General features: G+C 34.9%; 2 protein-coding genes and 2 non-coding genes across 4 annotated transcripts; all 4 read right to left on the bottom strand.

The window, feature by feature from the left end:
* Positions 1–3,071: 3,071 nt before the first annotated feature.
* Positions 3,072–4,769, bottom strand: LOC127855861 (FMRFamide-activated amiloride-sensitive sodium channel-like). Its single transcript, XM_052391747.1, has one exon. It carries the CDS (start codon positions 4,743–4,745, stop codon positions 3,072–3,074), a length of 1,674 nt encoding a protein of 557 aa, XP_052247707.1. The 5' UTR covers positions 4,746–4,769.
* Positions 4,770–22,679: 17,910 nt separating this feature from the next.
* Positions 22,680–58,111, bottom strand: LOC127856074 (ankyrin and armadillo repeat-containing protein-like). The gene is made up of 8 exons (XM_052392063.1): positions 58,029–58,111; positions 52,763–54,453; positions 34,275–34,519; positions 33,703–33,859; positions 31,909–32,056; positions 28,853–28,969; positions 23,844–24,011; positions 22,680–22,973 (listed from the first exon to the last, which is right to left on the bottom strand). Exons 2-8 carry the CDS (start codon positions 54,342–54,344, stop codon positions 22,805–22,807), a joined length of 2,586 nt encoding a protein of 861 aa, XP_052248023.1. The 5' UTR covers positions 54,345–54,453; positions 58,029–58,111; the 3' UTR covers positions 22,680–22,804.
* A 4,985-nt stretch (positions 58,112–63,096) lies between these two features.
* Trnag-ccc (transfer RNA glycine (anticodon CCC)) lies at positions 63,097–63,167 on the bottom strand. Its single transcript has one exon. It is a non-coding gene; the product is annotated as a tRNA-Gly (tRNA).
* An 8,708-nt stretch (positions 63,168–71,875) lies between these two features.
* Trnag-ucc (transfer RNA glycine (anticodon UCC)) lies at positions 71,876–71,946 on the bottom strand. Its single transcript has one exon. It is a non-coding gene; the product is annotated as a tRNA-Gly (tRNA).
* Between the last annotated feature and the right edge of the window lie 143 nt (positions 71,947–72,089).

Below are 72,089 nucleotides of genomic sequence, written 5' to 3'. Positions count from 1 at the left end.
AGACATAAATAATTGTCTATTAAATTATGTTTAAAGCTATTTGGCTAAGATTGATTGGATTGAAAGCCTTAGTGGATTTGAGATAGTGGTGTCTGTCATTTTGAGATAGTGGTGTCTGTCATTATGAGATTTGAGATAGTGGTGTCTGTCATTATGAAGATAATGATTTGAGATAGTGGTGCTTGTCATTATGAAGATGTTGATTTGAGATAGTGGTGTCTGTCATGAGATTTGAGATAGTGGGGTCTGTCATTATGAGGTTTGAGATAGTGGTGTCTGTCATTATGAGATTTGAGATAGTGGTGTCTGTCATTATGAGATTTGAGATAGTGGTGTCTGTCATTATGAAGATGTGGATTTAAGATAGTGGTGTCTGTCATTATGAAGATGTTGATTTGAGATAGTGGTGTCTGTCATTATGAAGATGTTGATTTGAGATAGTGGTGTCTGTCATTATGAAGATGTTGATTTGAGATAGTGATGTCTGTCATTATGAAGATGTTGGTGTTATTTGTTTCGACATATTGGTGTCTTGTTTCAGAGCACCAGTTCTTTTAGTCTCATTTGGATTTTGTGAACACACCCTGGTCTGATGTGGAGGCCATATACACCTTCAGGTTTTTTTCCTTCTTTGAGACTCTTCGAATATCGGACCTTTCCCATAGATGTATTTTCCCCTCTAAAAGACATTTTCTCCAAAACAATGATATCTATAAAAATCATATACAAAAAACTGACTTAATAATGAAGACCTTTAATGCTTAAGATGTACATCAAATTATTACAACACCACCATTTATAAGCTCTAAAGCATACAATTGCTTTTTAGCAAAAATAAAATGAAAAAAATAAAGTGTTATTTCAAGAATTATAAGAATAATGAAAATAATGTAATGATAAAATTTAAAAAGATTTCACTCTTAATATCATAAATTGTATCACTATAGTTTATATTGACATTAACTGTTATTGCGTTCAGTGTAGAAGTTAACTGCACTAAATAAAACAAATACAATGTAGTATCACATTAACATAGATAATATTGCTAGTCTTATTCTGAGGTATACTTTTTACACTAATTGTGTGTCAGAGTGTACATAATATGCTTCCTGCAAATAGGAGGCATAATGTGATATGGGATAAGGCAAAAAAAATAGGTCCGTTTCCGGTCGCCCGACCCTGTCTCCCGAAACGGCGCCGACCCTCAACTTTTTATTGGGGTTGCCAAAAACAAAACAAAAATTGTTCATATTCGTTCATATAGGATGTAATATCAAGTAAACAAAGCATATATATACATGTATTTTTTTATTATAAGCTTTTATAGCCTTCTATTTTAGAACCTGAAAATAAATCCCTACCTACTGACCCTGGTTTTTTTTCCAAGGAGACCAGAAACGGGCCTATTTTTTGGCCTAAAGAGAAATATACATCGTCGAATAATGGCGATAATGGCTGCTCTGATGGGGATTATGATCGCAATTTATGCAGCAAACATGCTTTCAAACATGAGTTTCTGAAATCAACAAATTCTATCCTTTTTGTGATTTAAAGGGGCATTTTCACAAATTTTTGAATGTATTGAAGTATGTCATTAAATGCTGTATATTGATTTATGTAAACAGTGGTTCTAAAAAGCTCCAGTAAAAAAAAACAAGAATAAATTTAAAAATAAAATAAAAAAGTAACCCTTGACTGGGCTCGAACCACTGACCTCTGGACTAAAAGTCTACCGCTGAGAACACTCGGCCATACGTGCTCATACAATGCGAGTTGTGTTTAATACTTTAAATATCCTCACACATATCATAAAGAAAATGAAAATTTGCAAGTCTGAAACGACTTTTATTAATTTTGTCAATTTACCAAAACGTGAAAAGGCCCCTGTAACCCATTTATGCCTAGCATCTTGAAAAAGGCCTTGGCAAACAGCATAGACCCAGATGAGACGCCGCATAATGTCCCCTCATTTGGAAATAAATTGATCCAATTTAGAAAGATGGGATAGTCCATTAGGCATACATGGGTTAATATTTATATCCACTACAGCTCAATGATAAAAGATGTCAGATGTGTTGGTGAAATGGCATGAGATCGGAAAGACATGGTGTTTTTTTAAACAATGACCTAAATAATTTTGCGGTTACATTCTGTTATAATAATTACAGTAACATTGAACTTTAAAGTAATAATGTAATGTTTCATTGGATATAGTCACTCTTAAAGACCCTACGTATCGATAAGCGGTTTAATTAAAAACTTTATGTAACAGTACAGCCTTAGTAGTATACTTGAAATTGATAGAAACTCTTTGTTATTTAAAATAAACGTGTTATTAATTTCAGAACAATTAAACACACAATAAATACAAATTATGAATGAATTATTTATACAGTCGAACTAACTCACAAAACAAATGACGAGATACTACGAATAAGGTTACCAGTCCCGCCCGAATTCTATGTAAATTCAAGAAACGCAGATGTTTATTATGGTAACTATTAAAACAATCCTTACGATGTTTTCAGACAACTTTTAACGGGTAGTAATATAACGACATACCGTACACGGTGCTTTATAATCCCAAACATGCGATATTACAAAAGTTGTGATACTACGAAAACAATTGATTATCTCTTTTGATTTTTCCAGATATCGCGCTTCGACTATACATGTATTCCAAAATATGCAGTAATCTTAAAAAAAAACACTTGTAGCCAGGACACATTAAAGGGGCCTTTTCACATATTTAGGCATGTATTGAAGTTGGTCATTAAATGCTTAATATTGATAAAGATAAACATTGGATCTAAACAGCTCCAGTAAAAAAAAAACAAGAATAAAATTTAAAAAAAAAGAAAGAAAAAAAAGTAACCCTCAACAGGGCTCAAACCACTGACCCCTGGAGTCCTGGAGTAAAAGTCTACCGCTTAGACCACTCGGTCATCCGTGCTCATACAATTACACGTCTGCAGTTGTTGACCAATAAGTAATATTCCCTCCACCAAACATCCTTGAACTAGTCAGGAAACTCAGCCATTCTTTTAACGGGTTGGTTGAAGAACGGTATGTCATATTGGAAACGGTGCTTTTTGTTTGACATGCTGGTGTGGATTCAGCTCAGCATACTCTTGGTCTTCTCGGGGGTCGCCCGCACTCGCACCGTTCAAAGACCCGGATTCGGAGTCGCACAGCAGCATTGAGACTCTAATAAGCAGCTCCACAAGCTCCATAATGGTCAGCACAGAAATGCCCATCCAGAGGCCAAGAGTTCCTCCGATGTCCTCGAACAAATCTGCCAGCTCATACGCGGGCATTTGCTTGAATTCCACAACACTCAGGTCTTCTAGGTAGATATTCAATCGGATTAAATTTTGCCGTACGATTGTGGATGCTCTTATTAACGTGTCGAGATCAGTCTGGTTGTATTCTTCTTTTCTATTTTCCTGCATGTATTGTTCAAACCGTGCTTGTAGATTATTAAGTTTTTCAGATACCTCTCTGATGAGAATCGAGCTGATTGTGATGTTTTGGTATAAATTTCGCAAAGCGTCTAACTGATAGAATTCAAGGGGCCAGTACGATTGAGATATATGTTTTTGATACGAGGTTTCATCACAAGGTTGAAAGCAGTTGCATGTGTTCTCATAGCTTCTGTCATTGTTCAGGTAGTTTAGCAAATCCTCTTCGCACTTCAGTGTATACTGTTCAACACTTGAGTTTTTCAAGAACGCTTCGGTGTTGCGCCAGTTTTTAATAGCCCCACAAAATGGTAAATTTTGCTTTTTTGGATCTGTTTCTTTATACATTGGCAAGGCGGCTGTTTTGCACCCACACCTTTGTACCAAAATTCTTTGCTTGCACAGCTGAAGGCAGCTGAAGATTGTGTTCAAGTATGAACGGTCCCCTTCTATGTTGCTACACGTACAATTGCCATAAGGATTGGGAAGTCTAGAATGCAGTATAGCGTTGAGACCTACAGAGGTTGAATAACCAGGTGGAACATCGAATCCGTGATCGGCTGGGCTAGGCATAGTGTTAGGGGCATGCACATGGGCTCGAACCCCGCCACTGAAGGCAATATGGTTTTTCACATCATACAGTCCATAAGCGCCGGCCGGTGGATTATCATTTTCGAGCGATAATATCACAGACAGTCCATTTTGTGGTCCGGTGGTATGCATAAGCAGTTTTTCCTTTTTCGGTTGTTTCTCTACCGCATCATAGCCGCTATTGAAGGTGTAGCAGTTGTAGTAATTCTTGCCATCAAAGTACAAACTAAAATTGGCCGCGCTACATTCCCTTGCGTTGAACCGGCAGCTGATAACAAAGTTGTCTATACTGTGACCAATAGCTTGGGCAACCTCTGGCAGGTTCTCGTAAAAGGCTTGGTGTGAATCCATACGCTCATCATGGTCTCCAAAGTTTGTGTTCTTAATAAACGTAAGCCAGGGCATTATGTCCGTGGCATTTTGGTTGATAAGTTCATTGATCTTAGTCAAGGAGACGGTTGCTATGTTACACAAGGTCACTGATGGAAACTCTACTGGCATTCCTTCCTTCATTTGAGACACCTCTACCACTTGATACGCCAGAAACTTTGAGACAATGAAAGACAGTTGCACGGTAGCGGCAGTGAAACCTAGTATGACCAGAAACGACCAAATGACCTTGCGTTTTTTCGACGCTGAAGACGCAATCTTTGCCAGTCCGTGAGCACTACTCTCGGATCCAAGCTCGGTCATGATTCTCAGGGCGGAGGCTTGCTTCTGCTTCTTCCGACTTGGCCCCGGGCTTAATGAAATATATCTTGTAATTAGTTGCATGGTTTTTACATTTGAAAGTATTGAAATGCAAAATTTATATTAAGAATTCTTAGCATTCAATTATATTCATAATTTATTAAATTGACCATCACGTAAACAGAAAAACACAACTTATCTCACAGCTTCCAAACGCGCAAGAGATTGCATAATATATTTACATCAACACCACACCCATCCCACATTTTTTAATTGATGGGATTACTTGTGTTGTGTGATAATTTTAAACTTTTATATAAAGTCCTTTCTTAACAATACAGTATATATACCTTTCGGTCATATTTCCTGTTTATGAAATAATAAAGTCCGAGCAAAATGACACGCCGTTGATAATGACACCAGTGTTATGACGGATTTGAGTTCGTTAATATACTTTTGTCTACAAAGTCTGCAAGCTGTTATCTACATTTATTAACTAGTTAATTGGCTAGTCACAACGCTGGCTTCAACTTATAATTTCTGAATCATCATTGAATCGATATCTGACAATTAATTGTTTGATCTGAAATAGTTGTTCAGCATTCAAGCTCTTTGACATAAGAAGCAATAGTTCCGCGAGAAATAACGAGACACATGCTGATGCTGTAGACTTACTCCCATAGGTAGCAAAATAAACAAGGATTAGTTGATTCAATAAATGATTTTAAATTTGATTTTGTTTTATGTACGCACACAAAGTACACGGCCAGTAAAACATCTGTACAGGGATCAAAATACTCAGAGTTAGTAATTTTTTAAATTACGTTATGGCTCTGTTTCCATACATCTCATTATTTTCCGAACTGCAAAATTCTTAGTGATAGTGAAACGTTTGACACGTATGGCATTTCAACACTGTTGTTTAGATGGCAATCCAAAGTAACTTTGTACATATATTGTTGTGTAACAGTGTTTGGTTTTGTACATAACTTCCCGAGTTATATCATGCAACTTCATAATTATATATGAGCCGCGCTCTGCAAAAAGGGGGTTTAATGCATGTGCTTAAAGTGTCGTCCCAGATAAACTTGTGCAGTCCGCACAGGCTAATCAGGGACGACACTTTCCGATTTAATGGTAAGTTTCGTTTACAGAAACTTACTCTTTTCTGTTCTTTGAAAAAAGCCATTTTAGGCGGAAAGTGTCGTTCCAGATTAGCAACAGATTACTTCTGTTGAAGTAGGTGAGAATGCTGAATGTAATGCAAAATCGACGGGACATAATGTGATCAAAGTTTGCGAAAAAAACGAAAATGGTGACAAAGAAAATAGACGCTACACGAAGCAAGTGCCATTATACATGAATTGAAGGTTGGAGATTTTGTTGCAGCTTGGGAATGAAGGGAGTGCGTATGTTGGAAAGGTGCTTGAGATTGATAAGGTGGACCAAGGCTGTAAAGTTACCTTCATGGAAAAGGCCAATGAAGAATGTTATAGGTGGCCAAAATCAGTAGACATTCTTTGGGTAAAAACAAACATATAATAATGAAGCTGTAAATACCAAAATCAACTAGAAGATCGAAACGACTGTTAAGTATCCGTGACAACGAAACAATAATCATAAATGGTTGAACTGTGTTAGAATGTACGTGGTGAGATAAACTGGTATCAGTTAGTAATAGAAAACCAGAAATAATAGAAAAAAGATATCTGCGTTACTTACTACTACATACCTACGTTACCATACATTTTATAGCATGTTTGCATATGAATTTATAAATCGGGCCTGTATTCATCGTCTTTGGAGTCTGTGTAAAGATGTATTGTTATTCTAAACTAAATAGTTTAAGCACATGCTGTTCAGACTTTAATTGGCAAAACATACCGCTAAATGTTCTAAAGTTATATTTACGTTATCAGGTTTTAGCTGTACGAAAAGTGCAAAAGATTCTCGAGATTTTTATATACCATAAAAACCACTTGTTTAACTGTTTAACGGTTGTGTGTTTGGGAGTTTTTGTTGTCGTTTACTTTGATTGGATTTAAGCTAACATGATTATTGTGTTGAATACATACGTAACATTACTCTTATGTTGTGATGTTCAAACATAACAAATAAAATAGTTTTTAATGGTGTTAATGTGTGTTATTTTTTAACTATAAGTATGCAATTAAAATTAACATACATCTGAAATAGTCCTATTACGAATGTCTAATATATTAAGTGCACTGACAAATGTATGAATTGAAGAAGTACATTTTTAAATACAAATTTCTTTGTTAACAAAACTTTTGAGCAAAAAATAAACGAATAGGTTATTGACTTGCTTATATGAAATTTGGCAGATGTCTCAACCGATGCAATATAATATTTTTTTTATATAAAACTGTTCAGGCATACAAAAACGCAAATGATATAAATTTATTAAACATGGCCGTAGCGAGTAGGTAACGTAAATATTATTGATTTAATCGTCCGTTATAGAACCATTCTATCGTTTTCATCAAATGTTTGATGCGTCTCAAATTGCATTAAAAGACGCCAAACGTATTATATTGTATGAAAATAAAAAAAGAACTGTGAGAACGAAACATATTACAAAATACGTTTTTTTATGCTCCCCCAAAATTTATTTTTGGGGGAGCATATAGTCGCCGCTTCGTCTGTCCGTGTGTGCGCCTGTCTGTCCGTCCGTGCACAATTTTGTCCGGGCTATTTCTCAGCAACTAATGACCGGAATACAATGAAACTTTATGGGAAGCTTTACTACCAAGAGGAGATGTGCATATTATCAGGGTGTTCTGGTCGGATGATTTTTCACAGAGTTATGGCCCTTTGAAATTTTCTATAAAACAATATTTTTCCTCCAACTACTGTGCCCTCAAGACGTTTCCTTTTATCTGAATATATAGTGCAATATTGTGACCAAAAAAAACTTTGGGGAGCATCACCCGTCTCCGACGGTTTCTTGTTTTCTCATATTTATGTGTTCCTTATTATTGAGAAATAGCGTATAAGATGTTGGAGGAATTTCCCGAACCGAATAGAACTGAACGATTGCAATGCTACAATTGCAACGATGAGAACCGAATGTTGAGCGTTGCTCTGTTTCGTCTATCTCACACAAATCCGACATCTGTCTTCTTGCTGGTAATACTTCCTTACTGCAATTTTGTATCAAAATTAGCTTGGGTCCTTTTAATATATGACGTCATATGGCCGTGCCTGTAACTTCATAAGGTGCCCTTTTTACGTCATTTTTATTGTCAATGACGTCACTTTGAGGGCCACTTAATTAAAACATTCTGGGCACATTGACCAAACCAAGTTTCGGTCAAATACTTTTCCTTTAGCAACAAGAGAACCTTTACCACGGAAGTTTACACGCAAGCGTTAAACCACGGCCGCTCGTAAAACACATTTGAATAAAGTCGCGAAATTTGACCACTGGAAGAGCTAATCAGAATCTGTCGAATGACGGTAGTCTGGTCTTTATATGACGTCATATAACAGCGCTGTCTACGACCGAACATAGAATTTTGATGACATAACTTACGTTTATTACGTCACATGGAATATCGGCGACGTGTTACGCTTGTAAAGCTCACCGAGACACGTTACATGGCCCGTTGATATATGACGCCATGTGGTAATTCCTGTGACGTTATTGCGAGCTTGTGGGACGCCATTATTAACTGCAATGACGTCACTGGGAGGGTTGGCGACAACTCAGGCATGCTGGGCACATTGAGCCAAGTATGAATTCAAAGTAACATCAAGCTCATTCAAATACTTTTCCTTCTGCAACTAGAGAACCATTACCATTATAAGCAATAGGGCGATGAAGTCAGTCCGGTCGTTATATAACGTCATATATAGTTGCGCTGTCTTCAGATGAACATTTAACTGTGATGACGTCACTGACGTCACTAAAAAGGCCGGAGACCTGGCACACTTGCAGAGCTCACGCAGATGCGTCAATTGGCTTTTGCCCGGTAAATATATGAAGTCGCACTACCTTGCATATGAATACATGTTTTAATGTCGTCACTGGAAGGGTCAGCGACACTTGAGACATGCTGGGCACATTGTGCCGAACAATTGTGCCAAGTTTTATTGATCTTCGTCAAATACTTGTCCTCCAGCAACAGAAGAACCGTTACCATTTTATGGAATTGAAGCGATGACGTCACTATGGAAGTTAATTCGTATATACCCGGTAATTGTTTCTGTTCTTGATGCCATGATAACCAAATGAAGCATACTCAGTTTTTGCATTATATCACACAAAGATCAGATTCAATTTTACACAAAAGTATTTGTTTTCAACAGAAATTATAGGTTTTGTTCTTACAATAATAACGTTTTTAACAGTATAGTTATGAGCTTAAAGTCTCTGGGTTATCATTTGCGCATCAAACAGTACATAACAATAATAACAACACGTAAAGAAAGTATGTCTATGTGGTCATCAACTGGTGCTAGTTTGACGTTGAAAAAAGATGTGACGTAGGGTCTTAATCCATAATTTATCTTGAAAACAAGACTATTGCCAAGCAATATAGTCCCATACCGGCTCCACCATTGTTAGAAATTCCACCATTGTCAGATTTTTTGTTGTTGTTGCCATGGCAACCATAATTTTTGACGTAGGAACAAAATGAAATAACGCGCGTAACGTGCGTAATGTCCACATTGCCATCTATCCATGTTTCAAGTTTCATGAAAAAATATTAAGATCTTTTAAAGTTATCGCAGGATCCAGAAAACCACCATTTTCAGCAGTATTTTTAGTCTTTTTGTTGCCATAGCAACCAGAATTTTTGACGTAGGAACAAAATGAAATGACGTGCATAATGTCCATATAACCATCTATCCATGTACCAAGTTTCATGAACAAATATTAAGAACTTTTAAAGTTATCACAGGATCCAGAAAAGTGTGACTGACTGACAGAGCGCAAACCATAAGTCCCCTCCGGTGAAACCGGTAGGGAACAATTATATAAATTTCTCACAATAATTAATGATTAAGGAACATGTTTTGTTATATAAGTCCTTAACATTATTTTGCTCGATGGTGTACTAAGGTCTTGTATATTTTATCCATCTGAGAACAAGTCCCTTTATCGCTTTCAAATATTGATTGTTCCGTTATACATGTACATATTGTACAAATAATATATGAACATATGCTTGAGTGTTACTGCGATCGAAGTGCAAAACTATTAAAATCATATAAACCCAAAGTTATTTTTAAGTAATTAACGCAACATCATTGTCAAGTAACACAGCTTGCACATAAAATTGATTCAAGCAACAGGTTTATATTGAAAAATTAGTTTCTGAGTTGAGAGTATCAAATACACATTTAAACGTACAAACCTGTATATATTTATTGCACATTTTGTTCATCACTCAAACCACTACTGCTTTAAACCCTTTGCATGCTGGGGAATTTGTCGTCTGCTAAAATGTTGTCTGCTTAATTTCTAAAATTAGCATTTTCTTTGATTTTTTTCAAAGAATACTATTAGAATAGCAAACAGTTTGGATCCTGATGAAATGCCACGTTCTGTGGCGTCTCATCTGGATCCAAACTGTTTGCAAAGGCCTTCAAAATTCGCTTCCAGCACTGAAAGAGTTAAACATGTTTCAAACTGTAATTTTTGAAGTAAACATCGTGTATATTTTGAAACTGAGTTTGTCTTTGACATAAGCCAACCATGTACAGTGTGTTCTGAATGTTAATAGAAGGTGGATACTTAAAACAAGACTTTAAACAAGAGGGCCATGATGGCCCTGTATCGCTCCACTGTTTTTTCTTTGCGAAAACGTGCAATGCGCATGGGTTTAAATGTACTCAAGCATGTGACTCTCTTTCTATCCCTCGTCCCACTGGGGGTTTAAAGTTGGAAGAGCGAGCATTTTTATATATGGAAAAAGTTACTACCGTGTTAACTAAACAGACTTAAAAGCCCGGGAATTGTTGCACAGGTCCTTTGCCTATAACGTAGGTACATTTATCACTCCAAAAGATATTTTCGTTCATTCTATTTAACATATTTTTAGATGCTGAAGATCAAATCTACGCATTTGATTTGAAACAGATTCACAAGACCCATAGGAATCAAAATGCCTTAACCCTTTACCAAACGACACATTTTGGACTTTCCCAATTTGAAAGAGGTTGCAGACGCCAATTAAATTAAAATGGAATATGAAGGACATGATCAGGTAGGGTAGAAATAATTGTGATAAAAGGAGAAATTGCTCATCAACCCACACATCCCTAAGACCAACAGGCCTGAGAATATTATGATAATCTAAAGATTATTTCTTTATATTTATAAATGTATTTAATTAAGTAATACATTTGACTTCTAAGATCAATTCACAACTTACCGGTATATTAAGAAAATTATAAAATGGTCAGAAATATATATGGATTGTTGAGCAATTGACATTAGTTATTAAAAAGCAGCATATACGATAGTTAAGAACATTGCACTTCATTTATTTCAACACCTTCTCTTGGATACAAAGTTTGAGTTTACCGTGCAGTATCATATATTGACTTTTATTGAAATAATTATGTTTATTGACGTTGTGTTTTTAAAATCAATAATATATTATTAAACTGGTTTAAACACTACAAAAAAGACATGAAATTAACATGTCATCCAAAATATTTTCAGTCGGATATATGGTCACTTTAGACATATTTAAATAAAACCCGACTTTTTTCAGTTTGTAAGAAAAACATTCATAACACATGTTCTTACTTCAATGCCTTTTTAAGCAGTCACCATCTGACCTAAAATGGCACTAAATGACAGGGTTTTATCTCATGTTTACAAGATGTTGATGTTGTTGTTGGTCACAGCCAAACGGCCGCAGTAATCTCCACTGGTAAACGTCATATGTTCAGTTTTGTGACCCCCGGGGCCGGGTCAAATTTGAGCCCGGGTGAATAATTTGAACAAAATTGGTAGAGGACTATTAGATATCACTACATACCAAATTTAGTAGCCCTAGGCTCTATAATTAAGAACAAGAAGATTTTTAAAGTTTGCACACAATAGGCCTTATTATAGCATATGTTAATTTTTGCGACCCCTGGGGCAAGGTCAAATTTGTTCCCAGAGGCATAATTTGAAAAAAAAAACTAAGAAGAGAACGATTATATGTCACTACCTACCGAATTTGGTAGAAATAGGCCCAATGGTTATGGACAAGAAGATTTTTATAGTTTGCACAAAATGGGCCCAATATAAGCATATGTTCAATTTTGTGACCCTTGGGGAACGGTAATATTTGATCCCAGGGGCTTAATTTGAACAAACTTAGAAGAGGACTATAAGATGTCATTACATACCGAATTTGGTAGCCCTATGCCATACTGTTACTATGGACAAGAAGATTTTTAAAGTTTGCACAAAATAGGCCTTATATAAGCAAATGTTCGATTTTTTGACCCCCCAGGGCAGGGTCAAATTTGACCCCAGGGGCATAATTTGAACAAACTTGGTAGAGGACTATTTGATGTCACTACATACCAAATTTGGTAGCCCTCGGCCCAATGGTTATGGACGTAAAGATTTTTAAAGTTTTCACAAAATAGGCCTTATATAAGCAAATTTTCGATTTTTTGACCCCCCGAGGCAGGGTCAAATTTGACCCCAGGGGCATAATTTGAACAAACTTGCTAGAGGACTATAAGATGTCACTACATACCAAATTTGGTAGGCCTTGGCCCAATGGTTATGGACAGTTAAATTGTTTAAGTTTTCACAAAATAGGCCTTATATAAGCAAATGTTCAATTTTTTGACCCCCCGGGGCAGGGTCAAATTTGACCCCAGGTGCATAATTTGAACAAACTTGGTAGAGGACTATAAGATGTCACTACATAGCAAATTTGGTAGCCCTAGGCCCAATGGTTATGGACAAGAAGATTTTTAAAGTTTGCACAAAATAGGCCTTATATAAGCAAATTTTCAATTGTTTAACCTCCCGGGGCAGGATCAAATTTGACCCCAGGGGCATAATTTGAACAAACTAGGTAGAGGACTATAAGATGTCACTACATAGCAAATTTGGTAGCCCTAGGCCCAATGGTTATGGACAAGAAGATTTTTAAAGTTTGCACAAAATAGGCCTTATATAAGCAAATTTTCAATTTTTTAACCCCCCGGGGCAGCGTCAAATTTGACCCCAGGGGCATAATTTGAACAAACTTGGTAGAGGACTATAAGATGTCACTACATACTAAATTTGGTAGCCCTACGCCCAATGGTTATGGACAAGAAGATTTTTAAAGTTTGCACAAAATAGGCCTTATATAAGCAAATTTTCAATTTTTTGACCCCCGGGGCAGGGTCAAATTTAACCCCAGGGGCATAATTTGAACAAACTTGGTAGAGGACTATAAGATGTCACTACATGGCAAATTTAGTAGCCCTAGGCCCAATGGTTATGGACGAGAAGATTTGTTAAGTTTGCACAAAATAGGCCTTATATAAGCAAATTATCAATTTTTTGACCCCCCAGGGCAGGGTCAAATTTGACCCCAGGGGCATAATTTGAACAAACTTGGTAGAGGACTATAAGATGTCACTACATACTAAATTTGGTAGCCCTAGGCTCAATGGTTATGGACAAGAAGATTTAAAAAGTTTGCACAAAATAGGCCTTATATAAGCAAATTTTCAATTTTTTGACCCCCTGGGGCAGGTTCAAATTTGACTCCAGGGGCATAATTTGAACGAGGTTCACCACATGAACATTCCTGAGAAATTTCATCAGAATTGGACCAGTAGTTTAAGAGAAGAAGATGTTTAAAGAAAAATTTAACGCACTGACGCACACATGACGGACACAGGACCATGACATAAGCCCCGCTGGCCTTTTGCCAGTGGAGCTAAAAACGCATGGTATATTTCAAAGTATCCCATTATTCAGCTTAAGTATATTGGGGCATATTTCTTTATTTGAAGTGCTATTTTTATTACTTTTGTATTAATTACAATATCCGTAATCGGTACGAAGAAAGGGAAAAAAACAGATACAAAATTGGTAACAATAAGATTTATTTGGCAGGATAATGGTCCAATAACAGACACAAAAAAGGAAAAAAATAACATTACACTAATAAATTGTTAACTCATGAACAAAATCTCTTAACATACATATTACTCTGATTTATAGATTGCAAAAAAATCACATGTTTTATAATAATCATTTAAACAATATAAAGCAATCACATGCATAAAATATACTGAAAAAAGTTAATAAAGAGATGATAGTAAAGCATGCATGTTCCCTGACTTGCAGCTAAGTTGTTCATGTGGCATTGACCTTAACATGTCTTGATTTCAAAATCATAAGGGATGTTGTGACGTCAAGACTAACCAGCGCACTAACTAATATGATCCTTATAACAGATTTACAGTTATATAAACTAGAAAAAGCCCCTGTGACCTTGACCCATGACCTTATCTCAATTTTAATTCCCCCATAGGCTTCTTGTTTTCCATCCCAGTAACCAGCATACCAAATCAGATGATCAGTAGGTGACGTATTCTCTAGATCTCATGAAGCAACCCACCCTTGATACAAGCTTATGTGACCTTGACCTTTTACTTGGTGACCTAAAAATCGAACTGTATTTTCATGACCTCCCATGTTCTCACTATACAATATACAAATTGGACATGTCAAATCATTCTCAGAGAGTAGAGCCAGACTAACTTCGTGAATGAAGGACATGTTACATTTACCTTTTAGCTGGTGACTTCAAAATGAATAGGTGTTTGCCCTTTCTCAGAAGTTACCACTTAACCATCTTGCAAGATCTTAGGTGACAGCATTCTCAATATATCTAGCCGGAACAAATTACAAGTCTCTGTGACCTTGACATATGACCTGTAGACCTCCTGTCTTTCCAAGTAACAATCATAGCAATAATCATTATTGTTCAAAACATTCTCTTAATATCAGGCGTAAACGTCCAATAGACCTACAGATAGACGGACAAATGCAATGCAGTATACCCACATTTTTTTAAAGGAGGGTGTAAAGATAACGATGAAAATCAGTAGTTTTAAATCAGTTCTGTTTAAAGTGGATGTGGTCAACTTGCTTGTTTTACTGATGTATTTATGCCAAAGCTAGGAATAACCCAAACCAAAATGAATGCTTGCGGCAAGCTCGCGGCAAGCTTGCGGCAAGCTCGCCGCAAGCTTGCGAAGCTAAATTTTACTTTGTACAAGCTTGCGGCAAGCTTGCGCAAGCTTGCAAGTATTTTAATACAAAATTCTGCAAGCTTCTGCAAGCTTGTGCAAGCTTGCGCAAGCTTTTTTGGATGCAAGCTTGCGCAAGCTTTTTAGTAACTGTTGGACTTTGAAAATGTCAAAGTAGTGCATGTCAGCTGAAAATAATAAAAAATTTCAAAGTACAAAAATATATAAAAAGTTAACAAAAATCATTACTGCAAAGAAGGTGATTTTTTTCCCAGCATATTGGGATTCAAATTTAATGGCATAAAACACAGAATCTTAATAATCAGGTAAACATTTTTTTCGGCCTAGCTGTTTAACATGACATAAATTTTGACCTTTCACGACCTTCTCAGAAGCCAATCAAATTTAAAATAAATTTCCTGCCAGTATGTCTGAATGAATAAAATCAAACAATCTCTTGGCTAATTCGAGAAAATGCCCCCTGAAACATTGACCTTCGAAATGAATAGGCATTCTGTGATACGATTTCCAAATGATCTCTTTGCAAAGGCTTAATTGGCCAGTGTTTCTCTGCTGTGTAAATCAATAAATGGGTCAACATCGTCTGGTGAAGTTGAAAATAGGACTTGCATTCAAGGCTATGTTTCCATATTTAACAAGCAAATTCATTGAATTGATATCCCTAGCCAATATGCTTCTGGACACAAAAGTGTTATATTTGACACTCAGCTAAAAAAGCATTTGTGTTACGATACAAAGGGCCATAACTCTGTAAATAACAGATGGTGTACAATGCCATTTGGCATGCATCATCCTCATATCCATATATATACTCATACCAAGTTTCAATAAAATGCACCAAAGCACTTCCATGACATGGCTCCGGACACAAAAGTGCCGGACGAACGGAAAGACGAAAAGACGGACGGACAACGCCAAAACAATATTCCTCTGCCATTGGCGGGGGATAATAATAACCACCATATTGTATGCGACACAAATAAAGATATATGTAAAAACAAGTGATGTGTTTGTGAAACACTATGTCCCCTTTTGAGGCTTTTGACCTATATATTTGACCTTTGACCTGGAAGGATGACCGTGACCGTTTTCCACTCAAAATTGCAGCTCCATGAGATACACATGCATGCCAAATATCAAGTTGCTATCTTCAATATTGCAATAGTTATGGCAAAATGTTAAAGTTTGTGCAAATCAACAAACCAACAAACCAACAGTCGGGGCAAAAACAATACATGGTTGTCCCCCAGTATAGACTGGGGGACATAAACATTGTTATTGCTGATATTTCAATTCACCTTGAATTTATCTTATTTTTTGCTAATTTTGTTCTTCTGTAATTATTATTTCTTTAAAATTTTATAAATAACAAGATTTGGTGCTTTTCATCCTTTTAAATGTTTCACACAATACTATTTTAATTATATTTTTATGTTATCAAAATGAATCAAGTTTCTATGCATGATAAACTATAATAGAAATGTATAGTAGTTTAAATTTCTAAAACACATTTTTCCAGTCTCAAACTCCATGAAATGATACATAAATTACAATGTTTAATCAGATAAACACTGACCCCCAGCTGACCTGGACCTGGTTTTCTGCTGCCCCAATATTCCCTGACAATGCTGAGCCCTCATACAAGAACCGGATTATAAAACCATCTGGTTAACAGGCTTTGGATTGGTTACTAGTAATTCACAGGAAGTTGTTTATATGTATTTGAATCAAGAGTGTTTAAACAACTGACTGACCTAAATTGAAGGTATAATTCCAAGCAATATTGTAGTGTAGAAAATGCCATGCAATTCTGATAGCAAGGGAGTATTGTGTGAAAAAACATTGTGTAATTAATACAGTGTGGAAATGAACAATAAGTTTGTTTCAAAAGAGGTTCAAAGTGGCTGGTTACTGTGTTTTGGAATTCTTCACCAAATTCCTGTGTTGCTGGAATACTACAGAACAGCATAAAAGATTTGTATTTTGATTTCTGCATTTCTTTTTAATTTAGATTATTGAATAATATAATTAGAATTATATTGATGTACTGTGTTCCAGTGGGAAATGTAAAAGGATGATCCATGGAAAGTCAATGTTGTGTGCCAATTTGAAGGAAAAACAACACAATTTCTAACAATAATAGATAAGAATACAAATATTGCTTTTAAATATATAGTTAGTACTTATATAAAACAACATTTCAGATCATATCTGGGGGGAAAAAGGGAGACTGCAACAGCTGAGCAGCACAAAAGCAGACAGTGTACATACCAACACCAGTACAGCTTACATATGGTGTAGTGGAAGCCAATAAGTTTAACATGAAGTCTCCACCTAATGGCTTGAGTTGGACCACTGTGATCAAAGTCTGCAAGGGACTTATCATTGGGAGGAATGTGAAACGGTAAAACAACAAGCACACAGAATATATTAAAAAATTGAAACTGAAAATTGCCAAATGACATTGACCTTATCTGTTAAAATACCAATTCAAAGCTGACCTACATTTTTGTTTAAAAGCGGATATTTGTTGATTTCTGTAGCATATCAATTTCATGTCATGATCTAGTCATGTAGAAATTATCAGGTTTTCTTTTATCACAAGTAAATAATAATATCACTATGCTATAACATGCTTATACCCTGTTTTTACAAATAAACTGTTAGCCCTGAACTGTAAAGCTAATTTTCAACTTGAAATGAGTTTCATAAAAAAAGCAGAATAGCAGATTCCTCAGAGCATCATTATGAAACATATCAATTAATCGTTTAATATTTTAACTCATAAAATTGCTTCCTGCTAATTATGGTTGCAGTCACATTTATTGAAATAAAAGGATATAAAAAATAATAACATTATATACATTTCAGTGGTATTGATTTCTCTTTTTTTCAGAGCTCTGGTGTTTAAAAGGTTCACCTTCATCCAGAACACGAAGTGTACATTACTCAGAGGCAACTTTCACAAGAACGGCATGCTGGAGCCTATATCAACAAAAGTTAACAATTGCTCTGCTGGATGTCCTTTTCAGCTGGGAACAACTTGCAAAGTCCAGCACCAATGGGTCTTGGAAGGCCAATAATACTCTAATATCAACAACATGTTTGCCTTGTGTTGCCACACAGGCTGTGAAACATTTTGTGTTAAATGCATTTAAAAAAGACAATGGTACACTGTGCCTGTCCGATTCAGCTTTCAACGACATAATTAACAGTAAATGTGCAAATGCTAGAAGGGCACTAACTTGTTGAAATGTTCAAATGTGTCAATTATGTAGATATGTATATACTATGTTATATAAACTGTAAAATATAAATTGTTCATTTGTACTCTTTACTTTTTTCTGATTGGAAGGTTGAACAAACTTGAAAGTACTATTCTATGGAATCTGCAAGCTTGCACAAGCTTGCGCGAGCTTGCAAATAAACATCATCAGCCAGCTTGCACAAGCTTGCGCAAGCTCGCGCAAGCTTGCTGCGAGGTTCCAATTCTAAGCTTGCGCAAGCTTAATGAATCGCAAGCTTGCGCAAGCTTGCAAAACAAGAATTAGCAGCAAGCTTGCGCAAGCTTGCTGCGAGGTTCCAATTCTAAGCTTGCGCAAGCTTCCTTGGCAAGCTTGCCGCAAGCTTGCGACAAGCTTGCCGCAAGCATGTTAAAAGAGCTTGCGATTTTGGTTTGGGAAGTTTGTCTATTGTTCAAGACATTAAGTTGTCACTAATAAAATAATAACTTGAGTTGTTAATTAATATTGTTAGACAATGGAAGCTTCTGTTGCACTTAAGTTTGCGTTAATATCATTTATTTGTATTAAATAATATTCAAATGCTTTAATCATATCCTATTTTAAATATACTGCATGCATGACTGCCACACTTGCAAACAATTCAACCATTAAAATGAACAAATACCTGACACCTTAGATGGTTTGTTTCTAAAGGTGTTTTTAATGTTTTCAACATAAGAGTCTTGGCACATATTGATAATTCAAGTAAAGAAACAAAAACAATCTACATATTATTCTACATAATGTATAATAGGTATGTAGCAAATGTTAGATAAAGTTTTCACTAAACTAATCAATTTGTTTATGGGAAACGTCAGCCATGCAAATAAACTGATCAAAACAAGTCTACATTATTACGGTATGCTTTATGTATTATTAACTTTCTGTAATATGATTATCAAATCTCTGTTTGAAACTACTCTAAATAAAGATAAATTTGAATTACAACTTTAAAACTTGAATTTAAATATTTGTAACACTGGACATGACTGTGTAAATAATTTGTCATCATGAAGTCAATCTTAAAGGGACCTTTTCACAGATTTTGGCATGTATTGAAGTTTGTCATTTAATTCTTGAAATTGATGAATGAAAACATTGGAACTAAATAGCTCAAGTACAATACAAGAAGAAAATTAAAGAAATAAAAACAAGAGCTGTCTCCATCGGATGACATATGTCCACGAAAAACGCTTTGATTTTAGTTATGAGTATTTTTCGAAACCTAAACGCAGATTTCCAAACCTAAACGCTAACCCTAAGTTAAAGGTCAAGGTCACAGGAGTCAAACTGTTTGTGCGTATGGAAAGGCCTTGTCCATATACCCATGAATACCAAATATGAAGGTTACATCTGGAGCGACATAGAAGTTATGAGCATTTTTCGAAACCTAAAGCAAAATGTGACAGACGAACAGACAGACAGTGCCATAACTATATGCCCTCCTTCAGGGCCATAAAAAGTAATCCTCAGCTGGGATGAAACCACTGACACCCGGAGTAAAAGTCTAACACGTAAACTTCTAGGCCATCCTTGCATGCTCATGTAGTGAATACAGTATTTTATACTTTATATCAGCAATCCTTATAATGTCACAAAATATATGATAACAAAAGAAATCTCGAAATAATTCAATTGTTTCGAGTTTGTAATGCTTTATAATTTACATGTTTTTTAATAGTCAAAATATTTGTATAATCGATATTTTAGAGCATGGTAAGCATTCAGTATTACTGTTTCCTTGCAAATATCATACTTTCAACAAAAATTTGCACATTTGAAACAATTGTTTTCAATTTTGTCAAATTACCAAAACGTGAAAAGGTCCCTTTAAACTAAACAAAATAATCGGTGTCACAAAGCAAATGTCTTGTCAATTACTAATGGCATGTTAATTGGTTGTGTCATGTCATGTATGAAATATATAATTAAAAATAAAGTTTATTGGAAACTGTTCCTTTCATAAAACACGTTCATGTTAAAGATGTGCGCAACACTTTGTGTTTGATTCACTTATACAAGTGTTATTTGACCAGTATAAAGCATGAAAAAAAACCACGCTCAAAAGCTTTGAAGCAGTGACTTGTTTAGAACAAAATGAACTTTACTGGAAAAAGACGAGAAAATAAAAAATTAATATTTGAAGTTAAAAAAAATAAAAAAATGCTCATGTTGTAAAATATATAGAATGGACAGACATGAAAAGCAGCTAAAAATATATAAAAATCGCTAAGTGAAAAAGTATTTGCTCCGGGGAGAATTGGACACTGGATAAATTTATATATTTTTCACTTTACGATTTAAAAGTGGGTCAAATCCAGCAAACATCTCCTTAATTTAATGTGGCCTAAGGTTTAAGTGGGCTCGGGACTGAATAAACGAATTAATGATACTATGATCACTTTCGTACTGGATGTGTGAGCATTTATATTTGTGTACTGGAATTTGTGCAACATTGACCTTTTACAATTAACTAATTGCCGAGTTTAGACATTAACATGTGTCATGGAAAATTGTTTTTTCATCCTTTGCCAATATTAAACTTTGACATTTTGGGGTGACTTTTGACGATTTAAATGTGGTCATGCAAGTGAAAGACTGTCTCATTTAAAGCATACACTTTTACAAAGTTAAAACCTCTACAGCTGAAACCAAGTACTCGTAATAGTCAGGAAAAGCACAGAAAAATGGCAAGACTTGTGAACAAAGTTTTAACTAGTTTTAATACCGTCTAAAAATGTTTTGGTGACCATACAAACTACTCGTACTATACCGCCCAAAAATGTTTTGGTGACCATACAAATTACTCATACTATACTGCACAAAAAGTTTTTTGGACCATACAAATTACTCATAATAAAACTAATGGTTTTAATTTTGAGATGTGTTAAGTCTATAACCTTTAAAAACCCTTAAAGAATGTACCTCAAGTACAGTTTATTGCATGGTTGATTTAAATGGAATGAAGCTGAATTTCCAATACTAGAAAAGTGACAAAATTGTCACAAAACCAGGTTTTCAAAAAAATATATTTATAATAAAAAGGGAGGAAACAACCAAAGATTAATTCAAGTATGCTAATTATTTCCCTTTGCTAAGGACACAATCATTTAACAGGAATAGCAAATGTAGCCCTGACCTTGACCAACATGACCTTTGACCCCATTAAAGTGTAGATGTTAATGTGAGGTATAAACATACTAAATATTGAAGGAATTGATCACACTGTCCAATGATGGTGAACAAATGTGACAAATGATTTTAAAATCTCACAATGAACAACATAGTTATGGCCCGGACAAGCTCAATTAGAATTGTTCCGCCCGCCTGCAAACAGTCACCAATCTAATAAGCAGTTTTTTCCTTCTGAAACCTGGTAAAAAATTACGCTGATCTCTTCACATGTAACAAAGATATAACTTCCTGAATCTCAACAATACCCTTTTTACAGCGAAGTCAATATAGGAAAATGAGGGTGTCCCAGTAAGGACAATAAATATATACCCAATGACACATCCAATTCCACAAGTAGTAATGTCCATGGTGAATCCTCATTCTTAAGTCCAAAAGTATAAAACTTGGCATCATTTCATTAAAACCTTATCGGTATAATATTACTAGTTTTTGTGTACTACATTTTCACATAGCTGTAAACTGTAATTTGCATGCCAAACTAAAAAATTAATTCTAAAATGTAGTTTTCATACAATACACTTCAAACTATCTCGCTAATGTTATTCTTGATCACACCCTTCTCATACATGTAATAATAGTTACTGTTAAATTAATATAATTAATCTTTAAAACTAAGTGTTAAAGCATGTATAACTATATAGGATATAATTGATTGATAAATGTAACCGTCTTCATTGTCTTGAATGCTATGTGACGCCAAGAAATAAATTGTCTGATAAACATATACATATGCAAATACACTAATACTAGAAAATCATTTATACTCTCTTCCTTTTATTGTGAACGTCTAACCTTTATTTAAAAAGTTTGCTGAGTTATATATGTTTTGCTTCAACTTTGCTTAATCTTAATTTTCCATGCATTCTGATGGTGATATCTGCCTGCTATTATAGGTTTTAAGTAAACAATTGTGTTCTCTTAAAAATAGTTCCATTCTTTCCAATTATAAAAAATAAATGAATGAAAACAAGTTAACACATTTGGGTTGTGTCAATACAAGTTTTTAGGTTTCTTCTCTAAAAAGTTGTTCAATGCTCACCAAATTATCTTTATATCAGTTGATAGTATAATTAAAAAAAGTAACATTTCAAATTACTCTTCCTCTAATCATAATTTGTGTCTTGTTCTGAGAAAACTGGGCTTAATTCATGTGCGTAAAGTGTCGTCCCAGATTAGCCTGTGCAGACTGCACAGGCTAATCTGGGATGACACTTTACGCACATGCATTATGCCCAGTTTTGTCAGAACAAGACACATTTGTTGTTTCTGTCCTTAGAGTCTTCTTCTGTGGCTATTACCACTGCACTCGCTCCCCTGTTTTCATGCCTCGGCTGTTCCAGTCATCTCCCCTTGCATGGAGACATCAATAGCAGGTACTTGTAGTTCAGTCTGTATGATGGAGTGCCTGCTGGCCTGACTGGTTCTTGCTGCATCCCCATCCACAAGGGACAGCTGACTGGTACTGCGGGCTCGAGAACGCTGTGACATCCTAGCAGACACATATGAGCCATGTTCTGAGAAAACTGGGCTTAACGCATGTATTTAAAGTGTCATCCCACATAAGCCTGTCAGGCACACACTTTTGGCTTTAATACATTTTTCTGTTTAAAGAGTCTCTTCCACGCAAAAATCAAGCAAAGGAGGAAGGTGTCATCCCTGATTAGCCTGCTGCACAGGCTTATCTTAGTGACACTTTAAGCACATGCATTACAACCAGTTATATATATATATATATATATTAAAAAAAAAAATACATATTATAAAAGTGCTAAAAAAAGCCATTTCTTTTCAATAAAATTTGACTAAAAACCTCTTGAGCAAAGTTCATGCTAACATTACAAGTAGATCACTCATCCCCTTCACTGAAGACTTTTGTCTTTAATGAAAACCAGGTATAGAATTAAATGAGACGCATTCTGAGAAAATGGGGCTTAATGCATGTGCGTAGTGTCATCCCTGATTAGCCTATGCGGATAACACTTTCTGCTTTTATGGTATTTTTCATTCAAAGGAAGTCTCTTCTACACAAAAAGTCAGTTAAGGCAAAAAGTGTTGTCCCTGATTAGCCTGTGCGGACTGCACAGGCTAATCTGGAACAACACTTTACGCACATGCATTAGGCCAGGTTTCTCAAAACGCGACTCAAATATTCTTTAACCACATGTTAAATATAAAGAATAAATTTCTGAGGATGATTCGAATGTCAAATTTTTATTTGAAGTGATGTATTACTAGCCTCAGGATCTAAACAGAAATTGACTCTTTCATAATATATACAACCTTGCTAGAAACTTGCAACTTCATTACATTTTGTTTTAATAAACACCACATTCCCTGGTGCTTCCAATATACTACAAACCTTGAAGTTCGGTCAGTCAATGGTGCCTCTTCAAGGTTCAGGTTTGATGAAGACGTTCTTAGATTGCTGCCTTTTGAGCTCGAGTCTACGAGGCTAATTCCACTGACGGGAGTTGATGGGGGTCCCTCGTCATCAGTTTGCATGCTTACCAGATTGTTCCTTCCCTCGCTATGTGTATCATAACATTTAGTAAGTACGTATAAGAAATAATTTCTATATTATAAAAGTATAATTAAGTGAATACGAAATAAAAATACATATAGCAGAGAAATATTGATGTTCAAATAATGACTAATTTGATGTTACACTATAGAAATAATGGTGAACAAAAAATATTCCAAAGAAATCAGCCAAATAATCTTCAATGAATTTAGCTGCACTTTGAGCAAACATGGCTTTATGCATGTGCATAAATTTCTGTCCCATCTTAGCGTGTGCTGTCCCAGATTAGTCTGTGCAGTCTACGCAGACTTATAAGGGATAACACTTCCATCCTAGACTCAATTTTCATTTAGAAAAGATTTCCTTTTACCAAAAAAATCCATTTAAGTAGAAAGTGTTGTCCCTTATACACCTGCGCAGGCTTAGCTGGGACAGCACTTAATGCACACGCATTAGGCCCTGTTTTTAGCCCGTTGCATGCTGGGAAATTTGTCGTCTGCTAAAATGTTGTCTGCTCAATTTCTAAAAATAGCATTTTCTTCGATTTTTTTCAAAGAATGCTATCAGAATAGCAAACAGTTTGGATCCTGATGAGACGCCACGTTCATCTGGATCCAAACTGTTTGCAAAGGCCTTCAAAATTCGGTTCCCGCACTGAAAGAGTTAAAGAGCTCACCAAATTTATTTATAATGCCTCTGTTGCAAACATTGACCTAATAAAGCAGGGTCGAATAAATGTTCCTATCTCCGGTCAACAGGAAGTAGTGTATTCCTACACACGCTGTGACACATAGTTGAGTGTAACCTTTCCAATACACTACACAAGGGTGTAGTATTTTACCAATATCAGCTGCTATCATAATTGTAGACCAAGAGAAAAATATCATATTCTCGATTGTTTTTTTATTTATTCTCATATTTTCAATAGGAAAGTATTAAAAGGAACAGTTTAAATTGGAACCATTTTTTACGTGACACAATCGGTAGTTATTTGGTCGTCTGGAATGTTGTTTACATGTAGGAGGCTCGACAAGAATAATTATATTGTTATGTCAATTTATCATTTGTCTTTGATAAAATGTGTCAACGGCATGAGGCACAATAAATCAAATACATGGTTGGTGCCGAGATGGAGAAAGTTTATCAGGTTCGACCCAAAAACGAAAAATAGGGCCTCACCGGATAAACTTTCTCCATCTCGGCACCAACCATGTATTCTTTATATTGCCATTTTTGAGATGACAATTTGGAAACATATGACCTGGTGGTTGGACACAAAGGTGAGGGTGCAAGACAAAATGTTTTTTTGCACTGTACATGGGTGAAACAAAGTTAATATTTTGTTTAAAATAATACTGTGAAATCATTTATTTTCGCCAGCACGAAATTTCGTCATTTTTATAAAAATGACGTTTTCGTCAGCACTTAAATTCGCCAATTGAAAAAAAATGCTTCAGTCAATATCTGATTTGTTTGTCCGAAATATATCACGGTTGCCAAAAAATCGTAGTGGGGAAAGAGGAAGGACACTTGATATTCACTTGCAGGTGGTGGGGCCTGTTTGTCACATGTCAATATACTAGTCTTTTGTTATCAGGTGACCAGTAATTTGCCCCCATTAGTGTATCATTATCATGATTAGCGGATTAGTGGGACCGAATAACCGTTTACGAGTTTTTGAAACCCGGGTTTAAAACAGTGAAGCCAGTTGCCAATTGGTCCTATTCATTTATTATCAGAACAGAACAGAACATTTTATTTTAGCTTAAGCATACAGCTCATCGCCATAAACATACATATGCAATAACAGCATGCGTGACAATTATATACAAAACATACATCCTTTTGAGGAAAGATCAATTTAAAAAGTAATGACATACAACATGTTTTAGTGAGAATGTCACCTGGATGGGGTTAATACAAAGTGATCATGTAATGTTAACACGAAATTTAATAATTGTTACAAATATAACATTATTCTAAGCTTATTGTCTTTGTGGAAGATATATCATTTATACTACACATATAGCACATCTTCTCGTAACTTAAAGCATTTTAAACAAAAAATGGCAAGTTTTCTTAACACTATTTTGTTTGAACAATTAAGTAGTTCGATAAACTTGAACATACTAGGTCGTGATCTGTAATACTTTGGAATTAATGTATTCCTTATATCGGCATAATAAGGACATTTAATAACAAAGTGATATTCATCCTCGATATCATTGAGGTTGCATAAAACACATTTGTGTTGATCTCTGACAATGTTCTGGTGTCTACCCGTTTCAATTAATAATTTGTGAGACGACAAACATAATTTAGCAATAATATTCCTATGTTTTTTATTTTCAACAATATCAAGATACGCAGATCTTTCGAATATTGGTTTCAATTCTTTATATAAAATCATTGAACTAGATGAGGTGATACTTGTATTCCAGTTAGTGATATACTGGTCTCGTCATCTGGTTTTAAGTAGCGATATTAATTGATTAGAGTTCACAGATTCGGGGAATAGCCATACATCGTTAAAACCGGTTTCGTTTAGAATGTCCCGTACTTTTGATGACCAATTGTTTGTGTTATTTTTGCGTTCAATTTCTAATCTCTGTGATAATAAAATGTGTTTAAGAATACAATAACCCTCTTTTACAGTATATAATTTCAAAAAGTATTTCACGATCCTGACATATCTGTCTAAATACAAGGGGAATCGACCAACTTCGGCATATAGCGATAATGAGTTTGTTGACATCTTAACATTCAATATTCTTTTACAAAATTTACGATGGACGCGCTCAATGTTTTCCGCTTTCATAAATCCCCATACCTCACAGTTATAGTTTAAAATTGATGATACATATGCGTTAAATAAATTTAACATGATATGTATAGGTACGTTCATGTCTTTTGTGAGAGTGAACAAAGAATGCATCGCTTTTAAAGCTTTGCCATACAATGTATTTGTTGCGGACGCAAAAGATCCGCCGCTTGACATGACAATTCCAAGGTTATTAAAATTGTTAACAATTTCTATTTCTAGACCTTTATATGTCCATTTTAATGTTTTACTAATTATCATGGCCAAACTAATAACAATCTTACCTTTATCGGCGAAAATTAGAGAAGGTGCGAAGATTATTGGATAAAATGTGTCAGCACACTGTTTGGTCAGTTTTCAATAAAGTTTCAAGAGTTTAGCATTGTAAATATTTGATCACTTTAAGTACAATAATTTACGGAAGTGTAAAATTAACAGTGCATTATGGGGCAGCGGTTTCATAGGGCAAAGTTCAGATTTAATTGTAACAACCAATGGACGAGTGAGTTTAAATTTGATTGAATGCAATAGGATACAAAGAAATGTTTAATTGCGTCATACCCAGTCATTCGAAACACGTGCTTTACGGGGATTTCCTGGAAATCGCGCAAAAATAAAACTTAATTTTTGAAAACAATTTCCCTACTTTTGGATGGAACTAATCGTCATGATTGCTAATTTCTCTTTACCTGTTACGTTTTCAATTGCTAAAAGTAACAAACATTTGAAACATGTATCGTAAAACTTGCAAAAGATGTCGATGATTAAAAAGATCAATAGCCCATAAAACGAAGCACAGGCTATTTTTACACCTGTATTGTAGTTGAAGGCAAACAACCAAACACAAATCAAAATGTTCTGTATTTATTTGTAATCAATGCGGAGAATGTATATGGTAAATATATACATCACCATCTTTTAATTTTGTTTATTGTCTTTGATCCGGATCTAATTCGGTGCGTGGAGGCTGTATAATCTTCTGCAACAACACTGAAAAACACACTACACACAATGGGTAATAAAGTTGTTAACAATTAGCGATTATCTTTATAAATCAACCTAAACGAAGTCAACGCAGTCGATACAGCTGTACTGCTTTCGCGTTTTAGAGTAATGTCACGTGTCAGTTAAGTACACTGTGTAATCTACACCCGTTTGCGGCAAACCCGGATTTATTTTGATTACGTAACAGACAGAGTATGTATGCGTGGATTACGTTGGATTTTAGTGCCTCATGCCTTTGGTAATTCAGTCTTAATTTGTTCAAATATGGGACATTATTGTTCGTTAGGATCTTGAATTCGTCAATCAGTCGACTGACGAAATATACGAAAATTAATGCCTGACGATATATAATGGTTTCACAGTACACAATTATGTCTTATGATCAATTAAATAATACATATGTCTAATGTTCAATTAAACATGGATACATTGTATCAGTAATAATCCAATTGTTGTCAAGAACACAAGAGTGAGACCAAAGCAAATTGTTATTCAAGCCCTCATGGATTATTTAAAAGAGCATTGTGGACACAATGACATAATCATGATCATTAATAATTTCTTTGTTTCACTATTTAGGTATTTCTGCTTTTTTATTCTCAACTGTCTACACTTAGATAATTTAGATTTTCTGAATTGCAACCGTTTATAGAACTTTCATTGCTTACGATTTTAGAAGTTTTGTGACAATAGCTGGGAGTAAATCAATCCTGCTCCACTTTGTTTAACCCTTTTAACTGCGCAGAAACAAATTTGTATCAATATGTAGTCCATTAGATAATGACATTTAACTGAAAACCTTTCTTTATAGATTCTAGTACTAAAGGCTGCATTTGTAAATGTAAGACACTCATGAGCAGCAAACAGCATAAAACCTGAACAGCCGGCACATTTCTTGCAGGCTAAGAAATGTGCAGTCTTTAAGTTACTCTCAGTATGGTCCAGTTTTATGACAGTTTCATAAAGTCATTTTTGATTTGCTAATGCGCAGGAGAGGGTAAATGCTGGCCCTGGCGCTTACCTTATGGGTGGGAGGCCTATTTTCTTGTAGTGTTTCCATCCTTCAATGAAGGACCGGGACACCTTGTTCTTTGTATAATGCTTCAAAATCTTCATCAGGACCTGGTCGGTTCTGCATCTGTAAGTACCGTATATTATGATAACTTATATGTTTGTAACAATTTCCCTGTATTTTCAAGAATGAATATGTTGCTATACATTTACAAAATGCTTGTGGTGAATTTTACTCAAAAGAAATCATGTTTCATTCCAATGCCCTTAGAAATGTTACATAAGACTGAACAATGTTTAATATGCAATAATTATGCATGTTTTAAATTTAAACAATTTCCTACAATTATGCAAGAAAGAGTCCACTATGATGGGAGTCTGCAAAGTTTAAGTTAATTTTCTTGCAAATAAATTTTTTACTAGTTTAAACAGTGTAACCATGCAAACTGTTGTAACCTAGAACATAACTGCTTGGTAAATGGCAACCAATACAGGAAAGCATGGTCACTCATAACAAACATAATTTTTGTGAACAAACATTTCCATTTACAAGAGTTGTCCACCTGTAAATGAACAATGATTTTGAGCTCTGCAGGACATTTATAAATGAATTTCATATAAACAAATATCAAGTGAAAATAATTTGGATGAAAATCTAACAAATATTTTTTGTCTCAAATAACAAAGGAAACTGAGCAGTCCTCAGACTTTCCCAGATGTCTAAAGAAAGGGGCTAGTAACTCTTTCAGTGCTGGAACCGAATTTTGAAGGCCTTTGCAAACAGTTTGGATCCAGATGACAGAACGTGGCGTCTCATCTGGATCCAAACTGTTTGCTATTCTGATAGTATTCTTTGAAAAAAATCAAAGAAAATGCTAATTTTAGAAATTCAGCAGACAACATTTCAGCAGACGACAAATTTCCCAGCATGCAAAGAGGTAAAATGAAAAGAAGGCAAGAAAACATTACAATGACTATGTAATTATTTAGGCAAGTGCTCTACAAGTTAAAATGAGGGCTGACCACTTTGTCACAGGCGTTTAGAAGCCGTGCCTGTGGCTAATTCAAAGAGGGTGTAACTCAAGCATAAATGAATAGCTGCGCGTGCAAATTGTGTCTTGTAGATCAACACTTCAAGGGGATGAAATATGTGAAGTTCCATTCAATCACTTAACCCTTTCCCACTCAGAAGCAAAGTGAAAATGGCTATGAGCCAACAGCATAAAACCAGAACAGCCTGCTTGTAACTCCCAGTCTGTTCAGGTTTTATGCCTTTTGCTGCTCATCAGTAACTAAGGGTTGGAAATGAAACCTTTACAACTTGAATCTAGTAAGAAAGGTTATAAATTGATTATAACTTTTTTAAGGGACTACAAATGCGTTGAAATACATATCTATGTGGTAAAGGGTTAAAGTTTCAGTTTGATCACTTGAGATTGTAGAAGTTGTTTGCTCCGAAAATCGTGTAACAGTTTATTTGGACAGACCAACAGACAGATTGACTTCAATGAAGCCCTTGTCAAACTTTGTTTGCAGGGGTATTACTAGCTTTTAAAGTTTAGGACATACTTTTTTATGTTGCATGGAAAGTAACAATTAAACAACTCATTTTTTATTCTCAAATGCATCTCACTGACATATTTATAGAAAACAAATACCTGCGTTACAAAATATACTAAAACCAAAACACAGCCTTGTAAGAGATGGAAAATAACACAGGATCACTGGTAAAGAAAAGTGTCATTCACATATTTTCTTTATTTTAATGATTTTCCATTTAAGCACAATACAAATGTGGAATTAGTTCGCTTAACTATTAACATTTTATGCAGACTAACAGAACTACCAACAAATCAGACAAAATAGGATCTTCTATATAACCCTCTTTAAATTCGATTGTGACTTATAAAATACAATATGAGATTTGTACTGGGAAAATTGGGCTTAATACAGTCATGTGCGTTAAGTGTCATTCCTGATAAGCCTGCGCAGGCTGCATAGGCTAATCATGGACATTAAGCCCAGTTTTCTAGGAACAGGCTCATCTTCTATGCTTAAACCCATTACAACTTATGGCCCAATTCCACTACGAAAAAACAAGCCCACGATTCCCTACATTTTATCACATTTATTGAATCGGGAAGACTCGTGAAGTCTACGATTCAGTTCCGACACTGGTATGATTGAGTTGCGACAAATCGTGGGGTGCGGTTGAAGTCTTCCGAAAAGGGTCGCGACTTCACTACGATGTGTAAGAATCTACTGCGATTGTACTACTAACGATGCAGATCAGTCACCGAACGCACCCATGAATTAGGCGCCAATATCTATTGATATTGATCTTAATCCCGAGAATCTTAGCGGGCTCGCAACTCACTCTGGGTGAACTCGTGAGAGTCTTGATCTAAATCGTGAGAATCTTAGCGGGCTCGCAACTCACTCGGGGTGAACTAGTGAGAGTCTTGACAAAGTCGTAGCTGATTCGTAGACAGATCACGTGATCACCGATTTCCTGATTGAGTCTCAAATTACCTACGATTCTATTACCACGCCCAAAGAACGCACTTCGACGCTGTTACGAGTCAACTGCGATCAAATTCAGTCTTGGAGGTCCTGGCCAAATTTTAAACACGTTTAAAATCTGGCGACGATTTTTCGGGAGCTCACGAGTTGCAGGAATCACTTACGACTGGCCAATGACTAGCTACGAATGAGCTAGTACCTTCGCCGATTGAGCTACGAATGTCCCAGACCTCAAAATATTGGAAATCGGGACAAATCATGGGGAATCTGGTCATAGTGGAATACCCCTATAAGATACATATTTTTACGAATTTGTTGTCTCTCAGAAAGTTACATTTAATTTAAGACCTTTCTTACTAGATTCAAGTTTAAAGGCTTACTGTCCAACCCTTAGATACTGTTGAGCAGCAAACAGCATAAAGACCTGAACAGACTGCAAGTTTCTTGCAGGCTGTTCTGGTTTTATGCTGTTTTCAAATAGCAATTTTCTCTTTTCTTCTGAGTGGTAAAGGGTTAATAATATTATGGTCAGTGCTCACTCACTTGTTTAGGAGCTGTCTCTCAGCAGCGTGGTTATGAGACAGGTAACCAAGGGCGATGGCCGCGCAGCCTCGAACTTGTTCCGCCTCAGATAGCAGCAGCTTTGTCAGGTAGTCTATAGCCTTGATGGCAATTATTGCAGACGGCACACCTGGTGCATCATAAATATATTGATATTATAACTATAAAAAAAATTCAGGTTAAAATGCAAGAAATAAACGCATTAAAGTAATTGTATGTGTATGCAAATCTTTTAAACTCCATTAATAGTGCATACATTTTGTTATAAATTAGCATATACAGCAGTACAATATTAAGATGTAAGATGACTAAATTTGAAATGTATCTGATTTCACATGTGGCTTAATTCTTTTATCATTAAACTTCTGTTTCCTCATTCTGTTAATTTCTTTAAAGTACATGTACAAGCATCAACAACTCCATATATCTGGAATATAAAACATCATATTTGAGTATTATTTTTACAGCATATGCCTTCTGTGGTAACAAAGATATAAAAATAGCTCTCAAAATGAGACAGAAAACATAAACATTTGCATCATGTGGTTATTGAAAGAGACTTTTTTTGTTACAAATGCTTGATTGTCATTGATTGTGGGATCATAGGAAATAAGAAATAATTAGAAACAAGACTATTGCAAAGCAATATATGTCCCCTACCGGCTCCACCATTGTCAGATTTATATATATATATTTGTTGCCCTAGCAACCAGAATTCTTGACGTAGGAACAAAATGAAAAGACGTGCATAACCTCTATATTGCCATCTGACCATGTTTCAAGTTTCATAAAAAATATGAAGATCTTTTAAAGTTAGACAGACAGACAGACAGACTCACAAACAGACACACAGAGCGCAAACCATAAGTCCCCTCCGGTGAAAATGGTAGGGGACAATAAAAATAACTAGTTAAGTAGTTTACAATGACATACACAATGATCCAGACTAATGCAAACATAAAAGTAGTTTGGTGTTTTTTATGTCACATCTAAAGCTTTTATAAAGGCTGCCACTTCCATTTACTATGAAGAATCCTAAGATATCATTGAAGTCAGAGCTCCAGATAAGGATTTAGTCTAAAGGGTATTTCACCCCCTGATATTATTGTTAAAGCGTATTTTACTCCTTTGTTTCTGCCATAAAGTGTATTAAGGAATATATAGGGGTATTTTCCATTTCCATAGAAAACTGACTAAGTGAATGGCGTGTTTAATCTAGAAATATTATTAGTTGTTATTTATATAATTAAATGCAAACAGAATGAATTTAAAATTACGATATGAACAGACTTTCTTTAAAAATATTCCCGCAAGAGCCGCTGGTTGCTTAAAACGTCCCTTTTTTGATCCACAGACATGATGGGCCGCCATTTTTATTACAAGCTCATTTTGATTGACTTACTTTTGATTTAAATGTTAACTTACACTAAAAACTCAACTGGATTATTGGTTAAACCGGTTACGCACTTTTATCGATTTAAAATACGTACATGGATTTGTATTGCGTTTTGATACGTACTAGGCCTATTTTTAATGCGTTTTTTTATTTTTTCAATGCGTAAATACGCAGATACGCCTCTTATCTGGAGCTCTGATTGAAGTCTTTTAGAAAGAGATTGTAAATGATCCACCAGTGGGGCTCTCTCTGTTGCATTGTGCTAACGATATCCATTAAAATCTAAACAATTGCCTTTTTGAATCTTAAATACAAAACCTATAGGCAATTGTTATGCTAAAGTGGAAGACTATACTAGTTGAAAGGCTTCCATGTCTTACCAGCTCTAGTGTGCGCGAGTCTGGCTATACAATCAGCTGCTAGCGCCAATATCTGGTCAGACTGGGAGTCCTGCAGAAGGTCCACCAGAAGTTTGATACCTGTCGCCGACGACAACGCTTGCTCTTCATCCGGTATTATTCGAGACAGTACCACCACCTATACAGGCATTATATAGATGTGGAAAAAGATGATTTTGCGCACCAACTACAGTCATCAAAATAAGAAGCACAAAGCCCGCCTTAAAAACACAAAGATCCTTAGAAAGCCAGTGTCAAAAGTGCCAATTTGATAATTGCAACGGTACTGTATGTGTTCTATTTTCACTTTTTAAGTGGTCTGAATAGGATATTTAGGTTAATAAGACATTAAATATCTGGAGTTAGAATCTCCTTTCTATAAGAAACAATAATTTCTAATATACCACGTCACTTAATAACATACAAAAATTTATTGACAGTCATTTCTCAAAACAAATTGATTCTGTCAAATTTTACTAAATACCATAATTTTAAATTATTAAAAAAAAATCCAAGGTTTTATTGTCATAATTCCACAATACATTAAATCTCACCTGAAAGGCTGCATTGCACCTGTAATACTCGTCAGAAGACTGCAGGAATGGAACGAAGCAGCTGAATCTGACCCCGCCCTGCTCTGCAATCTCTTTCTGTTGGCTGATGTTGTTGTATGCAAAGGCAGCCAAGGCTGAACCTGCAAGCAGTCGCACCACGTCGTCCTGCGCGTACATCATCTTCAGAATTCTCACATAGCTGAAGTCTATTGTCCCATTAATCTCTTCGAGAATGTTTTGATTGCCTGGAAAACATTATCAATGTTGTTTGGTTCGGTTAAAAGTTAACACATAAATATATTTTTGTGAAGAATATTTCTAATATTAAAGCGGGTATATACGATTTTTTATTTGTGTTAAATTGTAATAAATTGATAAAATATGTAACAATAACACAAAATAGGCAAGAACAATTATACATTTAATACGAATTTCATAATAATGCAGCAAAGACAGATTAGCTCCCCGAGTCGATTCTGACGAACATATTTTCCTACAATAACCGAAGCATTCGTCTTTTTATTAGGACCAGAGTTAGTGTTCGTGTGTCGTATGAATATATATCGTTGCAGAAATTTAAAATGAACCGTTAAACTAAGTTAAGATTCATATCATACATGCATGATATACATGCTGGCGAATTCGACTGTACAGCCGTTTTCGATTTCAGAATTAAATATCTGGCTTATTTAGCATTTTTCGACATATGTTTTTCTGAACTTTTATTTTATTTTATATTGAAAGATAAATATAATAAGTTTTTTTACACAGTTTATATAAATTCATTTTTATTTGACAAAATCGTATAAACCCGCTTTAAGGCAATGCATGAGTCACTAGCTAGCAAATAAAATAAATTTTTGGAGATCATATATGTCTTTTATTATGTTATCTAACAAAAGACGGACTAGTCCCTTTAACAGTAGAAAGCCAATTAACAAATCTGAGGTCCAAGTAATCATGTGACAGATCATATTGGTCCTTTTTTACTATATTGAGGGCATATAAAGACGCCTCAAAATTAGTTTCAATGCAGGTAGTCTTTTTTAGAAAATTGTTAAGTCATTTTTTTGCTATTGCTTAAAAATATCAAAACAAAGGACAGCTACAATTTATAATGCACAAAGTCAACAGGTTGTTCAGGTACATTGCAAATTGAACAATGTCCATGATTTAGTCCTATAAATGCATTACAAAACACCAATCCATGACATGTTAAAATGACATAATCCCAGTAACATAATGTACCATGATAACTGTACTTGCTAATCATTCTCTGTTAAACCACAAAATGGAAAAAAAACTAATGGCTTTTATAATGATTCTATTTTCACACATGTAAAAACAATGCATGAATACATATCGTATTACAAGTTGAGGACATTTAGATCATTTCATACAAAGGAACCCGTTTCTATTTCGTTAATTATGTAGAAAAAACAAGTGCTTTAAGCACTGCATGGGTAGTCATTTGCAACCATATATGAACGCTATTTTGGACAAATACTTATATATAAATATACAAACTCTTCATTTGTATGCAGTGAACACTGTGGGAGACATGCACACGTAGTACTTTTAAATCATTATAATTAGATAATAGCTATAATAATTATAGCTCAAGAAAACATATTTTTTAAAGGATCCTTTTCACATTCCCAATAAGGAGTTGTATGAGATTTGTCTACCTTGATAAAACAAATCGAGAACAAGGCTGATGATGTGGAAGCTGGGATTGCTTATATTCAGAGGATGAAACGTTAATAAAAAAACAAAATGTTTAATTTATCGTTTTACATTTCACAGTTTAAGTAATTTTTTTTTAGTTCATTTATACTTGTTTCCAATCATTTGTTTATAGATCTTATACAAAATAAATTGTACCATCACAATGCAGTCACTTTTCATAACGTAAGTATGGCTGAATGGGTTAAGTTTCCCCTGGGAACTGCTTTGCCATACCCCGGGTACTTTGAAGTATACTTCACCGTACACTGATTTTCAAAAACGAAAAAAATTGGGTACGAAACAAAATGTGGGTACGAAAATTTTGAGTACAAAAAATTTTTGGGGTACGATTCTTTTTAATTTGGAATGGGGTACCTGTAAGTATACCGGGTACCCAAAAGTATCATTTGAAAATCGGTGTACGGTGAAGTATACTTCAAAGTACCCGGGGTACGGGGAAGTAGTACCCGGGGGAACTTGACCCATTCAGCGTGACTGTGATTAACGTCATGATTTTGTTAACTGAATTCTTTTTTACTCATTATTGCAGGATTGTCAAAGTGAATTGACCTGTCTTATAACATTGAAGGTAACATTCTAATTGATGTCATTTTCTATGGAGCTGTATTTGCTACATAAATATATTGTACATTTGTTTTATCAGAGATTCATATTTGTACACACAAATTATCCTGCGTTAAATTACTACATAATTTGTGTGATAAAGAGTGTCCAGGATAATTTCATTATTTAATGCATATCTTTAAGAACAAACATATTCTTGAATCATTTAAATAAAATAAACAAGAAATATCTTTAAAAAAGATATACGGCGTTGATTGTGGTTTGAGTTTGTGAAAGGTAAAGAGTTCAAAAAATGAGACCAAGGATAGCGAATGTCTTTTTCTGTGCAGTTCTTAGCTGGATCACACGCAATACGGGATGTTATGCGGAGTTTTCGCGGCTTATTTTACATAATTACATATTGCTGGTCATAAACCTATAGATACAAAACAGAAAACCAAATGAAGAATGGAAGTGAAATTTAAACATATGAGTCAACCGGCCACACGCGAAGTATCCGTACATATTTTAAATATTTATACGCGCGTTCTTCGAACAAACCTGTTTTAGTGGTTTGTCGGGCATTGCTTTTTGATTCGATTATTAACAGTATCGAGAATCATCGCGCTCATGCCAATAATACATTAGGCAATATGGTGGAATAATTCTTGTTAAATTAATTAAAAATAATATTTATCATGGTATTGTTGAAAACACATAAAGAATCTATTATTGACATACCATAATTATATCGCTGAATATCTTCATTTAACATCTTTTGTGGTCTAAAGAAAATCTCAGTTCACCTAGTTCACGGATAGGGTCTATATTATATAACAAACTGGCCACAAACTCAGGTCAGCACATAAGCGTCTTCGGACGCAGCGATGACCTGTAAATAAACCCTGATAACTCGCGGGTTGAAATGCAATGCATTAAAGTGAGGCCACGCTTCCACTGCTTTTTATACTTTTACATGTTAACACGTTGATAGGAATATGAAAGTCAGTACTAAAATGAGAACATAGCCTTTAAGTAAAAAGGCTGTTGCCTCTGAAAATAAAAGGTGGACGCACAAACTGTATTGATGTCGAGATTGAGTGTAATATTGTTCTATCTATTAAGCCTTTTCATTAGAGATAAAATTGTTTCATGCTGAACACGCAGTAAAACGGTGTTACAAAGACGCGGACATGTTTCCAATGTTCTGATGGTATGCTCATATCAGCCTATGGGATAACTGAATTGTATTCATTCTGAACTAGCCGCGGGAAATTTTATTTGAATTTTATTGGACAGTTACAAAGGTCAGGTAAGGTGAAAAGCTGGCATATACAGCTAACGCCGAAAAACAATCATATCCAATCATTTTATTTCATTTTGGTTTATGGTCTGGAAAATATATCTAGACATAACATAATAATTATCTTCCTTGCTGTTAATTTATTTAGTAACTGTAAAAAATAAAACCATCAACAATCATAAATTATGTTCATGATCATTTTGTTGTTTCTCAATAACTAAACAAGAGCTCCGCAGTTGGAGACGGATGCCCCCCCAAAACAGGGCTTCAACACAGGATTTTTTGCAAAAAACTGACCATAAGAGTTAATCTTATCATATAAGTGTGACTTAGCCACTTAAATAAGTTTTTAGTTGAAGACTTAAGCTATGGTATTTCTGTTGCAGGCGACACACCCTTAAGTCATATAATGACCAAGGCAAATACATCTGGCAATGTATCAGGCGCCATGGTGGAGTACATGGTTGCTGATTTTCTATGAAAATTCATAGAGGCCAATTTATCTGTAACAAGAGCACCGCATAACGGGTGCCAGACGCTCGGCTACGGGTGCAGTTTTGAATAAAAGAAAGCTTGTCAGAATTTATTTTTTATATTTTAAAGGTCACAGTGACCTTGACCTTTGACCTAGTGACCCAAAAATGAGTGTGGCCTGTAGAACTCATCAAGGTGCATGTACATATTAAGTTTCAAAGTTGTAGGTGGAAGCAATTTGATTTTAGAGCCAATGTTCAAAACCTTAACAAAATGTTAAAGTTTTAGCACGACGCAGACCGCGGACGACTGACGGCGGACGTCGGACAACGAGCTGGCTATGACAATACCTCAGGTTTTCTCCGAAACCGCCGAGCTAAAAAAACAGGCCAATTGGTCAATCCCCTCACGCATTATCAATCGGACATGATTTTCACATTCAATGTCACAGTAACTTTGATCATTGACCTAAATGTCAATGACTATCTACTGTTAAAGGTCAATGCATCTGAAAAGTATGAGGCCCATCACTAAAGCCTTTGATGACATATCAAATGGAAACCAATTTAATACTTAATGTCACAGTTACCTTTACGTTCGAACTTGTGACCCAAATTTCAATAGGGGTCATCTACTGTCCATGGCAAATGCACATGTGAAGTATCAATCCTATCGGTAAATTCATTTACACGTTATTGATCAGACATGATTTTCATAACTTATTGCGACATTGACCTTGACCTTTGACATTATGACACACATTTGAATATGGGCTACCTACTGTCCAAAGCCAATGCACATGGGAAGTATTCAGTCAATTTGTGAAGCAGTTGACAAGTTATTGATCAGAAATGATTTCACACTTAGTGTGACAGTGACCTTGACCTATTGGCCCCAATTTCTAAAGGGGACATCAACTGTCCAACACCAATTCACATGTGAAGTATCAAGCCAATCGGTCCCTCTCTTCACAAGTTTTTGATTGCAAACAATGTTCACACTTAGTGTGAATGTTGGCCTTTGACCTAATGGCCCCAATTTTAATATGGGTCATCTACTGGCAAAGGCCAATGCACATGGAAAGTATCAAGCCAATTCGTAAATCTGCTCACAAGTTATTGATCCAAAATAAACTGCTCTACAGACAGACCGACAGACAATATCCAGCAAAACAATATACCCCCTCTTCTTCCAAGGGGGGCATAATAACTTAAGTATATTGATTAGAGTTTTAGCTTTACTTACGGATATTTTGTTTTTTTGCTAAAATGTGGTAAAGTTACAGTTTTAGGATAACTTACAGCAGTATTTTTACAGTACAGAAAAAATATGAAGAACTTTTAAAGTTATCGCAGGATCCAGAAAAGCGTTATGGACTGACAGACAGAGCGCAAACCAAAAATCCCCTCCGGTTTCACCGTTAGGGGACAACAAGCAAAGTCATTGAATTGATATCCCCCGCCAATAAGCTTCTGGACACAAAAGTGTTATATTTGACACTCAAAAAAGCATTGTTTCAAGATACAAAGAGCCATAACTCTGTTATTAACAGATGATGTATGATGCCATTTGGCGTGAATCATCCTCTTATCCATATACTCATACCTGAAGTTTCAATGAAATTCGCCAAAGGACTTCCAAGATATGGCTACGAACTTACGGACGGACACATGGTTTTGAGTGTATCTTTGTGTTTTAACTGTAAAAGTTAACTTAAAAATTTAAAGTGTTTCTTCACATTAAAACCTTCTCTTTATCCACCTGGTTTATAAATCCCTATCATTTTGTTTTGACAAATTTATGAACCCCTGTAATACATCTTTAAAGTCGAATGCAGATTTGTTAATAACAATTTTCTTAGTTCAAGTAAGTCATTCTTTTACACAAACTATGAACTGCAAATGAAATACCGGTAGATCATCCAGAATAAAACCCAATATACATGTAAATAAATCCCGTATTGATTCGTGGATTAAGAAAATAATTTGACACAGAAAGGACTGGGCACTTAGTGGGGGTATAAGAGTGCATGGTATGCCTTTGCATAGTAACACTGAATAAAGAAAACATAATACAATTTTTTCCATATTGTCAATATATCATAACATTTGCATAGCATTAAGTTCACAGTACAATGAGTGATTTAATATAAATTATGATTACTTAAGCAATAGGCTTTTCTCAAGCTGATAAGCTTATGGATATATTGACTCTTAACCCTTTCCCCGCATAAAAAGCAAAGTGAAAATGGCTTTTGCAACCAGCATAAAACCAGGACAGCCTGGGAGTAGGTGTCTGTACGAAATCAGCCGCCTGGTTTGAAGGCGTAAATTTAGCAAAAACCAGCTGGTTTTCATCAGAAAACCAGGTGTAAAAGACTTGCATACCAGGCGTATAGGACACGTAAACCTGGCGTAAAGGACATGTTAACCTGGCATAATATGGTGGATTATGCAAATGAGCTGGTTTTAAAACCAGGCGTCAATTTTAAAAACCAGGCTTAAAGTAGCGGACGTAATTATGTAAAATCCAGGCGTATACAGCCTGGCATAAATTTACAAATCCAGGCGTAAATTTATCAATCCAGGCGTAAATAAAAAATCCAGGCGTAAATGTTTCTAGTGTTTCTACATTATTAAGGTCATTGATTGAAAATGTAACTCCACCAGCATTCTTCCTCCCCAATCCTTTGACAAAACATTAATCTAAAATACAAATTGATATTTAGTACAACTACATTTGAACTATTTCAAACACTGTAATTTCGAATCAATGGCTAATTAAAACTTTTTATCTTATCCAAGGCTCCGCAGCAGCTTGGATTTAAAAGGGCAGGGACTGCTAATTTAAATATAAAAGTTCTCATTAAATATGAGGAAAAGCAATCAGTGTTCAGTATAATGACCAGACATACAGTTTAACTTAAGATGACATTATATAAAGCATTAAATACAGCCATAATAATTCACTGTACACAACATTTACACTTTTTCATTCATATTTTTATCTATTTTTGTTTTTGCTTTTCATTTGTATTTTTATAATTTATGTTTCAAATTGTGTTGTTTTTTCTTAAAATTGCATTACATTTTTAACTTGTACATGTACATTTCCCAGGGACAATTATACATAAATATGATAACGCTATATTATAATAATTATTTAAACTTCAATAAACTACATAAAAAAGGGATGCAGAATTGAAAATACAAACCTTTACCAGCTGTTAGTCTTCAGTATTCCAAAAAACAGACAGTGCTGAACACTGAGACCATATCAGTGTAACATGTGCCACCAACAAACTTATTGTTTCCACATTGAAGTAATCACACATTGTTATCAACACACAATACTTCATGGTGTCAGTATTTCAATACATTTAAACAATACAATTATAAGCCCTAATGTTGCTTAATTATTCCTAAAATTTAGTTCAGAGTCAGTTGCAGAAACCCAGCTTGTTTTCAAACAGAAAACTTCCGGTGCAATTTGACCAATCAGGGACCTTTGTATAGGTCCCTGGACCAATTGAAAGTCTGTCTTATCAGATGTTTTACAAGCAGGTACTTTCCCACTGGATGTTACTGCAGTGAATACCTCAAGACCAGGTCATCTGGTGGTCAATCAGGGTTCATCAGAACATAATGCAAACAAAGCTACAAAGTTGGATTGTTATTGTTTTCCCAATTTATTCATTTTAACTTAAAGGGACTGTCAACTTTAAAAAAGTTGGTAAGTTTCCATATTTTCAGTATATTCGGTAATAAATATTACTGGGTACAGGTACCAGGTAACTACCAGTTAACTATAAATAACACAAGTAGATTGATCATCTGATTGTCACATGGTAAACCCAGAAATGCAAATTGTGCATGAGTGGTGAATTGTATATATTTTATATATAAATTGATCAATCTACTTACATTATGTATAGTGTGTTTATCGTTATGTCACCTATTTTGGCGATGTACTTTCGATTTCACATCGAGAAATATTTTATTACCGAATATCCTGAAAATATGAAATTTTTTCAAGTAATGTAATATACCAGTCATGATATTTTAATCAATATAAACTAATAATTGTCAAAAAATACAGTATTTTAGAACTTTTTCGTCATATGTGGTTGACGGTCTCTTTAAGTAACTATGCAGTCACATGCCAGGTCTGCGTATAAGCTACCTAATGAACAAGGTAATACAAAAACTCCGTTTAATGAGCGGATGTTGTCCTATTGTTAGTCACAGTCACCTTCACCTTACTTACTGCTCGATTGGTCATTGTCGGCTCGGGTACTACTTAAACGTACCTCGGGTACTCAAAAATATACTTAAATTCAAACGCTTAAATGATTGTTGTCAGTTATTTTTTACAAATATTATGGTCATATTTATGTTAATATTTTGTAAAATGACCTCTATATAATTATCGAAAGTCATACTACAACAAGAAACCGTCGGAGACGGGTGATGCTCCCAAAAGGTTTTTTTTGTTACAATATTGCACTATATATTCAGATAAAAGGAAACGTCTAGTAGTTATGGGGGACAAGAATTGCACAGTTAATGGAAATTTTCAAAGGACCATAACTCTGTGAAAATCATCCGACCAGAACCGGCTGATAATATGCACATCTCCTCTTGGTAGTGAAGCTTCCCATAAAGTTTAATTGAATTCCGGTCATTAATTGCTGAGAAATAGCCCGGACAAAAATTGTGCACGGACGGACACACGCACAGACAGACGAAGCGGCGACTATATGCTCCCCCCAAATTTTTTTTGGGGAAGCATAAAAAGGATGTCGAGGCAGGTTTTGTTCGAAGAAAACTCAGGTTGTAATTTGTAGCGCGTTATACGATATCGTATTTTTTACGGAAATAAAACTCAGATACAGTCTTAATTGACTGGGTACGTGTTGGTATATTTTCCATACCCGGGGTACATTTAAGTATACTTAAAAGAACCCGGGGTACATTAAAGTAGACCCCAAGCCGTCAATGACCAATCAAGCCTTGCTACCTGCATTGTATATAAGATAAATCTGAGTTAAAAAATCATACTTTAAAGCAAATTCATTTTATTTAGTGGATTTTTTTTAAATCTGGTTATACAGACCCTGATCCAATTGGTCCCAAAGCAATACTCAGCTTGCTCTGCCTGAGTTCACAAACTTCACACAAAATTACAGCAAAAAATCTCCATCCTAACTTAAGTTAGTGGAAGAAATTCTTTTTCTAAAAGACTATTGTTGAGGAACAGTGACCTTGACCAAACTGGCATTAAAATGCAATCCCACTTAAGATCAGCATAAGCTACCCACACACATACAATTCATTTGAATATCTCAATCCTAATTTTACTTAACTTATTAAACAAAGTCTTTATATAATTTCATCAACACTCATGTGGCCTAATTGCTGCTTGATTCGTCATTGTAAGCTCGATACTACTAACAATTGTTCCTTGGGTACTCTTAAGTATACTTGAATGTACCCTGGGTACGGGAAATATACTAACACATACCTGGCCAATTTAGACTGTACCTGAGTTTTATTCCCGCCTAAAATCTGATGTTGTAAAACGCGCCATGGAATACGAAACAAAATCCTCTTAGAATAAAAACTTTCTCAAAATGCTTTTTTGAGCAGGAGTTTCGATAATGTAGAGGCCATTTTACAGGATATTGACATTAATATGAACATAATAAATTTAAAGAAAAAAAAGCTGACAAAGACCAATTAAGTGTAAGCTTTAATTCCCAGGTATGTTTCAGTATATTTTCCATATCCAGGGTACCATGCTCTAAAATATCCATTGACATGCATCTTTTGACGATTTATAACCTGAAAATTATAAAGCTCACGAAACTAGAATAATTTGGAGAGTTCTGTTGTTGTCATTATATTTTATGACACTACGAGGATTGCTTATATCAAGTATAAAATACATCACTCATTGTATGAGCATGGATAGCCGAGTGGTCTTAGCTTTAGACTTTTACTCCTGGGGTCAGTGGTTCAAGCCCAGTTGAGTTTTTTTTTTCTTTCTTAAAATTTTATTCTTGTTTTTTACAGTAACTTTTTAGATCCTATATATAATGTTTACATTTATAAAGATAAAGCATTTAATAACAAACTTCAATACATGCCAAAATCTGTGAAAAGGACGTCGCTTTAAGTGTCTGATAAATAAATTGAGGTCATTCTAAGACTTACTATTATCATTTATACCAACAGGGATGGGCTAAATATTTGCATATTTTAAGAAAACAAGCACATGTTTATTTCTTAACCCTTTACCACTTAGATACGTATTTTGACGATTTTGTAGTCCCTTAGGAAGTGTAACATTAATTTTATTTAAATACCTTTCTTACTAACTTCAAGTTTTAAAGGCTTCATTTCCAACCCTTAGCTACTGATGAGCAGCAAACAGCATAAAACCTGAACAGACTGCGAGTTACTCGCGATCTGTTCTGGTTTTATGCTGTTTGCGCATAGCCATTTTCACATTGCTTCTGGGTGGGAGAGGGATAATTTATACCATATTTTAAGAAAACAAGCACATGTTTATTTGTAAACAGAATCAATTTTAATTACTGCAATAAACAAGAAATTGATAAGATATATTTATTAAGAGCTGATAACTTGCTATTTTCAAGATACAATTAACTCCCAGTATAAACACTTTATAGTCAAGATCAAATCTTTGTTTATGCTAATTTGCATGTATTAAATTAAAAGCCTGTGTTATAAAGGCTAATCTGACTGTTTTTTCAACAAATTTCTCAATTTTCAGGAGCACAAAGAAGAGCTCTTCAATGAAATTTTTATCTTTTTAAATTTGGAACAAGAAAGACATAACACATACACTTATGTTATGCAGTAAGAATATTTTGCTTATGAGCTTTGGACTTTGAATGAGGGAATTAAGATTGAAGATTTGATTCCCATTTAAAATTGACAAGGTTAATCTACAACTAAATCTCGTTTGCAAAGTGTTTGTAACTTGAATGAGCTCCCGAGTGCATATCAAATTCCAAACCATGCTTTGCGATTGTTCAATATTTTAGTGTAGGACAGATTTATTGATTTTAATTCAAACATATGGTACTTACAAAGATTCATTTAGTAATTTAAAATATAAAACAATAAACAAAAAAATGTTCTGTATTATTATCCTAATAGAACAAGTAATTTATAATAATTGTCATTTAAGTGGGATATATAACAATTGTTCTTTGTTTAACCTTCCACTGTTTATGTCTATTTAGTGTTTACTATGACATTTTATTCTTCTTTTAAAGCAGTTTCCATTTGCTTTGCTTATTTGATGCAATTGATTATTTATTTAATACAAATTCATCATTCTATAGTTAAGTTCAAATCTATTTTAACCCATCTCTGTGATAGCTTGATGAGCTTTTGGTAATTGTCAAATATCTATATGAGCTCTGCTCTGTGAAAAGAGGGTTTAATTGAGTGTGTGTAAAGTGTCATCCGCGAATAGCCTGTGTGGACTGCACAGGCTAATCATGCTGGAATGACAATTCAGTCACATGCATTAAACCCTCTTTTCACATAGCACGACTCATATGTATTTTTGTTTTCAAAATACAATAAAAATATTTAATTACATTTGCAGTTTATTATATTTGACATAAACACACATTCCATTTTGTATCATTATATACAACTATGATGGCATACAAACTGAAAATGTATCATCACCAAATCTATAAAAAATGACCTTTTTAACTGATCTTTTCATTTATCAAAAAGAACTTAACTAACATTTACAGAAAAACATATAAATCAAATGTGTACACATTCTTCTAGCTGATATGGTATTAGTCATTTGTAACAGACTTCCTGAAGGCTCCAGAAATCTTTTCCAAACTGATAAAAATGAAATTGTATTGACCACAAATATTTTATATACAGATTTAAAAATGACAAACTTGTGATCTTTACAGCAAAGGTATTTTCCTTATTTATTTACATCCATTGAAATAAAATCATAATAATTTGACATTATATTAAAATTATATACATGTATATGATTTATTTACATAAATAACAAAATATGATCTGACTTTATATTTACTTTATAAAACTGATACTTGAGTTTTTCCTATTCATGTAACACATTAAGACAGTATTGATAACCTTGTTGAGGAATATTTTATGATTCAATTTTATCTTGTTAGTTTTTTGTATGATATTCGTTTTCATATACAGTCCACTCTCGTGATCTCGACATCGGATATCTCGATATTCTCGATATGTCGAAGTAAGTTCAATGTCCCAACTTTTTTCCTTCTTTATCTATATAAATAAACATCGCATATCTCGATTTTCGTTATGTCGAATAATTCGATATCTCGATATAAAATATTTTGTCCCGAGTCCCGATTTTACATGTATTTACTGTGGTTTATCTCGAAGTGCGAATAACTGTTCCAGTGTTGGCAAAAGGTGAGAACAAATTTCTTTGATTCTTCACCGCCCCGCTTTGCCCGGCTGCTCACGATACTGTGCGGTAGGAAATTGATCCGTTAATTGCATCAATGATCACACGTGTGTAATGTCGTTAGCCCTTAACACTTGAGTAAGGCCTGTCACATTAACTGTCACTTTAACATCAGTTAACTGCAAATAATACACAGCCTGTATGTAGATCTGGGGATGTTGAGTAATAAAGACAAGACTCAAAATGGCTTTTCATTTTTATTTTATCCTGTACTAATAATCGATTGAACTTAGCATTTCAAACTACAAAATGTGCATGTACAGTTCAGTATTCCGGAACGTAATTTACGCATGTTCAGATGGAAAACCCTCGTCTTGATTGGACGTAAATTGCATCATAACTTTAAATAGCAACATTACCGGATGTTTACTCGACAGTTTAGAAAAATTATAACCGCATGTGTTCATGCAATTCTGTTATACTTAAAACGTCATTTTAAGCATTTAAATAGCAAAATTAATCGTACCTCGTAAAAACGTGTATATATCAGGTAGAGAGTATTATGCCACACGGTGACGGCTTTAGTAAGACCACTTAGCAGGTATTTAGGTGTTAAAAACAAGGTTCATTTTCGTCTCATTTTTTCTTTGAAAACGCCTAATCGGATATCTCGAACTCTCGTTATCTCGATATTTTTTCTTGTTCCCGCCGACTTTGAGATAACGAGAGTGGACTGTACATCACCAAATTGAAAATACACAGGCTATTTGCTCTTTTAATATTTAATAATGTTTTAAAAAAACAAACCACTTTTTTCAGAGACTTAAGATTAAAAACAAAATTACCAATTTGCTTGACACAATGTTTGTAATAATACCTGGTACTGAACTTTTATGAATTCTGTTCAAAAGGTTCTGGAAGGTATATTCACAGAATGAATAGATGGATTCAACTCAAATGCCTGTGTCATTTTGACAATATTATGAAGCAACCCGGTATTATTTTGCAATTAGGACAATCTGACAGGGAGCCGTAAAATGAGTCTATTAAAACAGAAGTTTTTAAACATGACACAATAAAGCAAAACAGTAGTTTATTGACAAGTTCAGTTATTTCTTAAATTTATGACAGTGACTGAAACCCAGGCGAAACGATGATGATGGTTGACCATGGTATTTAATTGTCAGCCATTAAAAACCGTGGTGGAACATGATCAGGACCATGGTTTACCATGGTCGCAAAAGATATGGACCATGGTTGGCAATGGTGACCATGGTTAACCATGGTCGGCAATGGTGACAAAAGACAGACCATGGTTGGACATGGTCACAAAAAACATGGACCATGGTCGGCAATGGTGACAAAATATAGACCATGGTTGGCCATGGTAAATTAAAACATGGACCATGATCGACAAAGTTACTTTTATTTTCATTTAAGTGTTCTCATGGTGTTTAATGTTCATTTACATAAAATATGCAATAATGTTAATTGTTGTACATGTTTGTGTTCTTGATATCATCTTCAACTGTTCTTGAAATAAGATGTCCTTAAAACTTTCTTAAACTGTGCTTTTAATTCTTCCAAGAACAATTAACATTATTGCATATTTGATGTAAATGACAAACAAATACCATGGTCAACCATCAAAAACCATGGCGACCATGGTCTACCATGGTCATCCCTTTGCCTGGGTTGATTGCTGTTTTTACAAAGGAAGAATATTGTGTGCACAGGAAGTTGACACGGAAGCAAGCTGAATGATGCCACGTGGTTTATGTTATATTTGGAAATGTAAGTCTTTAATAAATTAACGTCTAAACTGATCAGCCATTGGTTCCATTTCAACTTCTTTGGCACTGTGTTTACTTATGTTTCCCAATTTTGCTACATTGTATCACTCTTTCCTCTGCTTTATGAATGTTTTTGTCATCAACAAAATCAGAAACATAACCAATCATTTCATACTCATTAACTGTTGACTTACATGCCAATGAAGACTGTCAGCAATTCTAATGATTTTATTACAATGTTGAATTATATATTTTAAGTTCTTTCAGTAATTCAATGGCCATGGACACATCCCTCCAGGACTATGAGCCTTTCCACACAAGTGTTCAATGCCAAAAAGTTAATTATTAAAGTGAAACTGCCTTTAATTTCTAGTTTTGGTTAAAAAAAAGAACTATCAGGCTTGCCTGACCTTTTTCCTGGAATTCTGCAGGAAATTCCTGCAGAAATTCCAGCAGTTATCATCAGCCTTTTTCCGTCGAAACCACTTGGTGCCGTTTTACAAAAGGAAGGTCATGGTCTACCATGGTCATATGACCATGGCCAACCACGTTTTGTTAAATGGCACCACAGTTTTTGACCATGGTCATCATGACCATGGTATTTGGCCATGGTCAACCATGGTATTATGCCATGGTCGACCATGGTATTTTACCATGGTCAACCATGGTCATGATGACCATGGCCAAAGACTGTGGTGCCATTTAACAAAACATGGTTTGCCATGGTAAACCATGGTCACATGACCATGGTTTAGCCATGGTATACCATGGTCATATGGCCTTCATTTCGCATGGGAATGTTCTTTTCTTACATCTAAAGTGCTGCTGTACTTTTAATTTACCAAGGGTTAACTAATTGTTAACATAATTTCAGTCAATAGAATGAACTGATTCAAATTCAGAGTGTTACAGTGCTGATATACTTTCTAACAACTTTTTCTTTCTAAGAAAATACCATAGTTGCCATCTGTCTATGTAATTCATTGATTGATGGAGTAAATCTGAAGTTTCTGGCAATTAATTAATGATTGATTTGCACAATAATTAATCAGAGACAATTGACTTTCTTTCAGTCCATTGTGTTTGTCATAGCTGATATGTATTGTGTTTGCAGGCAGAATGGATAACCATTTAATGTCCATATAAATGAATCAATATTTTGATCTTTGTTTTACTGTTTGTTTACTGCAATTTAAAGGCACATTATATTCCTTTGAGCATGTATGTAATGCTGTTTGTAAGCAGTTATCTGCATGTATGCATTAGTTTCCTTATAAAACAGTTATATTAAACAATAATAACTGTGTTGTTGACTGCTTACATCAATCTTGGGATCATTATAAACAATAATAGTTTTGAGTTCACACTTCAAAGCCATAAAAATTGCCCCATTTGAAACAAAATAAAACACAATATTTGTATTACCTAAATACTTACAACGATGAAAAATGTTGTCTTTCAACAATATGACTTTTCTGATATTGATTATACAGGCCTTTTTTTTCTTCTTAAGCAAAGGTCTTATAAAGGCGCCAACCCCTTAGAGAACTTCTTTAAATGATGCAAATTTCCCAAATTTAAAGCTCGGGTAATTTGGGTAATTTCTTCCCCCTAATATCTGTTTTGACGATAATTTTTCGGCGTAAGCTGAATAAGCCAGCTTTTCACCCTGACTTGACCTTTGTAAGTGTCCAATAATACTCAAATAAAATTTCCCGCGGCTAGGTACGAATGAATACACTTCATTTATTCCATTGGCTGATTTGAGTATAACACCAGAACATTGGAAACATATCCGCGTCTTTGTAACACTGTTTTACTGCATGAAACAATTTTATCTCTAATGAAAAGGCCCAATAGATAGAACAGTTTTACAATCAATTTTCGACATAAATACAGTTTGTGCGTTCACCTTTTATTTTCAGAGAATTACCAGCGCAAAAGCGTTTAACTAAAGGCTATGTTGTCATATTTAGTACTTACTTGCATTGCATTTCAACCCGCGAGGTTTCGGGTCAATACGCGGTCATTTTGTGAAAGTCAGAGTTTATATACAGTTCATCACCGGAGTTCGCAAAAGGGGTTGCGATCATTGTGTCTTACTGACAATAACGTAGTGACTGTAATGCATTGCATTCCAATCCGCAAGGTATCAAGGTCAGTTTGCGGTCAGTTGCAGAAATCTTTATATAAACGCCGTCTCGTAAACTTTGTGCACTTGAAGTCTGTTTTGATCAGAAAGATACTAAATAAAGATATTCGGCGATATTATTGTGGTATGTCAATCATCGATTTTTAATATGGTTTCAAAATTTGCATGATAAGGACCAATTTTGATAAAATTAATTAGAAATATTTATCCATTTAGACCAGTTTATTAAGCATGACCACAATAATTCGCTATACTATAATTATGCAATTAAATAAGATTCGAGTATTGCCGGCTGACCTATATGCACTCGTTTATTTTCATGTTTCTTGTGTTTTTCTATTCTGTAAATATAGATATCTGAGTAATAATATCACATAAAGCAAAATAAGCCACGAAATCTGGCGCAACACCCCGTAATTGATTTGCTTATGATGTAGCTAACAACTGCGCAGAAAAAAGGCATCCGCTACTTTTTATCTCATAGAGATAACTTTTGATCGTTCATAAACATCGACCACAATCAACGCCGTATATCTTTTTTAAAGATATTTCTTGTTTCCCTAAATGGAAAGTCAGGCACTTTCCCAAAATCACGAAAAAAAGCCCTGGATGATAATAACAATATTCACTATTATAATTGACTGAAATACAGTTGAACCGATTTATTTCAATGTTGCCTGATGACCTTAAATAATACTTAAAAATGAAGAAAACAATAGTTCTTATGACTACATATTGTCATACATATTGGATATTGTACTGGTATTGGTTTTAATTGCAATGTTTAACAACTAAACACAAATTGCAGACTTTTCAAGTTTTGGTTAGACTTACAAGCAAAGCAAATTTTGAGTTGGTCCGATATTTATTTTTAAAAATCGGTCCGACTCTTCATTGTCTTTTTTGAGAGAAAAATATCACAGACAGCTGAATAAAAAACCCTTAAATAACACGTTCTAAATAAATCCCAAAGTTGAAACAATTTACCCCACAATTATTATACAAGTATTACAACAAAGACCCAGTACCATTCATACTTCAAATATATTGGAGACCAGGCTTGTTAAAATGTGAAAAGCCAATATCTCAGTGTATAACTGTAACCATTGTGGTTTTAACACCGAATAATGGTTTTAGATCCGGTAACAATAACATTTTACAAAAGATTCAATGAACTGAGTGCTAATGAGGTTTCAAGCATTGTCTAAAAGACAAGCTATAAATTAATGCTCTAAAATTATGCTTTACTGTAAATCTGTAACAATGCACATCTGATAAAAAGAAGGAAAAAAAACATGAAAAGAAAGAGAGTATTAAACATAATTGTATATTTTGCCTTTTTTCTTTTGAGGAACCAAATAAACTGTAGAATCCATTATAAAGTCTATATCATTTTCAGTTTTAGAATTAATTTAGTATATGTATTACTGTAAGTAATTATTTTGGCCAATTTAATTTTAAACTCTTCAATATTTGGCAATTGCTTGTTAATTAATTGTGAAGCTTTTTTTAGCCCAATTTGATCCTTGGCCTCTTAGTGTGACATTAACTTTTTTTTTTTAATCCATCAATATACATGGCAAAACCAGGGCTGAGAATAAACATAAGCTGCATACAAGACTCAATGGTACTAACTTGGGCTAAAAACAATGGAAGTTCTTTGGACTAAAGCAAACAATACTTGAAAGGAAAATTCTTAAGTGAAACAGCAAGGTAATAAATCCTGCTTCTTTTTTCTTAACCCTTCCCGTGCTCTTTTTGAAATATAATATAGTTTTGAAAATGTTCATTTGCAAACATCAACACTTTCGTTGAAACCCGTTACTTCCAGTGTTAAACATTTAACTGAGCTGAGTGAGTGAATGCCATGGATAAGGCAAATTTGTAGATAACCTCACAAGATTAATCCAGTTTTTATACCCCTCCCCTATTGAATAGGAGCCTGTACCTATTACGGACCTTAAACCTTTCCAAAATAAACGACACCAGGGTACCCACTTACCCAGGGACACACAACCCAGTGTGACAGCTGACTCCACTTGGATCATCTCTTCCTTCGAATGCACCATCAGAGCAATAAGGAACTTGATCCCGCGAGACTGCGAGATAGTGTTCTGGTTCCTGCAGTGTGGCACATAGCCCACGCCGACACACAGGTATCTCAGCGTCCGTATAACACTTAGCACAATATGCTCCTTATCCGACCTCAGCAAGCGAACCAACGGATGGATGCCATTCGCATCTGCAATCTGGGTCTGAGAGTTCAGAGGTCCTTGAGCAAGCACACCTAAGCCTTCAGATCCTATGAAATGTAAGTTTTCTGATAGACTGTTCACAAATTCAATTAGCAAAGAAACCTCCATTTTTTCTGCCATTTTTCTTTTTTCATCTAAACTGTCTCCAGCTAAGGCCCACAAGGCCATTGCTGTTTTCTCTTGTAAGGTTTCAACTCGTGTTTTCTTTAACAGTTGCATGAGATGGTCTTGGGCTCTTGCAGACAGTATCACCCTCTGAGTCTTGGAGTTATCCTCAGCTAACCTGTGTATTGCCTCCACTGAACTCAACTGCAAGTCTTTGTTTTTTGTCCGACATAGAACCACAACGTATGATGCAGCCCCTAACTCCACAATTGTGTTCTGGTTGCTAACATTTTTGTTGGCTATCTTCCCTATAGCTTTATTCAATGAAAACAAGAGTCCCTTGTCTTTTTGATCTTTGTACAAATCAGTGATCGTCTGCAGAGAGCCAGGCAGCTGTCCTATTTGGCTCTGATGGGATGGGTTTGCCATGGCAATATTTCCAAGACAGTCAACAGCTTCTATGAGAACTTCCTGTTCCTTCACGGTCTGCATGACTTTTAATAGGGATGGAATAGCACTGTTCTGAACCATGTTGTCAGCATACTCTTTCAATGTTGCCATCTCCTTTAAAATTTGAGCAGAGAGTTGGATGGCCGTATTGCATGATGATTTGAGTAATCTCACAAATGCAGGTATACCCCCGGAGCTAAAAAGTTGCTCCTTAACTTCCTGCTTCTGTAAAATGTTTAACAACACATGGAAAGCATGGACTTTAGAGTCATCAGCAAGAGTACTCTTGGCTACTTTGACAATTGTTGGAATGCAGCCGTTCTTATACAGCTCTTCCCAGTATGGATTTATAACACCTTCATCTGAAGGCAGTGTAAGAGTTTGCAGGCATTTCCCGGCTGCTTCTGCCTCTTCTTCTGATTCCGAGGAAAGAAATTTTAACAAATTCTTCCAAACTGGCAGCAGATCAAACTTTGCCTTTATGAAATATTGAAGAATTGGAATGTAACCTTTTGTCGCACATATCTCAACTGCTCCATGATTGTGATTATTAATGGCATTAACCTTTGCGCCAAGATTAATTAAGCACTGTATAGAATCAATATTACCACTTGAAACTGCTATCAGGAAAGGGGTTGAACCAACATCATCATTTGTTTTGAGCTCCAGCTGATCAAGGTCAGCATGAACAAAGCGTTCAATTGATTTGGTGAAGCCCCTGTTAGCCGCAACGTGGATGTGGGCCCAGCCATTCTCATCAAAATCTCCTTCCATGGTGAGGTAAAGTTCACAACTTGTTTGGCACTTCAGGCAAAATTTTAAGGAACTGAGGGTCTACTACAGTTACCACATGGTGACGCATGGACCCTAAGTCATTTGAGGGCTGAAATACAAACAATATGATGTTATGACATAACAATTTTTTTTTTCACATTTCACGCAGTCAGCTGATTGTTATTTAATATGTTTAGGGCATGTTATGAGAAAACTGCTTGATGCAGGTGCTTTTTGTATATTTGCAGGTCCAGACCAACTCTTACTGTGTTACATTTTCCTTTTACACATAAATACTCATTTTAAGGATGAAAGCACAATGATAGTAAGGATGTCCGAAAAGGAAAGACAGCAAATTATGCACATGTTATTTAAAAAGGATTGCATGTGAGGTGCCTGATGTATATAACTGAAGGTAACATTACACTTAATCGAAAGTAGTGCCTATTTCTAAGGAGTTCAAGGCCTATTAGCCATTGCAACCATGCTTCTCAAATTTCACCTTTGAAACTCTGTTTTTCCAGATGGCTTTCCTTTTGGAAAATTTTTACTTTCTTAGAAGTTGGGAGATCTTATACTTTTGACTGCATTTATTTAAAGAAGACATATTTATTATCCAACGCTTTTCAAAAAGCGTAGGGAATATGTGGTTATCTCCGCCGTCTGTCCGTCCTGGCCACTATATCTCCTCCTACACTATTAGCACTAGAACCTTGAAACTCACACACATCGTAGCTATGACAATATGTGTGACAGTGAACTATTTGGATTTTGATCTGACCCCTGGGTCGAAAGTTATGGGGGTTGGGGTGGGGCTGGGTCAGAGATTTTCACTCATTTTACTTACAACATGCGGCGTGGGGATACGCGTCGGCCTAGTGCCGCGCCATTTCTAGTCTTTAAACTGAGACCAGTCTTACTAAGTTTGATTTATATGAAATACAAGAAGAATGCTTTGAAAATTTGCAGTTTTATGATTGTGAACCTATGGGAAATGGAATTAGTGAAATACAACCTGAAAGACAGTTTAACAATTACATGACTTTTGAATCTAAATACACAGAATTTAGTTTACTTACGGAGAATGTTCTTAACATATTCGATGCGAGTTCAATATATGAGATCTAACTTTTAATAAACAATTATATATTAAGTTAATTATTATTACTACTGATAAATAACATTTAAGCTTTCCTATAAAAAGAACAAATAACATTTAAGGATTCTTATTTAAAGATACTGTGTACGTGCTTGAATTAAATCTTTTTCTGTATTAAAATGTTCTAATAAAGTATAAATTTCAGATTTGGCACGAATCTTTGTATATTGATAGATCTTCTATTAACCCCGGTAGTGTTTATTACCAATTATTGTCAATTAGTGTAAATTATAACATCAATCAATATGTGTCATAAATTGGGCGTACCCGAGATACAATCATGAGCCGATGTTGTCTACAACAATAACGAATGCCACACTTTACCTTTAATTGAGAATTACAGACGTGTTAATCAATAAGTGTTTTCTATCAATTACTGTAATAGATAACATCAAACAGTAGGTGTCATACATATGGTGTACCCGAGATGTAAACATACAAGTCAGAAACGCGAGTCTTACACCCATATTGGCATTTTAAAATATACTTTTGACTGCTTAACTCTAATAACATGTATAACATATAAATAAAAATGTGTCATTTAAAGATACGTTTACACATGTGTATAATTGTTATAAAATATTCATCCCATATTGTCGTTGAATGTTCATACTATGAATTTGTTATTAAATCATAGGTATATCCCTGGCAGAATACAAAGCAGCAACAAGAGGCGAAAGAGAAATTCACTTTCTATGTGCAGAATGTTGCAGAAGCGTTCCCACTATTCATAGTATGCCTGAGGACGAAAGGGTATCACATGTTGACCCAGATTTAACACAGGTATTCGCTCATAACAAATGCTTTCCGTTTTCTGAATTTCAGTTATTTTTGTTGATATTGTATCACAAAGATTACTCAATCTTTCTGTTTATGTTGTTTGAACACATAAATGTTTCTCCTTTAGTTAGTAGAACCTGATAGTGCTGACGCGACATTTCTGAATGGGGACGTTTATTCTCCTATGGCCGCCCCGGTTGCAGAATCAACAGTAATCCATCACGTAAGTATATTATTTAATATTCCCTTCCGCGAATTAGTTTGATTATAATTGTGCGGTTCTGACGATATTAAACAGTTTTCGTCGACCCAAAAATTAAAGGATGTGCCTTTCACTGGAACCAGGCCGTATGGCGGCACGTGCAAAGCCTCGGTCTCCAGGTAATAAATATAATTATGGATGTGTATAAATAATTTTATGATTGTACTTACGAAAATTTAAATTTTCGCCGTTATATAAATCTAGGAAAAAAATAACACATACAAATGCCGATGTTTCATATCACTTATTATATAGTATTTCATTGATTTTACAGAGCGCCTACAGTCAACGCGACACTGTATTCACTTTTGTCCGCAAGGTCATGTCTATACCGTTCCTGCCAGCGGAACATGTGGAACCAGCAATTATGAGGTAGATTATATATTTGACAAATACACAAAGAAATACCCAAAATAACTGGATGGCCACGTTTCACTTATTTAGAAATAATTCGAAAAACCGTTCAGACTATTACTTTACAAATTACTGGTCTCTTGTAATAGTACTGATTCATTTTTATTTGTTTCAGACTGAAAGAAAAAACAACAGACGAACGCCTCTCCGACCTTCTAGAGTACGTTGCACGCTGTCATTTAATTTGGGGCGAGTTGTCTTTTATTTGGGGCGAGTTGTCTTTCGATTGGGGCGAGTTGTCCAATATATTTGGGGCGACTTGTCCAGATTTTCGGGGCGACTTGTCCTGGGGCGAGTTGGCTTTGGGGCGAGTTGTCTGGTAACCACTCATATCATGTATGCATTTTTATTGTATTCATTCAAAACTTTTATGGATCTGACAAAAAAACAACTGTTCTACTACAACAGCTGATTCCATTAAATCATTATCATAAAGGAACAATAATGATTGTGAGTTCTATAATTATATTAAATTGAGCATTTAAAAAGCAACACCATGTCTGAAAGTATTTTGGATCTTCAGAGGCAACTTAACTTGTTTTACATTAAATTTGACAGTAAAATAATAAAAAAACAACTTTTGTAGCATACATATTGTATCATTATCATTAGTCAAATTAGTTCTGGCTACCATACCTTTAAATGTCGCTTTTTATGACTTTTGACAGGCGCGAATTTATACAGGTATGTCAATACTATATAAACTGTCTGCTGAAGTTTGTTTAGCTATAGTCAAATACGATCCAGTTAATATTATATAATTTAATATCACAATTTTAAGTATTAAGTTCTGTATATGATTATCAATACGCATTCATTATATGCATTTAGTTTGTTTTACACAAATCACCACCATTTTTATTAGATTATTGGTGACATTTTGAACAGTTTATCGACCATGACAGCTTTATGTTTAAATGCATAATAAGTTAATAACAAATACAACAGTAACAACACTCATTATATTTTATCTACTAAAAATCTCGTGTGACAGCTTTACTGTAGAGGTTTAACGGTAAATACGCGTGCTTACTTGTGTACAAAAGTGAATAATTAATTATGCATGTACCTGATTATTTATCACATATCCACACGCTATGTTTACACTTACAGACAGGTGCTATGTTAGACGACCATTAACACAGGAAATTAAACCACTGAGAAATGGAACGATTTGATTGGTTGCTATGTACACATTCTAATTGACAATAACCGCTACTCATTATTAGCGTTATTTTATGCTTGCAACAGTTATTTCCCTCTAACGAATTCGGGACACGTTTTATATCCAAAAATATTCTTTCAAGCGAACGTCTTGATGGCTGTTTCTGTTGAAATTTCATGAACTAATATCCTTCGGACAAGATCACGGAACGTAAACGGTGGAACATCAATGTTGGTATAGCTGTCACAGGTACTTGAATTTGTTTTGTTCTTCTCGATCTTATTATATATATATATATAAGGACTAAAAAAATGTTCCTCCGTTTACGTTCCGTGACCTTGTCCGAAGCACAAAACCCTATAGCCCCTACTACTTCTATGGGAACAACCAAACACGCCAGCCTAGTTGGTTGCAAGCCTCTTCAAGCAGCTCTGCGTACTTGGCATTTTTGCTTTCATAGGCCTCCTCGGGTCTGGGGTTTATCTGTACAATACTTGGTAATAACAGCTTCTTGTAAAAGTCAACCTTCATGATCCACCCGGTTGCGCCATTGGGGAACGAGCTTGTTTGGTCGACTGCCTCTTTACATTTTCTCCGGGCTTCACGCGAAGTTTATAATCAGTTTTCGTGGTGAGAAACTACTACTTTCCCTTTTCCTTTCTGGTTCAAGCCAGTCAACCACCTCTTTGTGGACGCTGTGGTGTCGTCATCTGTATCTTCATTGTGACAGAGCTGTAGGGCAGTAAGAAAGGACATGTTCTATAGTGCCGGCACGATCACAAATTGTGCATTTAGGATCTTCTATCAGTCCACAACGTAGGTGTTTGCAAGAGATTGTAGGAGGACATGGACTGACGTAAGGAGGATGGAAAGTCTGCTGATGTAGTCATATATTCCAGATGTCGACCCAGATCAATTTCCTGGCTAGTGCATTCCATGTTGCCCATGCTCCATGTGTTCCTATTTCTACCGCTCTAGATTGTCTCTTGCTTTCTTGTGCCCTCCTGGCCTCTGTCTGGATCATTGCGCACCTCTCTTCTTTGTCTGCTCAGCTCAGCATAAGTTTTTTTTTCACTCCAATCCTTTTACGCCCGGCAGCTTTCAAGCTTCAATGAGCAATTTTTCTGCTTGACTGACAGTCTCTGTAGCCGACCATTTTCCGCTGGTGCGGGTAACAATGCCGGCTTCTCGGATCAGCCTATCTGTGGAGTTTCTTAAGGTGAGTAGCAGTCTAATCTGGGCTGTCTTGAATTCCACCACCCGTAAGGACAGTGGGGGTTGAAGCTTGTTGCTCTTTTCATACAATCCTACGCTGGAGAAACTGGGGTGGGGTATTAATTGCAACCTCCTTAGGTGTCGACTGGTGGTCCTCTTTAAAGCATCTATAACTCAGCTCGATATCACATACAGCATCATTGGTAAGATAAGCCTTGGTTGTAAGGTTGTTGGTATAGCCAGACTTTAAAATTTTCAGGAAGGTTGCTGCGGTCTATATTTTTCAGTCCATCTTCTACCTGGGTTTCAAGCTTTGACGAGGAGTTCAACAGAAACTGTACATCCGGTTACAGTTCCTTTCTTCAACTTCTGTCAGCTGGACGCCTACGAAGAACCGGAGTATGATACCATACTCGTGAAGATTTTCTAGGTACTGTCTGAAACATGATTGTGTTGTGAGGAATGGAACAATATGCATTGGCGAGGCCGAGCCGAATGACTGTGAGGTTCTTCTTACCTGCCTTACCAGTCAAAAGCTGCATACAATTGATATTTTAGAACACGGTAAATGTAAAGTATTACTGTTTCGTCGCAAATATTATAACTACAAAGAACATTTGCAAATCGAAAACATTTTAATTTCAATTTTGTCAATTAAAGGGGCCTTTTCACATTTTGGTTACTTGAGACAATTACAAAAATATTCGCAAAATGTATTTATGATATTTGCGAGGAAACAGTAATACTGAACATTTACCATGCTCTAAAATATCCATTATATGCATCTTTTGACGATTTAGAAACCTGAACATTAAAAAGCGTTTCAACGCAAACCGATTGAATAATTTGGAGAGTTCTGTTCTGTTGTTGTCATTATATTTTCTGATACTACGAGGATTGCTTACACAAAGTATAAAATACCCCACTCATTGTATGAGCACGGATGACCGAGTGGTCTAAGCGATAGTCTTTTGCTTCATGAATCAGAGCCCAGTTGAGGGTTACTTTTTTAATTTTATAATTTTATTCTTGTTTTTTTACTGGAGCTTTTTAGATCCAAATGTTTACATGTATCAATAAAAAGCATTTAATGACAAACTTAAATACATGCCAACATATCCGTGAATGTTATTTCTTTAAGTCATTTCAGACAATGATTTTGTCCAAAAAAGAAAGGAATTCTTTTACTTTAACATATAACGATAAAGGCGTGGTCTATTGAGAAGAATCTTGCTTATTTTAATTTCCTGGACGCATTTTATTTTGTTAAAACAATTCTCGCGCATGATGTCATTGGCGTCGCTCTGGAGAGCGGCGACTAGTATGTAATGCATTTTTTTTCGCTTATGGGAGGAGCAGTTATTGTACGGATCAATGTATATATTTTTGTTTTAAGAATATCTTGCATAGTGGTGATTTTTGTGTAAATTAGTGTAATTAAGTACTGCATTTGTGCCTATTATATTTATTACAACATTTATTGCCAATAATGCAAAGTTAATTCTTTTAATTCATAGCTAAACACAGGCACTGGGCACTAATAAAAGATCACAGGTACTGGGCAAATACGCGAACCGGCGAAACTTTAAATTAATAGTCAACATTTTTGTCTGAAACTTTCAACAGTCGCCGTGTTGAGTGGATGAGGTGTCCGCCTAGCGATCGGGAGTTGGTGGGTTCGATTCCCAGGCGGGGAGCATTTTTTATATATTATTTATATATATTATATTATTAATCTCTCTCTCTCTCTCTCTCTCTCTCTCTCTCTCTCTCTCTCTCTCTCTCTCTCTCACTCTCTCTCTCTCTCTCTCTCTCTCTCTCTCTCTCTCTCTCTCTCTCTCTCTCTCTCTCTCTCTCTCTCTCTCTCTCTCTCTCTTTATTATTTTTTTTAATTATTTTAAATAGAATTTAAAAGTACTGCGTTTTAATGCGACCTAAATACAACGTTGCACATTTTTATTAAAATTAATGGATGCCGCGTGGTGACAACGTTAGTTAAAATATCTTACATCTCTTAAATATCTTATAAAAAATACACGTGTTTTTATATTTACAAATAAATGCAAACAACACATCTATTTTGCATGTATTTTTGTTGTTGTTTATGGTTGTCTATAATAGGCCCTAAGTACTATCCCTACCACACATAGAGCGCGAAGCGCGACACGTATTATTGATTGTAACAATGAGTTGTGATAAGGGAAGCAGTCGCTTATCAAGGAGGAGCTGTGTCCCAGCAACACAAAATCATAGATAATGGTTATTTTGGGGTTATAACACAACATCATAGATAATGGTTATTTGGGGGTTATTACACAAAATCATAGATAATGCTTATACCAGTATCTTTTTCTATTTTGATTAAAATAATCGGCCAATATATTTATATTTACAGTAGAAAAAAAATCGTTCCATATAACTTCATTGAGTGCCTTTTACACTGAAATTCCCGACGCCCTTTGATGCTTTGCATCAATACTTATCTTGTAAACGTTTCTATAGCATTAGTAAGCGTTTTCTCGGTTTCTCACCATTGCGCTCCTGTGCACATTATTACTTTTTTATCTTCACATCGTTATAAAGACTGAATAAATCTTCCTCTTTATAACTTAATTTTGTGCAATAGACTTTTTAAAAGAGGCAATAAAAACAATGCGCTTAATTTGGTATATTATTCACTTCAATAAACTTCGGTTACATCGAATCATCGTCGAGTGTCTTGCAAGAAAACACATTAATATTTTAAAGGGGCATTTTCACAGATTTTGGCATGTTTTGAAGTTTGTCATTAAATGCTTTATATTGATAAATGTAAACATTGGATACAACAGGCTCCAGTAAAAAGTCAAGAATAAAATTAAAAAAAGAAAAAAGGTAACCCTCAGCATGCAGGGCTCGAACCACTGACGCCTGGATTCCTGGAGTAAAATGTCTACCACTTAGACCACTCGGCCATTCTTCCGAATACAACAACAGATGTATTTTATACCTTATGTAAGCAATACTCCAAGTTTCACAAAATATAGCGACAATAACAGAACTCTCTAAATTATTAATTCGTTTTGCGTTGCAACGCTTTATAATTTTCGGGTATTTAATTCTTCAAAAGATGCATATAATGGCTATTTTAGAGCATGGTTAATGTTCAGTATTACTGTTTCCCCACAAATATCATAACCGAAACGAAAATTTGCGAATCTGACACAACTTTTTCAATTCTTTCAATTTACCCAAACGTGAAAAGGCCCCTTTAATTAAATGGGCCTAATCACGTTTTGGTAAATTGACAAAATAAAAAACAACAATTGTTTCAGATTCGCAAATTTGTTGTTATGATATTTGTGAGGAAACAGTAATACTGAACATTCCCATGCTCTAAACTATCCACTACAAGTATCTTTTGACGATTTATAAACCTGACAATTATAAAGCGTTGCAACGCGAAACGATTTAATAATTTTGAGAGTTCTGTTGTTGTTATCTTTTGTGATACTACGAGGATTGCTTATATAAAGTATAAAATACATCGCTCATTATATGAGCACGGGTGGCCGAGTGGTCTAAGCGATAGACTTTTACTCCATGGGTCAGGGGCTCAAGCCCAGTTGAGGGTTACTTTCTTTTCTCTCTGCAATTTAAGTATTGTTTTTTAATGGAGTTTTTAGATCCAATTTATATTTATCAATATAAAGCATTTAATGGCAAACTTTATTGGTCATAAATCATAAAGAAATTATTCATATTTGATGAAAAGTAATGCGCCGCCCGGGAATCGAACCCGGGTCGCAAGAATGGGAATCTTGCATGATACCACTACACCAGCGGCGCTTCTTAAAGACCTTGTTTCACAATCAATCATAACATACTAATTTACTTTACACTTAAACACAATACTGTACAAGCTTTATCTGTAAAGTATGGTGGCGAAGTTTTGCCATATCGCCCAAATGTTAATGCGCAACGTTATGTTACATTAACATAATGTTAACTTAATCCAACAAAATGTCAACTTAAGTAATAACTCAACATTATGTCAACATAACCCCACATCAAATCGATTTTAAAGAGACTTTTTTTAATTATCGGAATAATCTCTGCACGTTCGGATTATTGTTGAAGCAAAGTATACATAAGCGCTTTTACAAAACATATATGCAGAACTATGTCATTTCACTTTAAGGGACGTGTTCTCTTATGTGAAAATACATTTTAAAACACATGCACATTCTAAAAAATGCATGCGTTATATTTAATCAAGCAAAATAACACTCCTTATTTAAATCGATGTTTAAAATATACCTTCGTTTTTTTTTAAACCGGCACAGGCATGACTAGATGCGGCTCTGGTCGGTTAAAAAGTGACCTTTGTAAAATAATCCGAATAATCACTGCACATTTGGATTCTTGTTGTAGCAAAGTATAGACGCTTTTACAAAACATTATGCACAATTATATCGTCATTTTACTGTAAGGGACGTGTTCACAGTTTGGTGAAAATACGATTTGAAACAAATGCGCGTACGAAATAAATTGTACAATAAATTTGGTGATGACGTCATCGAACGGGGAAGTCCCAGAATGAAGACAAATGTTTTACACGAAGAATGCTGATGCTTTATTTGAAATATAGCGCTCTAGTAACAATAAATACAGAGAATTTTTTTAGAATATTTAAAAGCCGTAAATTTGATCATTTTTATCTATTTTATCATTATGATCAATCAGGAGACGCTGGTTATTTACTTCGAACATTTCCAGTTCCGGTTTCGGAAATTCCGGATATCCGGTTTGGTTGCGCGCGCAGACACCAAACTTTTCAAAACAACAACCTGTAGATCTACAGTCAAATACACGTGTTAACGTAATGCGAGCTTCTCGAGCCGCCTACGGCGGCTCAGCGAGCTCGCTATGAAACTCGCTCTTTGTGCGTGCTGTCTCATTTTGCATATTTAATGAACTTTTCAAACAGAAATTACAGAGCCACATCAGTGCACATACTATGTTTGATAATTCATTAGTTTGTTGGATATTGTTTGCTGTTTTAAACACATATTAGGTCATATCATGGAGATTTATTTAACCTTACCATGTGTTTATGGGCGAACTCACATATTCAAGTGCTCTTACGACTATGTGCTCATATCTACTTTCGGGAATCATCATGAAATTATTGCCGTACTTATCGAACAAACAATTAGCTTGTTGAATTAGAGAAAAATCAATAATCAAAAGAGAAAAAATGTTCATGCACATGGAAGCTTGTTGAATTAGAGAAAAAAACAATAATCAAAAAAGAAAAAATGTTCATGCACATGGGCATGTGAAATCACGTCCGTACACATAACATCATTAACTTAGGAAAGGTAACAACGACATATAAAGTTTGGTATAATATACACGTGAATTTAAAGAGCATGGTGTAATTTAAGAGCATGTCAAGTTTTGAATATACGTATCTGCTAAAACGTAATGTTATAACCCACAAACGTTCTACTGTAACCGAACGTTTCTTTAAGATAAGTGGTACAGACAATACACGTCGAATATCTTTTTAAAGATATTTCTTGTTATATTTGATCGCGAATGTAACCCTCCTCCCGGTTTCGCTGAATGGGTAAAGTTCCCCACGGGTACTACTTCTCCGTACCCCCATTTTTTTTTCGAACCCAAAATTTGTCGTACCCAATTATTTTCGTACCTATATTTTTCGTACCCATTTTTTTTTCCTTCCCAATTTGTTTCGAAACCACATCTTTTTTCGTTCCCAATTTTTTGGGGGGCATAATTTTTGTACCCCAAATGTTCGTACCCATTTTTTTTTCGCACCCAAAATTTTCGTACCCACATACACAATTGTGGTGATGTAGATAAATTTAAATTGATGCTTTTATATCCAAACTCTTCAAAAGCATCGTCACACCAGTACTGTCAGCACTTTGGTTTATAATATAGTGTTGCAAATGAAATTAGAAACATTAAACCTATATAACTTTATCCATCCATCCATACATGTGTGTATTGACAACATGCATGTTAGCTTACACAGGCCTCAACACGGTCTCTATGTCGACGCATACATAAATACCCTTTAACGAGATAAATGACGTAAAGGTTCAAAATAACTAAATATAAAGATATAAGTATAGGTATGCTCAAACCAAGAGAGTTTCAGAGTTTATATAGACAATATTTCATTGTTAAATTATTACCCGCGACTGATGTCATACATGTTTCTTCAAAAACTATTCGACATTTCGCGTTTACTAAAAAGTGCTTTTGTGGGCACATTGTTAAGGAAATCATACGAGTTTCCCCTGACAGCGTTCTATAGACTTAATACGTCTTCATCTTTCTTAATTTGGTGTTATAGATTAGTTAAAAGAGGGCATGAACACAGCGAATTTGGTTTGTTAGATTGCTCGCTTCACTCAACTTTGGTCACAGTGATTCGTCGCAAACCTTGCCAGCAAACTCAGATATAGTTTAATCTGTGCAAATGGTAAAAATTTGTAAGAACAATAAAGTATATAATTAAAAAAAAATGCGCCGCCCGGGGATCGAAGCAGGGTCGCAGGAATGGAAGTCTTGCGTGATACCACTACACTAGCGGCGCTAATGTCTACTATTTAATCAAACCCAATAATGTACAGGCTTTGTCGGTAAAGCACGGGTGGCTGATTTCTGCATACCTTTCAGGCCTGTTTGCAGGATTTAATGAAATCAATATGACAAAAATTAATAAATTGACGCCTTTTATACTTTATACTTTACTCCGATGTTCGTAGAGGTAATGTTAAAGTCAAGTCAATGTTGCCGATATGTTATCTCTATCTTATACATAGTATCTAATTCCGAACTAAATACCCTGAATAAAAAAAGAACAATATATACTGCCACTGGTTATTCTGTTATTTTATGATAACTTTAAGGCTAATTTTATACTCATTTGTAGTTAAAAAGAAAGTAATATATAGTTCGCAAATCCAATATCGGTTTCAAAACGATAATAATGTAGATCAAAAGTATTTTCAATTGATCATTAAATTATAAAAGCACGTGCCCATTTGTTACAACAATAATTGTGTGCCTGCTTTTAAATCGGATACAATATAACCTAATGTATATGATTTCAAGTTTCAATTTTGGATGAAATTCGCGTAATATAATACCTTGTTAGCGTTGTATGGTTTGTACTTCCCATATTGTTTGTCACTGAACTAACTGGTGAAATGTAAAGAACTGTCTGAAAATAGATTGCCGTCAGTATAAGTAAGTAAGTAAGTAAGTAAGTAAATATTTTATTAAAGTGACATGTGCAAACTCAAATAGAAATAACAACATACAATAACAAAAAGGCATGCACCCGGCCCAAACGGGCCTATAAGTTACATAATACATGATAAAACATTAAGCATGAAAACAGCAAGCGATTCAATGGTCAGTAACATAGTCAGTATATCAAGAATTATCGATATGGTCATATCACAAATTCAGACGTCAATCAAAATATATATATTCTTCATTGTAATTAGGCAAAATATATGTGCTAAATTGCCATTAAGTTAAGTAAATGAGTATTTTCCTGCTAAATCACGTTCCATAATATTTCATGTAGCGCCAATAATAGCGGCATGCAAGTTCTGACTTCAATGAAATTACATTTGTACATAATTTGATTTAAATCAAAACTCATACTTCAAAGTGTATGTATTGATCGAAAAAATTATTTGCTTTTATTTATATTTTATTTTTTTTTCATAATTCAAATTAAATTACTAGTTGGTTTTATAAAATATAGAAAACGCTAAGCCCAGAATACGGGAAATTATAGTATTCATAAGTTTAATATACGTGGGGTTAAAATTAATCAGTGGGTAGTAGAATGGGTGACTAATTGTCACGAGTACGAGAAATCAAACATGTATTTAATGTTTTTTAAGGATTTGGTTATGCTACATGTGGTCACTTCAGATGTTTATATTTGCGTTTGTTTTCATAGTAGTAGAAAATGAAAAAACTCGAGGCCATCTTTTGAGGAGCGGGGAGGATCAGGTCAAGTTGAGGTCAAATTTATCGATAATCCAGGTGCAAAGGTGTGAGTTATTGGTTTTCACCCGGTGATGTTTTGTTTGTATTCGCTAAGGGGTATGGTTATAAATCGATGTTTATTGTTTTCAGTGTAATGAGCGTGTAACTCACCTGTCAGTTGTGCGTGACTCGTTAATTGGTGTTAGATTGTTGAGCGGTTCAATATTTTCGGCGCGCAAACGATTTTAACTATTTGCGCTTTTTATTCCTGCGAACCATGCATATTTCCGAATGTATTTGAAACGCTCGAACTTGTTTGGTATAGCTTCTCAAGCTGTTCGTTAACAGTGTTGACTAAAAAAACCAAGATAAAATCAAATTGCGTTTTCAGAATTATAATAGTGTTTGTATGCAGATTTATTTAATGGTTTTATCTACGTTATGTAACTAATACATTATATTATGCTTATTCCAATGTAAGCGGTTTGATTATACCGACATTATCGAAATCCAAAATTTATAATAATCTTTATTTTGTTACTATCAGCTAAAATAGTATTAACTCAATCTCACGAATGTTATCTTTTCTGCCACACCGTTCATAATTAACTGTGAAAACTTGCCAACAGCTGGCCACGCGTTCACTTGTTCGCGCAGATCGATAACCAATCGGTAAATATTGACCATCGTAGCGTAATAAGTGTCAGACTAGGTAGGCGTGGCATTCTTGCGCAATCTGTTAACGACTTGTTGATCTCGCATACATTCTTCATCAGAGCAAATCAATTAGTTTTCAAATGATAAGCGATATTAAAAGATTCTGTATGTGTTTCTTTAAAGAAAATAGTAAATAAAACAATAAAATAACACCAATAAAAATAACCATAACAAATTTTACTAATTTTTGATAATATTAAAATAATAAAAATAAATTTATGTCGACAGTTATTTAATGAACATTCATTTTTTCTTTTTTCAAATCAAGTATTTGATCGGTATTAATATTTGAACGATAAATATAAAGTGCTAGTGCCTTTAAAAATAAACCAAAATATTATGCAACTATATACAAGCATTTACAAGTTCATGCATGAAAATAATTATCTACACAATATTCTTGCCAAGGGGAGATTAATCAGTAGGTATTTGTATCGACTATAATTCTTCACAATAAAAATAAGATATTGTGTCAATATAAAAACAACATGGAGATGTATCAACAGATACTTGTCTCATCCATCTTTCAGATTTCGTTAAATTTCAAATGGATAAAGGTAATATGGTTGGAATGGTTCTCCTCGATCTGCAGAAGGCTTTCGACACCGTAAATCACATTATTTTGATAATGAAATTAAAAGTCATTGGTCTCAGTTCAGATGTTGTCCTTTGGTTCTCTTATCGACATCAGTTAATTGATGTATCAGGTATTCATTCCAACATGGCTTCGGTCACATGTGGCGTACCCCAAGGTTCAATTTTAGGTCCCCTGCTTTTTTGATCTACGTTAACGACATGTCAGCAGTGATAAAAAATAAACTTTTATTATATGCTGATGACTTAGGGATCCTTGTTCATGGTAAAAATATAGCCGACATTAACTTCTTTTATCATCAGAGATGGAGCGTGTAGTAAGTGAATGGCTTATAGATAACAAGCTATCACTTCATCTTGGTAAGACAGAACCCATACTCTTTGGTTCAAAGCCTAAGTTAAGGTCACAAAGTACTTTAAATATTTCATGTAATGGAACAAATATTCAAGCTACAAGTTCAGTTTCGTATCTTGGTGCAGTTTTGGATCAAAATCGTTCATGCAATGATATTGCAAGGTCTGCGGTTACAAAGTCAAATGCCCGGTTAAAGTACTTATATAGAATGAGTAAATTTTTTTATCTTCAAACTAGGAAAACTTTGGGCATGTCCCTGGTACAATGTCATTTTGACTATGTTTGCTTTTTTGGTACCCTTGTTTGGCTCAATATTAGAAAACTAGGCTTCAGACTTCCCAAAATAAATTGATCAGATTTGTCCTTAATATACATAGCAGGTCTCATGTTGGTATTGAACAATTTAAGTCACTGAACTGGTTACCTGTTTCTAAGAGAGTAGATCAATTAACTCTATGTCATGTGCATAAGATAAAGTCAGACACATGCCCTGAATATCTTAAGGAGTATTTTGTACCCCTGAATTTGGCCCATGACCGATGTACCAGATCTAGAGTGTCTGCACTCCCTGTGACCGGTTTACTTGATAGATGTTATAGTTTTTGTGACACTGGCAGATTTTCTTTACCAAAAGTTGGAAGTTTTGGCAATAAATCTTTTGCTAACAATAATATTGTTCTGTGGAATAGTCTCCCACAATCACTTAGGGATATCGAATCTTCCCATTCGTTTAAGCAAGCCATCAACACCCACTAAATGGCCAGTTGATTTTATCACAGTCATTTTAACTTGGCTTTAATTATTGTAACTGTTTTATTCCAACTTAAGTTAAACAATGACCATGTTTTACTTAACTGTTGATCCTAAATCATGATATTAAAAAAAAAAAAGTGTCATTAAAGTAGTTGGATTAAAGTATGACTGACACATCTGTGATACAACATCATATGTGATACTCATAAACATGTGATATATATAATGTGATCTCATTAAGCATTCCTAACTGAACTAGTACTTTTGTGCTTACATGGTGATTACCATTGATACAAGTAACATGACTTTCTGTGGCAGGCTGCCAATATCTAGGCCACAATGGAAATAAGTGAAATCATTTTCACTTTTTTTTTGTGTTATCCCTGGTAATGGTTAGCATTTCATTGATGTATTATATATTTGAACTTATATTTGTTATATTATGCCATGCATTACTTAGCTAGTCATTCATCAGTATTTGTTAGTATGTATCTATTTTTTTGTATCTTACCATGATTTGTGTATCAGTGCTAAAATAAAACTACTACTACTACTATGATGACATTGGGAAAAATGGTGCAATAGCACGCAATACATTCATCGTTTAATAACTCTTCGTCATTCAAGTAACCCCCAAGAATCAATACTCCGAAGACGACGACGAAGAGGGTTATCTGAAATTTTTTATCTCTCCATTTTACATCGATATCCGAGGATGGTTCAAGGGTTTTCTTAACCAAATTGTTTTATTATGTCTGCATATTTTACTTTATGTTATCGATCCAACTACTATTAGTATTCGATCGTTTTGCATCTGTGATACTTGATTAATTTTAAATGATGATAACTTATAACGTAACAGGTATTTTGCTTTGAATACACCAGTCGTTTAAAGTGCGAATAGATGATATAGAAAATTGTTAATTCTGTGAATAAACACTGGAACACGTCAATAGAAATAATAAATGTTTGTATTGAGTTTGTATTATTCATAAAATGCATCTTATGTCGATACGCCGATCTTCAATTGACAAAGTGCATTCAAGCTGAACGCTACTCGTTCTTATGTTCGGAATAAAACATGTAAACGACAAATGCAAAATAGCAGTCTTGCCGTTACAACAAAGCACCTTATGACTGAAAATGGAATATCATTATATGACAAAAATGTAAAATTGATACCGATCTATATTTGCTCAATGTATGCATATTTTGTCTATATACATTGACTTCATTCAGTTGCATATATTTTACTTTCGATAGCAAATGAAGTTGCCCCATTAGTTTAATCGTTATATTAACGTAAAAGAACAATTCAAAGAAATGTATACCCATTTTGGTTGCATTGACTGCGCTGGGTACAGCAACTGTGAAAACAAACATCAGCAGCGAAAGCGTCATTTAATTTAGTTATGTAAATAACCTCTAACAAATTATGCACGTTTATTTCAATTTTTTTTATTATATATGGTTGCAAATGAAATTAGAAACATCAAACCTATTTTAATTTATCCATCCATCCATACATGTGGGTATTTAAAACATGCATGTTAGCTTTCACAGGCCGCAACACGGTCTCTATGTTGACGCATATATATATATATATATATATATATATATATATCCTGTAACGATATAAATGACGTAAAGGTTCAAAATAACTAAATGTAAAGATGTAAGTATAGGTATGCTCAAACCAAGAGAGTTTCAGAGTATATATAGACAATATTTCATTGTTAAATTATTACCCGCGCCTGATGCCATACATGTTTCTTCAAAAACTATTCGGCATTTCGCGTTTTCTCAAAAATGCTTTTGTGGGCAAATTTTTTAAAGAAATCATATAAGTTTCCCCTGACAGCGTTTTATAGACTTAATAAGTCTTCATCTTTCTTAGTTTGGTGTTATAGATTAGTTAAAAGAGGGCATGAACACAGCGAATTTAGTTTGTTAGATTGCTCGCTTCACTCAACTTTGGTCACAGTGATTCATCGCAAACCTTGCCAGCAAACTCAGAAATAGTTAAATCTGTGCAAATGGTGGATAATATAGTAAAAATTTGTAAGAACAATAAATATGATTAAAAAAATGCGCCGCCCGGGGATCGAACCCGGGTTGCAGGAATGGAAGTCTTGCGTGATACCACTACACTAGCGGCGCTACTTTTTAATGTTCAATCAAACCCAATAATGTACAAGCTTTGTCGGTAAAGCACGGGTGGCTGATTTCTGCAATGCCTTTCAGGCCTGTTGGCAGGATTGAATGAAATCAATATGACAAACATTTAATAAATTGACGCCTTT

The sequence above is a fragment of the Dreissena polymorpha genome, chromosome 13 (genome assembly GCF_020536995.1).
Source record: "Dreissena polymorpha isolate Duluth1 chromosome 13, UMN_Dpol_1.0, whole genome shotgun sequence".
Classification (NCBI taxonomy): Eukaryota; Metazoa; Mollusca; class Bivalvia; order Myida; family Dreissenidae; genus Dreissena; species Dreissena polymorpha.
Note: the sequence above shows the minus strand (reverse complement) of the source record. Positions and strands in the feature narration are given on the sequence as shown.

Coding starts and splice junctions, on each gene's coding strand:
- LOC127856074 (XM_052392063.1), bottom strand. CDS start 54,344: ATGGAAGGAGATTTTGATGAGAATGGCTGGGCCCACATCCACGTTGCG. Junction 34,520..52,762: donor ACTGGGTTGTGTGTCCCTGG/GTAAGTGGGTAC, acceptor AATGTTTTCCAG/GCAATCAAAACATTCTCGAA. Junction 32,057..33,702: donor ACTCGCGCACACTAGAGCTG/GTAAGACATGGA, acceptor ATGATGCACCAG/GTGTGCCGTCTGCAATAATT.
- LOC127855861 (XM_052391747.1), bottom strand. CDS start 4,745: ATGACCGAGCTTGGATCCGAGAGTAGTGCTCACGGACTGGCAAAGATT.